The sequence below is a fragment of the Arachis hypogaea genome, chromosome 7 (genome assembly GCF_003086295.3).
Source record: "Arachis hypogaea cultivar Tifrunner chromosome 7, arahy.Tifrunner.gnm2.J5K5, whole genome shotgun sequence".
Classification (NCBI taxonomy): Eukaryota; Viridiplantae; Streptophyta; class Magnoliopsida; order Fabales; family Fabaceae; genus Arachis; species Arachis hypogaea.
In genome coordinates, this window is record NC_092042.1 from 5,233,133 (window position 1) to 5,304,344 (window position 71,212).

General features: G+C 32.0%; 7 protein-coding genes and 1 long non-coding RNA gene across 17 annotated transcripts; 5 read left to right on the plus strand and 3 right to left on the minus strand.

Moving 5' to 3' along the window:
* Positions 1–8,274: 8,274 nt before the first annotated feature.
* Positions 8,275–9,593, minus strand: LOC140174440 (uncharacterized). The gene is made up of 2 exons (XR_011863600.1): positions 9,281–9,593; positions 8,275–8,808 (listed from the first exon to the last, which is right to left on the minus strand). It is a non-coding gene; the product is annotated as an uncharacterized lncRNA (long non-coding RNA).
* Positions 9,594–11,910: 2,317 nt separating this feature from the next.
* Positions 11,911–19,494, plus strand: LOC112702151 (CBL-interacting serine/threonine-protein kinase 3). Of its 8 annotated transcripts, XR_011864255.1 has the most exons (18): positions 12,039–12,282; positions 12,750–12,878; positions 12,986–13,078; positions 13,362–13,595; positions 13,796–13,858; positions 14,499–14,570; positions 14,851–14,958; positions 15,076–15,156; positions 15,902–15,955; positions 16,058–16,183; positions 16,271–16,360; positions 16,980–17,058; positions 17,252–17,374; positions 17,466–17,576; positions 17,759–17,872; positions 17,966–18,022; positions 18,245–18,319; positions 19,088–19,494. XR_011864255.1 is itself a non-coding variant. In XM_072199927.1 (17 exons), the coding sequence occupies exons 4-17, from the start codon at positions 13,425–13,427 to the stop codon at positions 19,166–19,168; spliced, it is 1,326 nt and encodes a 441-aa protein (XP_072056028.1). In that variant the 5' UTR covers positions 12,026–12,282; positions 12,750–12,878; positions 12,986–13,078; positions 13,362–13,424; the 3' UTR covers positions 19,169–19,494. The 8 variants fall into 8 exon arrangements, 3 of the variants coding, with proteins under 3 accessions (XP_029143686.1, XP_029143687.1, XP_072056028.1); XR_011864256.1 differs by lacking the exon at positions 12,750–12,878 and having other exon boundaries at positions 11,949–12,282; XM_072199927.1 differs by lacking the exon at positions 16,980–17,058 and having other exon boundaries at positions 12,026–12,282.
* A 949-nt stretch (positions 19,495–20,443) lies between these two features.
* Positions 20,444–24,017, plus strand: LOC112702152 (protein TRIGALACTOSYLDIACYLGLYCEROL 2, chloroplastic). 3 transcript variants are annotated; one of them, XM_025753070.2, is made up of 7 exons: positions 20,444–20,656; positions 20,826–21,385; positions 21,875–22,204; positions 22,740–22,855; positions 23,073–23,163; positions 23,255–23,381; positions 23,489–24,017. In XM_025753070.2, the coding sequence occupies exons 2-6, from the start codon at positions 20,837–20,839 to the stop codon at positions 23,345–23,347; spliced, it is 1,179 nt and encodes a 392-aa protein (XP_025608855.1). In that variant the 5' UTR covers positions 20,444–20,656; positions 20,826–20,836; the 3' UTR covers positions 23,348–23,381; positions 23,489–24,017. The 3 variants fall into 3 exon arrangements, with proteins under 3 accessions (XP_025608855.1, XP_072056030.1, XP_072056029.1); XM_072199929.1 differs by having other exon boundaries at positions 20,477–20,656; positions 20,813–21,385; XM_072199928.1 differs by lacking the exon at positions 20,444–20,656 and having other exon boundaries at positions 20,673–21,385.
* Positions 24,018–25,686: 1,669 nt separating this feature from the next.
* LOC112702153 (oligoribonuclease) lies at positions 25,687–29,524 on the minus strand. The gene is made up of 8 exons (XM_025753071.3): positions 29,228–29,524; positions 28,253–28,450; positions 27,880–27,956; positions 27,710–27,791; positions 27,437–27,492; positions 26,898–26,990; positions 26,570–26,660; positions 25,687–26,045 (listed from the first exon to the last, which is right to left on the minus strand). The coding sequence occupies exons 1-8, from the start codon at positions 29,430–29,432 to the stop codon at positions 25,927–25,929; spliced, it is 921 nt and encodes a 306-aa protein (XP_025608856.1). The 5' UTR covers positions 29,433–29,524; the 3' UTR covers positions 25,687–25,926.
* A 1,412-nt stretch (positions 29,525–30,936) lies between these two features.
* On the plus strand, positions 30,937–33,180 carry LOC112702155 (calmodulin). The gene is made up of 2 exons (XM_025753073.3): positions 30,937–31,270; positions 32,438–33,180. The coding sequence occupies exons 1-2, from the start codon at positions 31,195–31,197 to the stop codon at positions 32,809–32,811; spliced, it is 450 nt and encodes a 149-aa protein (XP_025608858.1). The 5' UTR covers positions 30,937–31,194; the 3' UTR covers positions 32,812–33,180.
* A 2,200-nt stretch (positions 33,181–35,380) lies between these two features.
* LOC112702154 (calmodulin) lies at positions 35,381–40,089 on the plus strand. The gene is made up of 3 exons (XM_025753072.2): positions 35,381–35,739; positions 36,709–37,078; positions 39,685–40,089. The coding sequence occupies exons 1-3, from the start codon at positions 35,664–35,666 to the stop codon at positions 39,794–39,796; spliced, it is 558 nt and encodes a 185-aa protein (XP_025608857.2). The 5' UTR covers positions 35,381–35,663; the 3' UTR covers positions 39,797–40,089.
* A 616-nt stretch (positions 40,090–40,705) lies between these two features.
* Positions 40,706–45,538, minus strand: LOC112702156 (SNF1-related protein kinase regulatory subunit beta-1). The gene is made up of 4 exons (XM_025753074.2): positions 44,896–45,538; positions 42,125–42,303; positions 41,846–42,008; positions 40,706–41,205 (listed from the first exon to the last, which is right to left on the minus strand). Exons 1-4 carry the CDS (start codon positions 45,088–45,090, stop codon positions 40,888–40,890), a joined length of 855 nt encoding a protein of 284 aa, XP_025608859.1. The 5' UTR covers positions 45,091–45,538; the 3' UTR covers positions 40,706–40,887.
* A 12,397-nt stretch (positions 45,539–57,935) lies between these two features.
* LOC112701026 (uncharacterized) lies at positions 57,936–59,573 on the plus strand. The gene is made up of 4 exons (XM_025751830.1): positions 57,936–58,037; positions 58,402–58,532; positions 58,618–59,006; positions 59,092–59,573. Exons 1-4 carry the CDS (start codon positions 57,936–57,938, stop codon positions 59,571–59,573), a joined length of 1,104 nt encoding a protein of 367 aa, XP_025607615.1.
* The last annotated feature ends 11,639 nt before the right edge of the window (positions 59,574–71,212 follow it).

Sequence of the window (71,212 nt, forward strand, 5' to 3'; positions counted from 1 at the left end):
ATATTGAAGAAAAATTAGAAGAAGTTACAATGCTTTTTAAACAATTAAAAATGGCTCAAGAAAATAATATTATGGAACATGGTTTTCAAATAGAGGAAGAATTAGTAAATTCTGAAAATATAGAAAATGAAGAACACATTCTAGATTATTCAAGTGACGAAGAACCAGCTATTCCAATACAAGTAAAGAATGAAGCTGGAACATCTAAGGATAATCAATCTCAATGGGAAACAGGTTTTGATAATTATGCTTTTAAAAAAGGGTTTATAAATAAAGATTCAAAATATGCAAAAATACCATCAAAATACGTTCCTAAAATCCAGGAAATGGAAGGAGAAAGAATGCTCGATTTAGACTGCAAAAAGAACGAAAAAGAAATTTTCGAAAACTGGTTGAATTCCTTCTTATTAGAAGCATTTACTAATCCAAAACTTGGTGAATTGTCTGGAAGGGACATTTGGAATTACATAGGGTTTCATACTAAAGGAACTATAAGAGATTATATGACATCAATAGAAAACCAAATAATAGAAGAATTAGAAACAAAAACAACAGCTTATGATAAGATATTATATATAATGATGATTCTATATAAAGAATTTTTTGGAAAAAATATTATAGATCATAGACAAGAAATCTATAATAAAGAATATCAAGAAGCAAAAAACTATTTAGCTAATATTCAGATATATGATTTATGTAATGTGGAGTCCTATATATGTGAATATAGAATACATTATTACAAATTAAAAGAAGAAGATAAAAATCATTATCTTAGTATGTACATAACAAAACTTCCATATCCTGCTAATGAATTTATAATGGGAAGATTTATAAGAGAAATAAATAGAGGAACAATTGAAAATAATTTTGGTGGAGCAACCTCTGCTATAAGAGAGGAAATAAAAGAACGTTGTATGCAAGAAGCAACTCAAAAAAGATTTGCAAATATAATCAGAATTTGCTGTCAGGATAATGAGGAAATACCTCAAAAATATGGTCTTAATAAAAATCTTCAAAGAAAAAGAAAATATCAATTTAGAACAAGAAAATACTATCCAAACTGGAGAAAAAAGAGATATTTTAGAAAAGAAAATAACAATAAAAACAAAAGACAAAGAAATAACTATTGCCCGAATAAAAAAGAAAATTGTAAATGTTGGTATTGCCAAGAAGAAGGACACTACGCAAATGAATGCCCGAAAAAGAAGGATAAAAAGGATCTTACTAAACAAATAGAAATTGCTAAGTCTTGTTTCATGAACCATTAGAAGAATCTGATGATAACTTAGACTATATTTTTGAATATGTCTCGGAAACAGACTCAGAGACTGAGTAATAATGCTACATTTATTACTATAAAAATAACAGAAAAGTTTATAAATACTTTCATAGATTCTGGAGCAACACAATGCTTTGCTAGTTCAAGTATAAAACTTGATTGAAAAAAATTAAAGAAACCATTAAAAGTTAGAATAGCTGACAAATCAATACATAAAATTGACCAAAAAGCAGAGATGGTTGAAATTTTTATTCAAAATTATAGGTTCATTGTTCCATCTATATATATGTTAGATTCTGGAATGGATTTTATCATAGGAAATAACTTTTTAAAGCTATATCATCCATTCATTCAAGAATTAACATATATAGTTTTAAAAGCTCCACACGATTCTTTAATAAATCAAAAATCAAAACGTATAAAAATACCAACTACTACTATAGATAAGATCTTAAAGTTTAAAATATTTTCTATATTAGAAACATGTTATTTAAATCTATACTTTCAGATAAATATTCCAAAAAATAATCTTGAAATAAAGATAGAAGAACTCTTGGATGAAATTTGTGCTGAAAATCCTTTAGATATTAAAAATACAAATAACGAATTAGTAAGCATTAAATTAAAAGATCCCACAAAAGAGATAAATGTTCCAAATAAAATTCCTTATTCCACGAGAGATAGAGAAGAGTTCTCATTAGAGTGTAAAGACCTTTTGGAAAAAGGAATTATAAGATTAAGTAAAAGTCCTCATGCGGCTCCAGTTTTTTACGTTGAAAACAATAATGAAATTAAAAGGGGAAAACGAAGAATGGTAATAAACTATAAGAAAATGAATGAAGCAACTATTGGTGATGCTCATAAACTTCCAAGAAAAGATTCTATTTTAGAAAAAATCAAAGGAGCAACTTGGTTTTCATCTCTTGATGCAAAATCAGGATATTGGCAACTTCGTTTAGACGAAGAAACAAAGAAATTAACTGCTTTTACTTGCCCAACAAAGGAATCAACAAGTGTGTTGCTTTATGAATGGAATGTATTACCATTCGGATTAAAGCAAGCCCCAGGTATTTATCAAAGATTTATGGAAGAAAATCTAAAAGAGTTAAATGAATTTGTTTTAGTATACATTGATGATATACTAATTTTTACAAAACAGGATAAAGAAGATCATCTTCAAAAATTATTAATAGTTTTAGAAAGATGCAAGGAAAAAGGATTAGTTCTTAGTAAAAAGAAAGCAAGAATAGCAAAACAAGAAATAGAGTTCCTTGGATTAATTCTATCTACTCAAGGAAAGCTAAAACTTCAACCAAATGTTCTAGAAAAGGTAAATTTATTTCCTAATAAAATAGAAGATAGAAAACAATTACAAAGATTTTTAGGGTGTATAAATTATATTTCTGATCAGGGATTTTTAAAGAATATAACAGAATACACTAAAAGCTTATTTCCAAAAATAAGTACTAAAAAAGTATGGAAATGGAATGAAAAAGATAGCATACAAATTCAAAGAATTAAAGAATTATGTGAAAAACTTCCAAAACTTTATATTCCAGAAGAAAATGACTACTTAATAGTAGAAACAGATGCTTCAGACATAACCTGGTCAGGATGTCTAAAAGTTAAGAAAGCTATAAAAAGTTTGGAACAAGAAAAAGAATCACTAGATTCTAAATATCCCCCAAAGGAATTACTTTGCAGATATATTTCAGGGACTTTTACTCCAACAGAACAGAGATATACTACTCATGAAAGGGAAACTCTAGCAGCAATTAAATCTCTTAAGAAATGGAAAATTGATTTACTACCCAAAGAATTTACATTAAGGACAGATTCAAGTTATTTAACAGGTTTCATACGATATAATTTGAAAGTTGATTATAATCATGGACGATTGGTAAGATGGCAATTATTTTTGTTACAATATCCAATAAAAATTGAATATATTAAGGGTGACAAAAATGTTATTGCAGATACATTAACAAGAGAATGGAGTTCGTCTACAACGCATTAAATCAAGAAATTCAAAAATACGAACAAGAACTCGAAAAATGCAAGCATTGTCAGCAAATAAGGACACAGATCCAATCCCTCAAGAAGGCCATCGAAGCAATGAAATCAACACAACAACCAAAACCATCAGAGTTCAGCCAGCTAAGCGTGGTGGACAAATCAGGTGAGGAAAAAATTCCAGAAAATAAAACAATTGCTGAAATTATCAAAAAATCCACCAAAGATAAAAAATATTATGTAATTTATAATGGCCCCATGAAAGGAGTATATGATGCCTGGGAAAAAGCAGCACCATTTACACAGCAATCAAGGATAATTCATAAAGGAGGATTTTTAATACTGGAAGAGGCAAAGGAATCTTTTAGAGAATATGAAGCTCTTCATCCAGAGCAAACTCTAAAAAGAGCAGATAAAGTTCCAATTCAAACCCAGAGAACAGGGATAATAAGAAACATTCCTACAAGGGCTGAAATCAAGGAAAAGAAAAGGGTTTGTAGATCAAATCTCAGAGAAACCCTTAACATAGTCTTGAATTGGACTGCAGAAAAGAGGGCGATCTTGGGATATTATCCTATTGCCAAAGAACAGCTAACAAAGCTGGTTATATTTCCAGAAGCTTCCCCATCTGACACCTATCAGTTTTTCCAGTATGGATTAATTGATACAATCTTAATTTTTAATGATTTGAAAATTATTAGTGAGTTTCCTGCAGGATTTATTGATGCAGTAAAAAGATTTAAAAATATGATTGACAACGTAAATCCAAGGGATATATCCCTAAAATTTACGAATAGTCAACCTATTTTTAATGAAGAAGAAGAATGCTTGGTTCCAGCACATCAAGTGATCTTCATGTCCGTCTTCCCAGAAAATTTTCAACCAATTGATCAAGTTCAAGATTTAACAATCTACAGTCATGAAGGAAGACTAGCCAGCACACTAGCAAGGGTCTTCGAAAGAACTCAAAAGATAACAAGGGAATCTCACACAAGAATCAATTATAAAAGCAGAAATACTTTGCTTGTGTCCAGTAAAATGAATGAAATTGAAGAAAGAGAGATGAGACTCTTAGTGGAATTTGAATCAGCATTCTACAACTTATCTGGACTCTTAGAAAAGCTCCCCGAAGGGATAAAGAGGAATCTCTGCTATTTGATAAAAGACAGAGAAGACCACAAGTGCCAGCTATGTGTCTCAGAGTTATCTGAAGAAAGCAATAATAAAACGGAATCAACCCACATGATAAAGGAAGAAGACAACGCATCTGAAGGTCACATGATGAAAGAGGAGGACAGCACATCTGAAGCATCTCTCAACATTATTGCATAATGACGTAAGCTCTTAGGTCATAGAGCACCAACAATGTAGCTGGTGCAAGATAATAAACAATGACGTAAGCAATGACGTCATAAGAAGGGTAAGGATGGGAATTGTCCATCAGACCCAACCATTATAAATAGGTTGCTTAGGCAATTGTAGAAGGCATCAAACCATAGAAAGCAGGAGGCTAAGAGTACTCATATGCTAGGAGAGCAAGGAGGAAGCGGCCGAGGCGATTCTATAGTTTGAAGAAGAATTCCCTTAGGAAAAACCAATTCTAAACTCCCCTCTGGAGTTAGTATCTACAATCTCCCCTCTGGAGATAAAAACATCTTATGTAAAATATTCTAAATAAAGGAAGTTTTTCTCCAGAAAGGTACGCCTTTATCTTAATCTCATAGTTATGAATTATTTAGAAAGTTTAGAATTAACGGAAGAATCTGATTATTATAGATTATCTGCCTTATTAGATAATGAAAAACAGGCTGTTCTAAAAACAGAATTAAATCTCAAATCAAATGAAAATTTTAATAAACAAAATCTTTTAAAAGAAGTTTTTAATAGAAAAAATATAATATACTATGGAAAAATTCAACTTGAAGCCCCTATAAAGATAAAATCTGCTAATGGAGAACTTGAAATAGCCCTGATAAATGATGAAGAATTGAGTAAACAGATTGAGAAAATTAAGGATCAACAAAAAAGATCTAAAATTGGATGGATTCATATTAGTACTATACAAGTCTTAATCAAATCTACATATATGAAAGGAATTAATTCACCAATAAGCTTAGCAATCTGTGACAAAAGAATTACTGATGACCCAATAGATCAAATAATTGGAATTGTTCATGAAAACTTGGCAAACGTAAATGTTAAATTCAATGCCCATCTTGGATATGCTATACCTTTATCAACTGAAAATCTTGGAAGATCTATAAGTTTGGCTTATAAATTTCACAGAAAGAATCTAATGGAACAAGACGATGAACCATTTTCAATTACATATGCAATAAATTATGCTTTAACAAATAGCCATCATAGTATAATATTTAAAAACAGAGAAAGAATTTATGTCGATGAATTATTTCAGAAAATTGTAAAAACAGAAATACCAAAATATAAAGCTATTGAAAACCCAGGACTTTTACTAAAAGAACCATCAGGAAAATTAGTTTCATCGAATTTTCAAATAAGAGAATCCAAAATTAATAGCCCTTTAAGTTTATCTAAGTTAAAGATTTAAGAAGAAAATTCTGAAATAAAAGAATTAACAAAAAAGGTCGAAAAATTAAATGAAACCCTAAACACTAAGTTATGACAATAAATAAAGAGAAAATATATGTAACCTATCAAGACAAGAAACAAGAGCTCTTTGAAAGAGAAAATCGGTTGAATTATTTACAGTTTTCTGAAATAAATCAAAGAGCATTTGAAGCTCTAAAAATAATCTATGACAAATTGAAAGGAGAAATTGAAGAGTTAGAAAAATTAATAGAATCTCTAGAAAATAGTGATGAATCGATGATAGAATTTGCAGAAATTCTAAGATAACTAATGAAGTATACAAAGATTGAAAGACCAGAAAATAAAATAAAAAGAAAAAGGGCGAAAAAATTAAAAAGTAAAATAAAGGAGTATGAAAGAGAATTAAATAATCTTCAGTTCGAAATTAATGACCTTATAATAAAAAGGATAGAAATAAGAACAAATATAAACAAGTTGGAGCTAAACTTAAAAAAATTATAAATGCCTGGAACACCATATTATGACCTAAAAGAATTAAAGCTGTTAAAAGAAAAAATGGAGAATGAAATTGAAAAATTAAATAGACATTTAGAAACAGGAGAAAGTGTAAAAATAAAAGAAGTTATTGAGGATTTGAGAAGTTATATTAAAGAAAAAGATAAACAGATAAAAGATTTTATATACAATAATCCATGCAAAAAGGAATATTATAAACTAAAACAAGATTGAAAAGTTATAAACTGGTAAAAATGGTCAATACTTTCAAAGAAAAATTTGAAGAGCTAATAGAAATTTCGAAAAAGAAATTAAAAGAAAAAATCGAAATTAAAAATTTGGTATCAGAGCCAAGTTAACGATTAAGGGTAACACTTTTTCTTTAAGCAACACTTTTAGTGACACACTTTCAGTTACCAAATGTCCACAATTAATTGGTAACCTTCTTTGTAGTCACCATAGGTACAATAAGATAATAGGTACCATAGAAGGCACCATATATATATTCTATAACTAAGCTTTTAAGAATTTAAATTTAGTTCAACAATCACTCTGCAGAAATAATTTTCAAAACAAACAAGTCAAATATAAATTTTTATCATTAATTTTGAATCATTAAATATTATTGTTAAATTAATCCTAAATTTCTTTAAAATTTGATTATCAAAAATATATTTGATACAAATAAAAAAATTTTAAAATATTTTTAAAATTTTTTATTAATTTTAAAAAATAAAATATACTTTAATCTTAAAAATTTAAAACATGGTCTTGTTTTTAAGGTAATTGCCAAGTGTCATACTACGTTAAATTTTTTCAAATAATATTATAATTTTAATTCATCTTTTTAATATTTAATAAGTATAATTTTAAGTATATATTATATTTTAAAAACATAAAAAATATATTTTGCTTTACAAGTTGAAAAGAGCATACAATGAATATATTTTGGTCTCACCAAGGATAATGTTGTAAAATAATGTTGCATTGTAACTCCGGTTGAGAAGACTTTAATTAATGAATTAATTTCAATACAATTATACAAATGCTCCAATATTATGGTGAGTTAGTCTATATGCATGTTTTTTTAAACTGAAAGGTCCACTCCAAATTATTTTAAAAGAAATTTGTTTTGGTTTTATTAAAAACATTTTGTTTTTAACTATACTATGTGTACACTAAAATCAGTTATTAAAATTAGTTATTAATATAAGATATATATTAAAATATAAATACACGTTAAAAATAAATTAAACCATATATATATTATATACAAATATATTAATAACTAATTTTAAAAACTAATATTAATATACAAATAATATTTTTTATTTTTAATTTTTCAGTTGACTGAATGAACAAACGTTTCTTTAGTTGACTACTCATCATTAAGATTATTTTAATGGAATCAACAAATCTTCATTAGATTTAGATCTAATTAAAGAAGAAATTAGACTTTTTTTATATTAAACTAAAGCTTGACATTGAATACAAATTTCAGTTATAATGAGAGAGAGTAATGAGGATAATTTATTTTGTTAACTGGCTTTACAAACTTGATTAAAGAATTATTGACTTATTTTAACTCAATAATTGAACAAACATTTTTTAAAATATTATATATTACATATCTATTATATAAATAATTTCTATTTTAAGTCTTTAAATTTAATTTCAAATTATTTACTCAATTACAACTACAACTGATGACTTAAGGTATTGTGTCTGAATTTTTTGAAGGTATATCGTGTTTATTATGACAATAAAAAATGAGCGAATTTAATATTTTCAATGCAATTATGCATAATTTGTTTTTCATTAATTAGCTAAAAATAAGAAGAATTAAGGGTTTTATTAAACCACTCTTCTACCTTAACCCATGACAATAATAAAGAAGTCTCGTTACCCACAAATTTAACCCAACATAATATATAAATTCAATTAAATTTATCATTCGGATTACATCAATTTAAAAAGAAAAAAAAGACTGCTACTTGTACACAAACAAACGCAATACTAAAACTAGAACTTGAATTAATTTCAAGCCATATTGCTTCCACAAGATCGAAGAGTTGGAGAATAAGGGATCAAATTAATTCTAATATTATCCCATTTATGTTCACATATTTCTTTCAATTCCCAACAACTTTGATCATTGAAACAATAATATCCATACACTTTTCTTCCAGTTACAAAAACCAAACAATTCCCATTAACAATTCTAAACTCTTGAACATTAGGATTTTCCTCCTTCAACCCTATTTCTTCAACCTTAACTTCCAAAATCCTTTTCCATTTACTTGACTTTGAATCTATCAAAATCCATATAGTAAAAGAACCTTTTATGTATCTAACTAAGCAAAGAGAATGATCCAAACTCTTTTCTTTTCCCCATTCAAAAATTCTTAGATCACAATTCCAATCAAGAGAAGCCTCTAAAGTATCTTCTGGTAGGTTTACCGTCGTTGATTCGCCGCCGACCGCAAAATCATAGGCCATTATATATAGTGGAAGATAATGAGAACCCTTCTTAAAAACAGAAGGACTATTTGAAATCAAAAACAGTTTTTTTTGAAGATAAACTGAATTATTGAGTCTCATGTTCATTGGACCAACAAAAAAATCATTCTCCATTTTTCTCCATACACCTTCTTTTGACGAATATAATTTAATAATAACATGTTGTCCCCATTCTGGTGTCCCCTCAATTAAAATTATCAAGTAATCATCCAAATATTCCAAACCCTTATTATTCATGCACTTGAAGAAAACATTGGCTTCATGAAAAGGATTTTCAGGCATAGTGGATGGAGTAGTAATTGGGAGCCATGTTTGTGTTATAGGATTACATAAACATAGCTCCTTATTACTATTACTTTGACACAAAATTAAACCATTGCTCGAGGCAAGAATTTTTACCTTTTTCAAGAACTGTAAGAAATTTTTAGGCAGCTGCTCATGGAAATTCAATTCTTCTCCTGTCGGTGACGACAGGGGCGGTGGCGGCAACAGATGGAATAATTCATCTTTGTCGAAGTTATTGAAAAATATTCTTGGTTGAATGAAGATATAAGTATCATTTTTTAGAGACATATTTTGTGCATGGTTCATCCTAAATCTGGCTCCACGGAGTTTATCATGAAGAGATTTACAAAGAGATTGAAACTTACATATTGATTTTGTTGGAAGAAAGGAGAATATGTGAAGTAATTCATCCTCACACAATGATGCCATTTTTTTCTCTATTTGTTAGAGCTATATAGAACTATGAAGGAATAAGAATAAAAAAAGAAAGAACTTTTATTGATTGTTGATTGATTGAATTGTACTCAAATTCGTTGTAAATTATGAGGGTAAAACTATATATATAGAGCATTATCCTATGAAAGATAAAAGCAAATAAAGATAAGATAAGAACAACTAAAAATAAGATAAAGATAATATAATAAAGACTAAAATTGTAATTGAATTTATGTATTTTATCGGACTAAATTTGTGGACTATGAGACTTCTTTATTGTTGTTATGGGTTAAAGTGAGCCATATTTAATTCATAATGAATTGACTTAATTCATCTCCAATAAACAAATCGAACTCAAACTAATTCAAATTGATTTATAAATTTTTAGTAAGCTGATGATAAATAAATTAAATTATGATAAATTAAATTCAATTTTCGCAAACCGAACTCATCTAACTCAATTCATTTGAGCTCACTCCTTATCTTAAGAACGAATAATCATATATTCTCTTAATCATTCTCTTTTGAATGATTTCTAACAAAATAAAGTTAAATATATTTATCATTTTCAAAAAAGTAAAAATGAGAAGATTTTATTGTTTAATATTAAGACGACAATTAAGGAGAATATGCTATTATTGTACTAGCTAGGGATTAGTGCGTTTAGATTAAATTAATATTAATAATAGTTATACTGAATCTAACACAATAAGATTGAGTTTATTACTAAATTAATAAACGTTCTTTCTTTTCTATTATTTTTTTATGCCGGCTACTCTGTTTCGTCGTTTTATAACTTTCACGTGTTATTGGTTATTGCCACTCATATCCTAAATTAGTAAAGAGTAATTAATTAATTACGTTAAGCTGTGACATAATTATGCGTTATTATTAGTATAAGTTTTTGAAATAAAAGATGAATCATATTCGGGTGACAATAATTTAAAATATTTATTTAATCAATTTAATATCTATAAATATTTATAAATATATATTTATTATATTTAATATTATATATTTATTCTAACAATAATTAATGAACACAAACAAAAGTAAAAAAGAAAAAGTAAGTGATTAAGATTACTTATAATTTCCAAATTATATTCTTAATATATTAATTAGATATACTGACAATAGATATTAACTATTATTATGTGACAATTTAATTAAATATGTTAAATTATCTAATAATTTTCATTTATTATCTTTACATAGTTTATATAAGTGGTCGCTATAAGTAAAGTTCATAAATAATTAACGTTATTAACTTGTTACTGTTATTATTATTATATTAAATTATTCTGTTAATTTTTATAATTTTTAAAATTTATAATTAAATTTTTATATTTTAAAAAATTTTAATTAGATTCTAATTTTAAATGTATAATTAAATTATTTTTAATAATAAACATTATAAAAATATTTTTATTAATTTCACATTACTAATGACTATACTTCAATATATTTTTTTAAGTTGAACGTTTTTAAAATAATAATGATGTGATTATAAATTTAAAATTAATATAAAATTTTAATTAAAAGTTTTTAAAATATAAAAATTCAATTATAAATTTGATAAAATCATATATGAATTTAAAAAATAATTTAGTTCTATTATTATTAAAAAACTTAGTAAAAAAAATGAAAGAAAGTTAGAAGAGAAGAAGAAGAGGGTCAAAATGAAAGAGCAAATTTGATGAGAGTGATACCTGCAAGAGAATTTGATTTAACAATGAAGGAGCACCACGACAATTAACTCTGAGATCTTGAAAGTTTTGGTTTTTCAAAATTGAGAATGGGTGGCACCGTTGATTGCTACTGATGTGCATTATTATTACACTTATTATGAAATCAGCGACCACAACATATTTCTATCCATGGAATGGGACATACCAACCTTAATGATTCTCCAGGACCATCCATGGTAATAACCTATTTTTTATATTCACTGTTACAAGATATTTTCATATAAAAAATAATAATTAATATTATGTTAAATAATTTAGTCAAATATATCAAATTAATTTATGATTTTTAATTATTATCTTTGTATAAAGATATTTTTACCTGAATAGTTATTTTATTAGGTGAAATTTAAATGCAGTTATTTTTATAAAAATTTGATAGCGGAAGACCGATAGATAGTTTGACATATTTGATTAAATTATCATTTAATAATTATAAACTATCAATTTTATATAAAAATAACTACACGTAAATTTTTTATATCTGATTATTATTAGGCAATTCTTCAAGATTATTCTTTCGAAAATAAAGGATAAATTATCATCTGATGTGTATACTTGCATGATAAATTTAATTATGCAGTTAATAATCTATCACATCATTTTGATCAATCTTCTGGGAATGATTAGTGGTGCAAAAGACATGTTTTAATGCAAATAGTTAACTATAGAAGAGAATAAACTGCAGCATTAGGTAGTATCCCAAGATTGCAATTTGCTTAGATTTTGTCTTGTTGCATACCAGTTGTTTGATAGTTTGCCTCAGAAAAACCATTTCATAAATCTCTTACACACACAAACACAAATACACCCTTTGGACATAATCAAAAGCCAAACAAAACTCAAAAACAGTAATCAATTAAGCTACCAAGCTTGGTCTTCATCCTTTTTTCACACTGCACAATAATTCAGATATTCTTATCTGCATAGCTTGAAGTATATCCTCTCTCTCTCTCTCAACTTTTAACTACCTTGTATTATTCTGTCTGTCAACTTTTTCTGAATTTTTTAATTCTCTTTCTTCTCTCTTTCATGTCTATCCATCTATTTTATGAGCGTCAGGCTCTTGTGTATATATATATAGCATGCTGCCATGTGCAGCTTGTGTGGCACTTGAATTTTGTGGTTTTGATATGGGTTTGCTTTGTTTTTTTCTGTTATCAGCACCCCTTTTGGCCATTTAATACTTCCCTGAAGGGTTTTTCAGTTCAATTTTCCAAAATTGCTGAAAAGTTCCTACCTTCCTCTAATTAATTTCAGGGTGAATTTCTGGGGATTTTTTTTTTGGTTTCCCAGTTTAGAGCTGAAATTAGTTCACTTTGAGCTGAAATTAAGAACTGAGTTGTTTTTTTTTCTGTTGAAAAGCTCTGGATCTTTGTGATTTAAAGTGTCTTGCTTTTTAGGTGGGAGGTGGGGTCCTAAGTTCATATAAGTGCCCTTTTTCTCCAACTGATTTGTTTTCCTTGTTGAACCGAAGTCCTTTTTGGAGAACTTTTTTGGTTCCATATGGTGCTGGAAAGCTGATATCTGTGGTAATTTATGATCAATTTTGCATTTTTTTCCCCTCCCCTTCTAATTGAGGTTCTTCAATTTTGATTCTCTTCTTTTGGGGATATTAATGGTTTTCTTACAAATCTAGACTGCAAAGTTAGTAGTTGCCAAGAGGGGGTTTTCCATATTCAAGCTGAATTCTGGTTGTAGGTTTATCATTTGCCGGAAGACAAACTTTGAGGTTATTTCTTATCCTAACAATTTCTTGTTTTTCTCAATATGTGTAACTTAAAATCAAGCATCAATGAGTAAGTTTAAGAAGAATATTTCTGCTGTGCTGCATTTCTGGTCTCAATCAGATCTCTAGGAATGTTGCAGTCCTTGCACCATGCATGCCTTTGATAATTTGCATCTTTGGCTTTGTAAATATTGGTTAAAATCACAAGCAATAGTAACATGTCCTCAATACACATAACATTGGGTTTACTTTTGAGTTAGGAACTGAATTTTGATATGCATTTCAGGTAGGTTCCTTGTAAGTGAGCTGAAGTTCCATTCATCACAAAAGTTTCAAGGGGGCATAGAGGATGAGTCAGCCTAAGATTAAGCGTCGTATCGGTAAATATGAGGTTGGGAGGACCATTGGAGAGGGAACATTTGCAAAGGTGAAATTTGCAAGGAACTCGGAGACTGGTGATCCTGTGGCTCTCAAGATTCTTGACAAGGAAAAAGTTCTCAAGCACAAGATGGCTGAACAGGTATTGTTGGAGAATCATTCACTTTGTTGAATAAGTTGGCCTGTTCTCTTATATTTACCCTACATATTTCTTACAATGTCTACCTTTTCATGAACATAATTTTTGGTGAAAAAGGTTATAGACTTTGTAGGAAAAGCTTGCTTTAGACCCTCACATTAATGAGGTTAAGTCTCTTAGATGTTTGTAATGTGTTTTTGCAGATCAGGCGCGAGATAGCTACAATGAAGTTAATCCAGCATCCCAATGTTGTTCGACTATACGAGGTCTCTCTCAGAAACATACATGAGAATGATCTTGTCTTCTCTTTAAGTCTAGAATTTTCTAAAATGCACTGACATCAGGTGCTTCCATGCAAACCAAAGTGGTTAATTTCCGCATCTACTATCTCAAAAGGAAACTACTTTTGCATGCATGGCAGCGCTTGATTTGACGATTATTTTTAGCGTCAATGCATTGAAATCAAACTTTTCTTATTATACTTTAAGATTCTCAAAGTATCTTGGCAAATTTTTTAATGCCATAGGGAGCTTTTGGAGATTCTCTATAAAAATGAACTATATACTTGTTCACTTGAAGTTTCAAAAAATGTTGGATCATATCATTACATGCATAGACTACACTTAAATAATTCTGATGCTGCTGATTTCTATCCAAGACTAATTGAGATGGAATGAATAAAAATATCTCATTATTCAAAGTACTTCTTTACTTGTACTTTTTTATATTGTTCAATGGAAAGCTGAAAAAATGAGTCCATCTATATATCCTTAAATATTGTTCTTCCCCCACCATTTTTGTCTTCTCTTCCAACTTTCATATTGTGTTTGAGAGCATTAAGACTGCATAACCCTTTATGTCAGGAGTCCAATCCCCTCTAACATTGTGAAACTTTTTTGTTTGCAGGTCATGGGAAGTAAAACAAAAATATATATTGTTTTGGAGTTTGTGACCGGGGGAGAGCTCTTTGACAAAATTGTGAGTAAATAAATTCTTCTTGCCTATCATAGGCTTCATTTCATTTTCAATTGGTTCAAGAACTTTTTGAGAAAAGTAAAACATGGCAACTTTTTGGATCATATTTGTGGTTCATCAACGCTATAGTGCTTATGATACTGGACTTAGTCCAAGTTGTGATACTCTTTCTTTCCTTCAATGAGCATTGTTTTATCGGCATTGTTTCAGACAGGATTCCTTTGGATCTTAGCACATAAGTTCCATATTTATATACATTCTAATGGAATCTAATGCTGTGAAGGTAAACCATGGACGAATGAGTGAAAACGAAGCACGAAGATATTTCCAGCAGCTTATAAATGCTGTTGATTATTGCCATAGCAGGGGTGTCTTCCACAGAGATCTGAAGGTAAGGCCCTTTAGCCACACTTGAGGGACATAGAAAACAGTTTATTTGAGCTTGATATTATAAGAAAGTAACTCTGACATATAATTTTTGTATATATTTTTTAACTTCTTCCTGCAGCCTGAAAATCTGCTATTGGATACTCTTGGAAACCTTAAAGTTTCTGATTTTGGGTTGAGTGCACTCTCCCAACAAGTCAGGGTAAGAATGATTAATCGCCTTCTGAATTTTACTTTGTTGTTTATCTTTATTCATTACATTGATCTTGCTTTTGTTAGGTGAATTAGCTGATACAATTATTATCATGTAGAAACTTTGTTTTTATATTTTTTATTCTTTTTAATATGTTGAAGGAAAATGTACTAATAATATTTAAATTATACGAGTGTGATTCTGTACTGACCGTTTTCTTCTAGTGGATATAATAATATAATGGTCAATAATTTCGGATTTAGTTCTTGCCAATGTTGTTTGCTGTTGTAATTCGGATCTAGTGATTCTGACAGATGTTAGATAAATGACCCAGTCATAGAATTTGATTTGTGAAGCTTTATGGATGTTTAAAGGATACCGAAGTTGACAATTTTTTGGTCTAGGCTCGGCTGTGCTTCACTCTAGGTATAACTACTTAGGACCTAAGACATGGTATAAATTTTTCTTTTTGAGTCAGACTCAGGAAGCTATTCCCATACTAGATTTAAGCTTTAGGAATATAAAGAATTGTAAACTCAGAAAAATTCTGCTATATTGTTCATAAAATTACACTAACCTATACAAGTACATGAATACAAAAACTGGATTATTCACATTGGTAACTAAAAAGGCTACAGTTCAATTAGTACAGATTATATAGCCGTGAAAATCATTAATTTGATGATGTAACTATCTATTTTGAACATATTCTTGCAATGTAAACCTATATCTTTAAAAATGTTTGTTATGGCAGGATGATGGACTTCTTCACACTACATGCGGAACACCAAACTATGTTGCTCCAGAGGTACAGAGAAATGTCATGTCATGATAGTTAGTTTATTGCGAAAGATATGCTGAATTTCATGCATCAGAATAATCCTTATAACTATATGTTTGTCTTGCATAGGTCCTTGAAGATAGAGGCTATGATGGGGCAACTGCGGACTTGTGGTCGTGTGGTGTGATTCTCTTTGTGCTGGTTGCAGGTTACTTGCCTTTTGATGACCCAAATCTAATGAACCTGTATAAAAAAGTGAGCATTTTTTAATTGTATTTCACAATTATGTTCGTTTCTACTTTTATCCCCCTCCTCTTTATTACCTCATTTCTTGATCAACAGATTTCGGCAGCTGAGTTTACTTGCCCGCCATGGCTTTCTTTCAGTGCAAGAAAATTGATCACTCGAATCTTGGATCCTAATCCTGAGACTGTAAGGATCAGCATTTTACTTTATGACTGCTTCTATATGTGTGAAATTTCACTTCTGTTCTCAAATTGGAACTCATTTTACTTGTGAAAGTTTTAACCTGCTATTCTGTTGGGAATAAGACACAATTCCCCCTTGAGAAAACACCTTTGACAGAGAAATAAAATAGACACAATCACAACACAAGAATTTAACGTGGAAACTCCAATTACCGGAGAAAAAACCACGGCCGTTGTCAAATGACAACCAGAGAATATCACTATGTGAAAATTGTTACAACACATAGACTTCTTTCTCTCACCGGCACCCCAGTACACCCACACTCTTTCAAAGCAAATATCTAACTACACCTCACAACACTCTCTAATCAAAGAGTACAGAGGAAAAGAAAAATCAGATACAAGCTTAAAGTGTTTCTGACTGGTGCAAAAACAAATGGAGAACTTAGCCTCATATTTATAGCCTAGGCCACCCACTCCATTTGCTATCCTAAGCAATGTGGGACTAATTCAACCAAATCCTAACATATTCTGCCTTGGTTGTTTCCAATGATCACTTGTAACTAATCTTCATCAGCTTGATATAATGATTATTTAAGACATGCTAATGTACCTTTTAAAAGGGTGAGCCTTGGCGCATGCCGCACGGTAAGATTGCTACCTTCTGACCCGGAGTAAGGCTGCATACATCTATCCTTCCAGGTGGGAGCCTCGTGCACTAGGCCGCCCTTCTTTATGAACTTTCTAGAACACATTTATCTAATCCGTGCTCTGCAGAAACGACCGGTGAAAGGAAAAGAATAGGAGCTAATGATTAATCTTACATCTCTATGTTTATGTATCAGTACTTGTTAAATTATGTCTGCACACCTAATTTGCCGTATCTGTATTGCAGCGTATCACTGTTGCTGAGATTTTGGAGGATGAATGGTTTAAGAAAGATTATAAGCCTCCAGTTTTCGAGGAGAAAGGGGAAACCAACCTCGATGATGTCGAAGCTGTCTTCAAAGATTGTGAAGTATGTTGATGAACTAGAGATGATTTTGTGATTGCTTTTGTGTATGTTCTGGAATGTTTTTTTGTCTCATAGAGGATTTTACCTTGTTCAGGAACACCATGTAACTGAGAAGAAGGAAGAACAACCAACACCCATGAATGCATTTGAGTTAATCTCCATGTCCAAAGGGTTGAACCTAGAAAACTTGTTTGATATAGAGCAGGTAGAGACTACTTTGCATGATTACTTGATTACCTTGTTTAGGAATTAAGAGGATTATTAGGAAGATGATTAGGAGGATATATTGATTACTCGAGATGAGATATATAATGCTGAAGTTACTTAGTATGCTCATTCCATTAGAGTAGTCCTGTGTTTGCTTTATTCTGATGTCAGTGATTGCAGGGATTTAAAAGAGAAACAAGATTCACATCAAAATCACCAGCTGATGAGATAATAAACAAGATTGAAGAAGCTGCAAAACCTCTTGGCTTTGATGTGCAAAAGAAAAATTACAAGGTAAGCCATAGTTGTGCAACATACTGTATTCATGCTCTAGCTCCTCTTATTTAATGGTAATTTTTTAAATTAACACACCATTATCACCTTCAGATGAGGCTTGAAAATGTTAAAGCTGGAAGGAAGGGAAACCTTAATGTTGCCACAGAGGTATGGTATAGTACAAGTACATGATCCTCGATTTATTTTGACTACTCAGATGAATATGTTTATATGTGCAGATTATAGTTGAGAACTCTTAGATGATAATTCAGTCAAACATATCAAATCATCTAATGGTTCTCGCCTATAATCTTCGTATGGTGAATATGATAAGATCACAATTTTTGTTAAGATTTATTGTGTTAAAAAGTGCTTATAATTGTAAAACAGATATTCCAAGTGGCACCTTCTCTTCACATGGTTGAGGTACGGAAAGCAAAGGGTGATACATTGGAGTTTCATAAGGTATCCTTCATTCTTCCCCTTTTCACTTAATCAATTTACATAGTCATTTCTTACATTACTTCCTCCATTCCCTTTTATCTGTCGCTTAATCTTTTCATAGAGACTAAACCAAGAATATAGGCCTCCTTTTCACCATGTTACAATTCTATTTAGGTTTAATTATTTTGTCGGACCTTATAGTTTCACCAAATTTGCAATTAGGTCCTATACTTTTTTTTTAATTGGATTTCTACCTTACTTTTAATTTTGTAATTAAGTCATTTTCATGTCAAAAATATTAAAATTAATAGAATATTTCTCCCAAAAAATATGTGATCAAAGATCTAATTAGGTTCTTAATTATAGATGTCTTCAATTTACAGAAAAATATTCAGTTAATTCTAATATTTTTTTCACTAGGAGGGATTTAATTATAAAAGGACTATGTTACGTGTACATCAAAATCAGTCACTAAAGTCGGCCACCAGTATAAAATACATGTTGGAATACAAATACACATTGAAAATAAATTAAACCACATGTATATACACAAACACATTGTGGCTGATTTTAATGGCTGATTTTGGTGTACAAATAGTATTTTTTATTATGAAATTAGAAGCAGTATAGGAACCCAATTGAAAAGGAAAAAAAGTATAAAGACCTAATTACAAATTTGGTGAAACTATACTAACCAACAAAGTAATTAAACCTTCTATTTACTCACTAAAGTAAGAATATACCAAAAAGTGCGAAAAGAAACTGATACTCTTTTTCACCATTGTGCAGTTCTATAAAAACCTGTCAACATGCTTGGACGACGTGGTTTGGAAAACAGAAGAGGATATGCAAAAGAAAGAAGCCAAGTGATGTCAATTATGAAATCTAAGTGTAATTTAATTGATGTCTAGCTATGATAATGATCTCTTCTTCTGTAGCTTCCACCATATTTTGCAATTTCTTGATTTGTTATTTTGCTTGCCCCACCAGCATAGCTTCTTTTCTTTCTTGTTAGGTTTGTTTTGGACAAATGTACTCACATCACATACATGTTACTGTTGCGTTTCCATGCTATTATTGTTGGAAAGCATGCATGCACAGTTTTTATGTAAGAATGTATCCACCTAGAGCTTGAGCCATATATGTTCATTGAACAAAAAAAAAAATTATATAAGAAAATTGGTAGATTGTGTATATATATGAAATATATCTAATCTTCCTCGTCACTTATCCTTTAACTCATGCTTGTGGGTCTGTGAAGCTGTGGTGGTTTGGGGTGTTGTATGGTATTGAGAGGAAAAAGAGAGAAAAGGAATTATTTTTACTAATAAATAATTACAATTTTTTAAATAATATTTATTATATATAATGGACATTAGAAAAGAGTGTGGTGTATAATTTTATTTTTCTAAAATATATTTTATCATGTAATCCATTAACAATTTAAGCTACTAAATCGTTGTAGGTAACATTGTAACATGATACTGTACCCTATAGCTAATTAGCTATTATTAAAAATTGAAAGATTACAAATTTGTAACAAGGACTGATTTGGGATAATTTGTTGATTTTGCTTTTGATTTAGGATGTTTGAAACCCTCATGATTTTGCTTTCGATTATTCAAACTCTATAAAATTGACTTCATTCTTCTATTTAAATAAACTTTTCTAAATAAATTTTTCAAATCATTTGACAAACACACCAGCAGATGTATATGAATTTATGATGTATGGATACAGATACGGACACCAGATATACAGACACACGAATTTAAAATTTTTATAAGACACAGAGACATGACATATATATAAATATAAAGTATTTTTTCGATAAATTGAAATGATAGTTTAGAAGTATTTAAAATATATTTTATTTTAATAATTAATAATATATATTATTTTTAAACTCATTTTAAGAATATATGTTAAAAAAAGATTAAACACGCTGATATATGATAGTATTTAAATATGTCTAAAATGTGTCCAAAATTTTTTTTTTTATTAAAATACGGTTGAATGCAGAAAATATACATATTAAATAAATATTAATATGTGTCATATTCAAAATATATCTAACACAATCAATTAAAGAAGTATATGTGCTTCATAGATATGAATGCATTGTTCATGAATCATGTGTGATTTGTGAATAAATAATTGATGGGTTGAACTTTGAAGGGGGAATAAACTCTAGTCAACCAAGTAGTGCTGAGACAAGCACTCACACACAGAAAGAGATTAACGTGGGCCCAATAGGCCCAAATTCATCACTCGCTCATTCACTCACTCATTCTTTGACTCGTCACTCAGTCATACGTTCATTCCTCTCGCTCTCTCTCTCCTACGCAACCATCACAGGTTCCTCTCTTTCTTTCTCTCTCTCGCTCTGAATTTACCTTACTATTTGTAAATCTCCATTTTCATTGCGATCTATGTTTCTTGTTCAATTCGTAGTTTATTCTCCAATTTCAAGATGATAACAACATTTTCCATGGTTATGGTTTTGATTTCAAGTTTCATTCTGCAGCACCAAAAGTTATGAAGATGGTGGTTGTGAACCCCACACTTGTTCGTGTTTCATCATCATTTCAAGCTTCTTCGCTGATTCCACACCACGGAACTTCCTTGAATTGCGTTCCAATTCTCCCATTTCGACATCGCAAACAGATAATAAACAAGATAAGGGTTACTGCATCTTCTGGTGGTGGTGGTGGTGATGCGCAACAATCATCATCATCTTCTTCTACTTCGGAATCGAAGAACCCGCTTTCGGTCGTTCTGGACATTCCTCGAACAGTTTGGAGGCAAACTCTGCGTCCGTTAGGTGATTTCGGGTTTGGTCATAGGAGCATTTGGGAGGGTGGTGTTGGACTGTTCTTGATCTCAGGTACTGTGCTTTTTGTGCTGAGCTTGGCTTGGTTGAGGAGCTTCCAGATAAGATCTAAGTTCAGAAAGTACACTGCGGTTTTCGAGTTTGCGCAGGCTTGTGGTATATGCACTGGAACACCTGTGAGAATCAGAGGAGTCACAGTTGGCAGTGTCATTCGTGTGAATCCTTCCTTGAAAAGCATTGAGGCAGTTGTTGAGGTGTGAATCATTGTAACAATCTTTCCATTGTCTTAATTGTTGCTTTGGTTTGATGTTTGTTGTTTAAGCAATTAGTTTTCTTTCTACTTTTGTAGGTTGAAGATGATATAAATCAATTATGCCAATGTTGTTTTGGTTTGATATCTGTTGCCTTTAGTTGATTCAAATTTTGTAGGTTGAAAATGATAAAAAGGGAATTATTCCATTGTTGCTTTGGTTTGATATTTGTTGCCTTAGTTGCTGCCTTCTAGTAATAATGTGAACTAGTCTATGATTTTTATAGGTTGAAAATTATAAAAAGGGAATCATTCCATTGTCGTTTTGGTTTGATATTTGTTGTCTTAGTTGCCGTCTTCTAGTAATAAGTGACTAGATTTCTGTTTTTATAGGATAAAGATAATGTATAACATTTATGCCAATGCTGCTTTGGTTTGATATTTGTTGTTTTATTTGCCTTCTATTAGTAAGCAATTAGTTTCCAATTTGTAGGTTGAAGATGATAAAACAATTATACCACGCAATTCATTGGTTGAGGTTAACCAATCGGGTCTACTTATGGAAACTATAATTGATATCACTCCCAAGGATCCAATTCCAACACCTTCTGTTGGACCTCTTGATCAATCATGTTCTAAAGAAGGTCTTATTGTGTGTGATCGAGAAAAGATCAAGGGTCATCAAGGAGTAAGCTTGGATGCATTGGTTGGGATCTTTACTCGCCTTGGGAGAGATGTAGAGGAAATTGGTATCGCAAAAAGCTATTCATTGGCTGAACGGGCTCTTTCCATCATTGAAGAAGCAAGACCACTTCTTATACAGGTGTGATGTAATTTCATGATGCTGGTGTGCTTTTGAGGTCTCAAAATAAAATTTTCTGACCAGACTGTTGAACCGGACATTTCTTGTCAATTAAAAGTGGATATATGCATGATTATGAACAAAAGATTGGTATCTTCCGTTACCCTTTATTGCATTTGCTGTACTTCTGTCATCGGTGTCTTTATCTTAATTTTGTTGTCATTGATTATGGTATGATGTAGCAATTAGAACATGATTGTTTATTACAGACTTAGAAATGAAAATCATGGAATATAGAAGAAAAACATGATTCTCATGTTATACCCACTAAGCCTCTTTATATAGCATAAGAGAGTCCTAATTTAAATCAAATCAAGACCATCGGAGACTTGACTAAGATAATATAGGTGTCTAAACGTGCATCTAAATCTTTTCTGATATTCATATATCATCCCTCTTCAGTAGGTCCAGGTGTTTGCGGTTTTTTATTTGTAATACTTCATCAATTCTTGCATTCTCATGCCCAAACTTTCGTTTTGATTTAGTGATGCCTCAGATGCAAGCCATGGCTGAAGATGTTCAACCTTTGTTGGCCGAAGTTCGTGGTAATGGTCTGTTGAAGGAAGTTGAGGGTTTAACCCGAAGCCTTACCCAAGCTACTGATGATTTGAGGTTAAGGCTATTTGTTCATATATATCTAAACATATAACCATGTAGCACATTGTTACTAGTTAAGGGATGCAAACTAGAATTTTAATGTCTTAATGTTTGGATAGACGCTGCATGAGGATACTTCACTGGGATGATAGAACAGTTGTAATTTGTATGATTATTAATGTAAAAACCTTGAACTGTGACAGCTAACAGAAATCACCTCCTCTGTTTGCAGACGGGTCCATTCATCAATTATGACCCCTGAGAACACCGAACTTATCCAAAAGTCCATATACACCCTTATTTTTACCCTGAAGAACATTGAGGTTTGACCCATGATATCTTGAAATTGCTGAGTCTAATTATTGTGAATTTTTACTTAATTCTATTGTTTGCTTTTTGGTTTCATTATTACAGAATATTAGCTCTGATATTCTGGGTTTCACTGGTGATGAGAGCACAAGAAAGAATTTGAAACTACTTATCAAGAACCTCAGCAGGCTATTGTGAGATCAATTTTATCTTTTAAGTGGGAATATAACAGGTAATAATACCATAAACAACGTAGGTATTTCTAAGCTGGCATTACCTATGTTTCTTCTTGCACTTGGTTGTTACAAAAATTAAACTTCCTGTTTTCAATGAGAGCAGAACAGCTATTTTTTAGTGAGAAAACCAATCGCTTCCTTGGCTTGGAGTCGCTTGCTTCATGGTGCAACATGGACTGATTCTTAATGGTTTCACTTCTCTCCCTGGATTTGATTGGTGATATTTTCAAAATGTTGGCAATCAGCATAATTGCAATTAGTGAAGTTACTTGTTGCAATCTTGTTCAAAATGTTTCATTGGTGATATTTTCAGCTTGTTGGCAATCACCATAATTGCAATTTGAATATTAACAGGATATTTTAGATCCCTTAATTTTGACGAGTATGATATTATAGGAAGTTGTCCATAGGTTACATAGTTGAACTTTTTGTTGTTTGTTTGTTTCCTCCTACTCTTTGTTTCGTAAGTAATGTGGAATGTGGAAATAGGCATTGTGATTGTAAACAGTATAATTTCGTTTGTTTGGGAGGTGCTGGAATTGATTTTCGGCAGGGAAATCAATTTTGCGTTACCTCTATCCAAAATCAATTATGGCCTCTAGATACTAGAGAAGTGCAACTATTTTAGTTTCTATCAGTATCATTTTAGAGGAATTATCAAACATAAATCACTCTAGTCTACAATCAATGTTACGAAATCAATTATGCACTAAATTTTACCTAGAATCAACTCTACCTCTCTAAGAGTGCATGGATGGGGTAATTAAAGTGGGGAAAGTGATTTTAGAGAGTATTTAAAATTTTTAATGACAGAATAATGTGTTTGGGTATTTTTAAAGGAGAATTCAAAATTAAGAGATTTTAATTAGAAATTTTGGTTATTAAAAATTAAGAATTTTAATTCCTTCCAAAAGGGAAGGAATTTCAATTTCCTCTTCTCTCTAAAAATTGAATATAATTAATTACCTCAACCAAACAAAAAAATTAAAAATAGAAGGAAATGTAATTATATTACTTAATATCTTATATTTGAAATATACTAAAATTTAAGAATATCTAAATTTCAAACACTGTATTTGTCTATCATGGTATAATGTTTACTATCGTTTACACAAATTTCGTTTGACCACTGTATGCAGAGACGTTTTTAAGATCTTTCTATTCCTTTTGTCGATATGATCCTAATCCCCCATTTTCACTGGATACTTTATTGACCTTCTCTTTACATATCCAAACCACGTAAAAACGAAATTTTACATCTCTTAAACAATGTGCTATTTTCATTCTTTATCCTGTCCTTATAGGTATGATCGCTTATCTATTAAAACATCTTCATTTAATACTCAATTACATACAATGAAATTTACCTTAATGTTTTAGAGGCCTACTACACATACAAGCCTTTTTTACTTACAAGTTATACAAGTTGCTGTAAGTCTAAGAAAAAAACACGCGCTCCTTCAACAACACGTTCACTCTTCGTCTTTTTCTTCAATCAAAACGCAAACCATAAAAAAAAAAAAACACGCGCCCCTTCCACAACATGTTCACTCTTCCTCAATCAAAACACAAACCATCAAGATTCAAGGGACATTCAAAACAAACTACTACGATTTTGCAGAAACATTCCAACTCTTCGCAAAGAGTAGAAGAAATCAAGAAGAAAAGATATAAATCTCCATAAAAAATCACCAGAAAAAAGGAAGAAACATTATTCAAGGTACTGTTTATTGTTCTCCTAAGTTTTTCTTCTAGATTGTATCTGCCATGTGCATCATCCTTAACCAGCAAAACATTAAAAGATTTCAAGAAGAAAACTGTAATCCTTTTTGTAACTGTTTAGATGTATTTCCGTAAACGTTTGGATGTATTTCTGTAATCGTTTGGGTGTATTTATGTAATCATTTGCGTGTATTTCTGAAGTTTCATTATCTTCAAAATGATTTCAAAACTTGATTTCAGAAACCAAAAAAATCCAAAAAAAACGAAACAAAGAGAGAACGCATAAAGGAGATCCAACAAATTTGACAAGAAACTCGAAAAAAGAAATGAAATCTTTTAAAAAATAAAAGTTATATATTTGTGCGTTTAATGGGTGGATTTCATTCGAACTTATAAAACTTGTAAATGCAAAACACTTGTATGTAGAGATTAATCCAATATTTTAAGAGTACTTTATTGTTATATAATAAGTACTTTATTATCTTGACTAACCTGCATGAATCTTATGATTTACATAATCTTTTAATTTTCTATTGTCCCGAATAATAGAACCAAAATATTTAAATTGATGGACACAAATTGAAATTAAAACATTTCGTTTTTCTCATTTAAATAAATGTACATGAATTGACTTAAAAGAGTTGAAAAAAAAGTTACAAGCGTTACTCGTGCAAAATCAATATTATGGGATTATACAACTGTTGCAAAAATATATATTGTATCCACAATCACGAGCCAGTTGTTACATCCCTAAAATCTTGTGAGGTTTACCTGTAACACCTCTAAATATTCAAATGGTGCCTTCTGCTTTCAACTCCATCACTTCTTGGACTTAGGCTTGAAGATACTTGCTTTGTAGTATCTAAGCTCCTCAATGCTTTCTCTAATGTCATCCATGGCCCTGTGTTTGTTTTCTTTTGAAGGTGCTCTCTTCTGATCTGCACAAGATGGTTCACAAACTAGGAAATCAACAAGGATTTCTTCGCAAACCAAGAATCGATGAAAGATTTTTTTTTTCTTTTTTGCTTTTTTTTCTTAAATGTTTTCAACAAAAAAAAAATGGGCCATATCAATTGATAAATCATAATCACTCAAGCTTGAAAACAACAACATAGCCTTTTTCTACTAAATGAGATTTAACTATATGGATCAAACGATGCCATAATGCCTGTCATGGATCATATTTGCATTTAGGTTGAATTGGGTCTTGTATCACATTAGTTACGAGTTTAGATTTGGAGCCAACTCAATGCATGCATGGATATACGAGAAAACGAAAGATTTGTGTTCACATCTTAGATTATGCAAACAATGCAGATTATAGCAACTAGAACTGTCCAACAATCTCAAGCATTTAAGTTTTGTTTTTGGTGAATTTGAAGTTTATAAGTTTATTGAACATATTATACAATGCACAAAGATGAAAGAAATTGCATAAAATGCTAATTATATAATTTCTTACCCCTTGGATACCAGCGGATGCAAAGAGCTTTAACGCTACTAACATCAACAAGCACATGAGAGAAGAGAGCAGCCAATTCCGGCATGTATTTCTGCCAACACAAAGAAAATAAGAATCTAGTAAGCACTTGTTATATAAAAATATATATACTTTCAATAAAGCATGATCAACATATGCAGAAGGTAAAGGGATCGGTTTTCAATTCTATACATAGATTCTAAAGTCAAGTACAAGATATAATCACTTACCCAGTAATGTACTAATGTAGTATAGTATAGAAAACAATTCTAACAAATCTTTGTCATGACGGTTATGAAAGAATTTGTACCTTTAGAAATTGAAAATCCACGTAAACCGAGTTTCCTGCCAAGAGAGGGGAGTAGGTGTATGAACCAAGATGTCTCTTAACAAATTCAATAACCTGTAATTTTCCAAGGCATTGAAGATTTACATTACAGAAATGATTTCGATAAAGTTAAGTGCAACAAAACTACTTTTTCACGTTGCAAATTTTCGACATCAAAACTGCTTAGCAAGTATGTAGTTCCTTCGGGGGCAAATCACACGTCTATAAGATCAAATTTCTAGGACCAATCATAACATGGGATGAGAAAACACGAAGGCATTTATTATGCTACATCCATCTACCTATAAGATCAACTTCCAGGCTCCAATCGCAACATGGTATGGCACAAGACAAGGCATCCATTTATGATGAGTCGAATTGTGATATTGAGAAGGAAAACAAGTAATTTATGTTTCTTCACCAGCAAATTGAATATATATGAAACCACAGTTCCAATCAACCGGATAGGCATAATTTCTTATGAAATAGAGCTGGTACTATACTTACTAGAAAGTACAAACCTGCTTTTCAGCTTCTCTTTCGCTAATTGTACTTTTAAGCACCTTTTTTGTTAAACCTAAATTTATTGACAAGCATTAGTCAATCCCAAATCTCAATTCACTGGAAAAGAAAAAAGAAAGCTAAATAATGTAAATAGATAGTTACCAATCAACCATACATGAACAAAAGAATTCCCTCACATAAGGATATCTATCATAGCCATGATCTTACCTCTCTTCTTTTCCTTTTTTTCAACATCAAGAAAAATAAAGTTACAAAAGAATTCTACTCACCACTGGCTGCATGATGACTTTGACACCATTCTCCCATTCTGTCAAGGCACTCCTTACTTTGGTGGATGACCAAATCCGGACCCTATAATCACAGAAAATTGCTTTCATAGACAACTTAATGTAACATAAAAATAACAATCATGAAAATGTGATATGAAATGAGAAACTACCTCCACCGATTTGGTTAAATTTCCATCTGTAATTATACAAGCAATTTCCAGTATTCTATCCACTTCAATATTTAAACCTACACATATAGAGAAGGTTTAATGCTTCAAAAATGAAATGTGTGTGTGTGTGTGGGGGGGGGGGGGGGGGGGGGAGCATCAGGCACTAAATAATAAATACTACGATCTCTGGAAAGCATATCTTTATAGAATATTTACTTTGAAGTTGTCTAAAATTCTAGATACCAAATTATCAATGTGTGTAATATATCACATAATGTTATGAGTTGCCACTGACTAATTTAGCAGTTTATGAACAACATCAATCACAAAGAAAAGCAGAAATGAAAAATATTCATTCGTTCTACAAGCTTACCGGTCATTTCCAAGTCAATCCAAACAAGAGGCATCTTGTATTCACATAAAGGAGCCGCTACATCAAGTTGGTTTTGTTCATCATCTTTCGCTACTGAAGAGTCAGCATTGTTGCCATTAACTCTCTTATCGCTTTTTTGTTTCTCAATTTTTACCAGAGAAGTGTCACCATTGCCATTAACTCTCTCATCGCTATGACCTGCACCAAAGAAGTATATAGCAGCTGTTAGCTCTCACAATTCTAATCAGCAAAACACTCCTACCATGAAGCAACTGTTGACAAAGTCTAGTAGCTAATACACATAATCTAATTAAAAATATCAAAACAGCATGGCAAATGTCTCAATACAACCGCCTTTTTCTCACTCGACCAAGAAGAGGCTACCAAAACATAATTGTTCGATCATCGGTGCAGCAAAATCCAGCCTTGACTAATGATCTTGTAGGTACTCCAACTTAGTTTCTTTTATACTTCTTACCAAATCAGTCTACTCACTAAACGAAACTCGAATTGGAGCTAATCAGGTGAACACTTTCCTTTTTCTTTTACACTAGTGATTTTTATCATGTACAGGAACATTCATATAAACACACATTAATCACACAGAAGAAAAACTCGGCATGTGTTTATATCAGAAATACAGCACAATAAAGCTCAAATTTCTTCACCAAGGACAATAACATGATATCTAATTTGCTCCAAAGTAATCTCAATCAAATGAAATCAAAACAAAATCTATTACTCTAAAGTTGAAGAATGAGCTTACAAGTCACAAAACATCAACCACCCAATAAATCACAACAGCATGAATAACTATCAAAGCTCACTGAGCCTCCCATTAAATACCCAGATAAATCACAACAGCAAAAGTGAAACCCTAAATACTAATTTCAGCAGCTGAAAAATTTAATTTTTATCACATAATAATAATAATAATAATAATAATAATAATAATAATAATAATAGAAGTATTACCATGAGTGGCAGTGGAAGGGGAAGGAGGAGGAAGAGGGTGGACATGGCTATCATCAGCGTCAAGTTCTAACACCGAAAAAGAGTTTGCAAGTTTCTCCATTTTTCTTCTTCTGACACTCATTTTCTTCGTTTGCAAGTGCAGAGTGAAAAAAAAAACGCACCTTGATTTGGAAAGAAAAAATATCACACGCTCTCCACTCTGCATTCAATTTTATTATCGTTTTGAATCAGTTTTAGCAGCTAATAATTTACACTCATATTTAATTATTTACATAAACTTTTATATATAAATTATATAATTTATATTTATATTTACTAAAATTTATATACACAAATTAACATAACTTATATTTATATTTATTAAAATTTATATACATAAATAAAATTTATTAAATATTTAATTAAAAAGAATCATATTATTTTCATTTTTTATTAAATAAAAATATAAGGCCAGACGATAACGGGAGTGAATCCTCTCCAGTAAAAAAAATTGGATAGTATTCAGTGAAAAATCTCACCTTTTATTATTTTTTCTTTCTTATTTATTTTTGATCCCACTTGTAAAATTAAAGATGAGAAATTACACTTTATTCTCTCCAGTGACAACAAAAATAGAGAGGATTTATTTCCAACGATAACGGGTGTATTTGGATTTGCGTTGGAAAAGAGAAAAACCCTCTTTTGAGTTCCTTGAACGCTTCATCATCGTGTTTGACAATATTTTTATTCTGTAAACGCAGAAATAATTTCTATCTTCAACCTGGTTTATCAAAAGCTAAAAATTCTAACTTTTTCGTTGATCTTTTCACGTTGGATTGAACTTTATATTCTATGTACCAATTATGTCCTTCATATTCATATGTTTATTGTTTTTTTATAATATTTTTTTCTAATACTTTCTTATGTTTATGTATATTATTATTTTTTATATGAATTTTTTTATTGTTATTGTTATTTTTTTTATGAAATATTTTTTTACTTTGTATTATGATTCTATTAATTCTATTAGAGTACTAAAAAATACTGAAAGTACTGAAAAAATATAAAATTTATTTAAATATTTAAAATAAAATTATAAGATAACATAAAATAATTATTTAAATTCATGTCCTTTTTTATAATTTTTTATCTAAAAATGACTTTGAATAATGTAATCCAAACAATATGTAGTTTACTATAGTCTATTTTAAATAAAAATTACCAAACATAAATCACGTTAATACCAACTCACTTTTGATCAAAATCAATTTTATACATCCTCCGTTGCAAACTGTAATCCAAACACACACAACTACCGAAATAAAGATTGGACAGAATGCTCTCCTTTGATAAAGTTATAACTAATCTCTACTAGAAATCTCAACAACCTCTAGAAAAAGGAATAGTTATCCACCATCAATAGTATAATTACTTCAACGGTAGTTATTAATTTATCACTTATTATTATTCCCCCTCCTCACAAACAACTCTGATGGAGCGTATCAGAGTAGGCCTAAGTCGAAAATTACTTTTTTCGAAGAGCTTCAACCTCACATTCAAACACAACCTTCAGATAATTTTTAGAATATTATATATATTAAAAATTTATTATATTTATATATATTATTTTATATATTTTGAATATATATTTTTATTTTAATATAAATTTATATAAATAATTAATTTAATAATTCATTTTTTAAAGTTATAGACAAATTTAGAATGGAAATAACGAACAAATTATTAGGTTGACTCAAACCCAACCCAACAGAGACCCCAATACGAAGCTTGTAAGAACTTTAATTTTTACCACATAAAATAAAATAAAATAAAATGAATATAAATTGAGCATAATATTATTAATAATCCTTGTTACATATGATATCATTTTCTCTCACAAACACAGACACATTCATTTTCGTTCCGTTTTCTCTCCCAAACACCTCAAATTTTCTCGCTCCCCAAACACAACCCTTCTTCTTCCTTCAATGGCCGATCAACTCACCGACGAACAGATCTCTGAGTTCAAGGAGGCCTTCAGCCTCTTCGATAAGGACGGCGATGGTATTTTATCTCTCAGATCCCTTTTATTTTCTTTTTTCTATGATTTTTTTGTTTGCCGTCGTTTTTTCTTCCGTGTGTTTTAGATCTGATTTTGAATTCAGCTCGTTTTGCATGTGTCGAATTTTTTTGATGCCGTCTTCTCAGAAATGGTAAAATTAGAAACGTTTTTTTGTTTGTTGATCTAGGGTTTCTTGTCGTTTGACTTTTCTGCAGTTGATTCTTTCTATGTGGATTGGGCTGTTACTATGTTTTGCCGTTATGTAATGTGGCATTTGATCCTTGATGTGATGATGTTATGTGTTAATGAGTTTGGATATTGTTGGATCATTGGGACGGTTTAGTAATTAAGGTAGTTGTAATTTATGCATTACTGTTATTCTAATTGCAGCTTGAGATTTGTTTGTTTGATTGATTGATTGTTTTGTTGTTTCATAAATCAAGATTGCATATGTTTGGAATTGCAAACGTGTGGCCCCCTTTTGTGTAGTACAGTTAAGCAGTATTTTGGTCCCTATTATTTGTCTGTGTAGTTATCAATGTGTGTGATAATAAAATTGAAACTTGATTTTTTTTTGAAATTGTTGTCCTGTAATGCATAGTCAATGACAAGGATGGTTGGCAGAATAGTTAATTAATGAGGACCACTCATGCATCCGAAGATGAAAACAATGTCAAATCATTCATGTAAGAGATCTGGAATATTTTTAGAAAATAAAATAAAGCTCTGCTTTGGTGCTCTCTTAATTAACTGTTAATTAATACATTTATATGTTTATCATGTTGGTTTCTTGATTCTTAATTTGATGCAAAAAAGTTAAAAATGAGCTGAAGTGTTTATGGATAACACTCTTGCATTACTTACATTACTGCCATGGTAACACAGATATGATCTATGAAAGGGAACTATGGTGTCATTTGATCTATGTAGCCAACACCCTCTAAGGATAAGGCTTTGCTGTTGTCGATTTTGTACTCTTTATTTACTGCTATGATTGATGATGTGTTTGTCGAAACTTTTTTCATTGAGCAAAGTTGAAGAATGCAATTTGAAAAGAAAAATGAATGTTAGATCTAAGCACCTGTTCTTTAAAGTGAAGAATGCTTTTTCCTTGTATGCTTGAATCCTCTCTGTTTTTTATGACTAAACTATTTTTTAACATGGTATAGGTTGTATTACCACCAAGGAACTTGGAACCGTGATGCGGTCGCTTGGGCAAAACCCGACTGAGGCAGAACTGCAGGACATGATAAACGAGGTTGATGCTGATGGGAACGGTACCATCGATTTCCCTGAATTCCTCAACCTGATGGCTCGCAAGATGAAGGATACCGATTCTGAGGAGGAGCTTAAGGAAGCCTTCCGCGTATTCGACAAGGATCAGAATGGCTTCATCTCTGCAGCTGAGCTCCGCCATGTCATGACCAACCTTGGTGAGAAGCTGACAGACGAGGAGGTTGACGAGATGATCCGTGAGGCTGATGTTGATGGTGATGGCCAGATCAACTATGAGGAGTTTGTCAAAGTCATGATGGCTAAGTGAGAAAAGGCCAATCAAACTACAATTTAAAATTTTATTTAAGAGCATATGAACAGAAAAAGGGACAGGGCAGATAAGTTTTTATGAGAATTCTATTTCATTAGAGGACATGTTGATTTGGGGTCTTTAGTTTTTATTATTGGTCAGGTTTGTTTGCTTCATTGGTGTACTGTTTATTAGTATTATCCTACTTGTTTGATCTTGCCCTTTGTTTCATTAGTTTGGATTAGGTGTCTCACCATGCAATGCTACTTCACCTTTCATCTTCTTTTTGGGGTTATTATCATGAACCTAGAACAATTGGATGCATTTGTGCTTTTCACATGACTACTGTTAATATCATCTTATGCTATATCATTGTTTTTGGGATCATTTGATGATGAAAGAAAGCTCTATATAGTTGTTTGATAAAAGAATATCATTCAGAAAGTAAAAGCTACATATTAAGTGAATTTTTCTATTTTTGAAGTTAAAACTTTGAAGAATCCAAACCTCTTAAAAGTTAAAACTCTCTCGCACATGATTACTCACAGCAAAACCTACCTTGTACGTAGGTTGGATCTAGACATGTGTTGTAATTTACTTATAAATTCGAGTTGTACAATGATGCCATCATGGTCTAAAAGCATTTGTGCTGGGTAAAGTGGTCAAAAGAACGAGATTAAAAGAAAGCACTTGACTTAGCTAGCTTGTGATCTTTGTAAATCAATGCAACTGTCAAAGTGTTTTGGAGATTTAACTACCACTTGGGGTTTTTATTTGGGATCATTTTATCCCTTAAAAGTTTCAAATTAAAAAATAAAATAAATGTGGTTTATCGGTTACATGGTGTATGATTTGCAATACTTTAAACCAAATGTATCTCTTTATATCTTCTTACACCATGAAACAAATTTCCAGTCATGAATTAGTAGGACCCAACAATAACGAATATCATATTTGGAGGAAGAAATCCTTGTCTCTATGAAGAAGAAAGAACCTTCCCCTTTAAACCATATGGATAGACCATCACCTTTCTTTTATTACAAATTCGATACGGGTATACTAAAACACAGTCACTAGATCAGTCATTTATATATAATGTGTATTGAAATGTGTATTGAAATGTAAAATACATATCAAAAATGAGTTAAACATTACATGTATTTATATATAAATACACAATAATTGATTTGTTAACTAATTTTTTGTCTGCACGTAATATTTTTGTTACAAATTTAATAAACTATAAAGATCTAAATAAAAAATTATTAAAATTATAGGAATTTACTACTAATTAAACCATTAAAAAAACTGTTAATAATTTTCCCTAAAAAAAAGCTACAAAATCCACAACCATCTATGTCATTGTCAAGTAAGAGTTGCAAAGAAATGCCTATGGAAATATCAAGGTAATTGATTAATTGTGTCCAACTCTTTGAAACATCAACCTTTTTAAGACATACTTCGCCTTGAGTGGAAGTTTCTCTACAAAGTTGGTTTAGCAAAGTTGACCATTCTCCCTATACTTAGACTCCTTTACTTTATTATATAACTTGTTTGGCTTAGCTCAACAATCATAAAATGAAAAGTATGAAACTTCTCTTTGCTATTCACACAAATCAAATTTGAAACTAAATTTTTAAGGAAAAAAACATATATTATTTCTAGTAATTCAAAAAGTAATGAGATTTTACTTAAAACTCTACGCATGCTTACAGATTTTTTGCTACTACATAAATATTTAATTTTCTTGACAATATTAAGAAATAAAAGATTATGTATTATTCTATATAGTTATTGCGAGTTTTGTTTTGTAAAAGCACATATCAATACAAAAACTAAGAAAACTCAATATTATTGGAAATGCTATTTTTAGCAAAAAAGGTAGTACTCTTTTATTAGGACCGTTTATAACAAATTCACAACGATATACATTAACGCACATCACAGTATTGTTATTAGAATATTAGTAATAAACTTTTTCATGCACTAATTAATTTTGAAGATGAAGTTGAACATCGTTATTATATATTTAACTAAACTGCTTATATAATACGTGTTAATATCTTAATTATTATTTAATAACTTTATGTGAGTAATTAACAAATATTAACTCAATCAATTATATTATATATATATAAAAAAAATAAAAAAAATTAATTATTTATATAAAATATATATTAAAAATAAATTAAATAACATATATATTTATACATAAATGCATTATAGCTAAAACTAATATATTATGCGTACATAGCATTATTATAAATTAGTATCAATAATATATTTCTTATTGTTAATTGAATATATAAACATGATTAGTTATGTATAATATTAAGATTAAGGTTTAGTTTGGTAAAATTTTTAAATAGGTATTTGTGTTTTTCAAAAACACAGTTTAATAAATAAAAAAATCATATATTTGTACTTATAATTTTTAAAAATCAGATATGTTTTTGAAAATATTTAAAGTAAATTTTTTTAAAATTGATTTATATTTATCAAAATTAAAAAATCTAACATAATATTATATATTCATTAATTTTTAAATTTAACTCTTACATTCATTTTTATTATAGTAATATTGTTTGTGTTTATTATAAACTATAGTTTTAAAAAATAAAAATTTTATGAAACCAAACGACAATAAGATTCTTTTCTTAAACAGAAAAACAAAAAAAATTACAGAAAAAGGAAGAAATTATTCCAGAAATAGAGAGAGAAAGTGGGAAATTGGAAGTGAAAGGGAGTAAAAGTGTATATAAATAGCATATTTCTCTTCTTTCGTTTTCTAAATAAACGCACTCTTCTTCTCTTCCCTTTTTTCCCTTCACTTTCTCTCAGATTTTCTCGCTCCCCAATCACCTTCTCCAATGGCCGATCAACTCACCGATGAACAGATCTCCGAGTTCAAGGAGGCCTTCAGCCTCTTCGACAAGGACGGCGATGGTCTCTTCTCTCAGATCCCTAATTCCCTTTTCCCTCTTTTCTCTCTCTTTCTTAGATCTAAATCCAATTCTTCTCTTTTTGCATATATCGGTTTTCTGATATTCCTCCTTCTAGAAATGATAATTTTTTTTTTGCTTTTTTGCTTGATCTAGGGTTAGGGTTCCTTCTCGTTTGACTTTTAGCTCTTATTTTTGTGAAGGATTGACATTTTTGCTTTCAATTAGTTTTCAGCATGTATCTGTTTTTTTAGCATGTTTTAATGCAGCATGTGATCGTGTTTGTCATGATATTTTGTGGTTAGTGAGTCCCTTGCTAATCATATGATTTTGTAACCGGAGATTTGATCTCTGTTTTTTTTTTTACTCTTATAAATTTGCATATTTTGATATCCAGTGCTGGTGCTATGTAAAAATATTTGATTAATCACTAATCCTCTTCTAGATTAGCATTAGTATCCTGTTATAATTGGGTAAATTAGTTGATTTGCGTTTCCATATGCTATTAGTGATGAATGCATCTATTGATTAATGTAGTGGAATGTTGGAGTTGGTTTCTTATAGATGAGAATATAACCTCTAGTTGGTGTCAATACTAGGGTTGATATAGCTTTTTTTTTTAGAATTTAATTTTGATACACTACCGATATAAATATTTTTACATGTACATCTAATTACATAAGGCCACCACAGAAAAAATAATTACCTTTTACATGGATAGTGTGAATGGTCATTCAAAAGAATGGATGTGTTTGGAGGATTGTAGAAAATGTTTTACAGCATCAAAATCAAACTTTTTTTAATGCTTTTATTTTCCTTTGACAAAATAGAGAGAGTAGGATTTGAGAAGGAACATTAATTTAGGTCTAGTTATCTGTTCTTTATAGTGGATCATGCTTTTTGGTTGTGGAGTTCAATTACTTGTATATTTTTTGACAATTGACACCTTAACTAACTTTATACATGTAAACAGGTTGTATTACTACCAAGGAACTTGGTACCGTCATGCGGTCGCTTGGGCAGAACCCCACTGAGGCAGAACTTCAGGACATGATTAATGAGGTTGATGCCGATGGCAATGGTACTATTGATTTCCCCGAGTTCCTTAACCTGATGGCTCGCAAAATGAAGGATACTGACTCAGAGGAGGAACTGAAGGAAGCCTTCCGGGTGTTCGACAAGGATCAAAATGGTTTCATCTCCGCAGCTGAGCTCCGCCATGTCATGACCAACCTCGGTGAGAAGTTGACGGATGAGGAAGTCGACGAGATGATTCGCGAGGCCGATGTTGATGGCGACGGGCAGATCAACTACGAGGAGTTTGTCAAAGTCATGATGGCTAAGTGAGGACCTTAATCAAACCATTATCAAATCAAAATTTGAAAAAATGCATATGAACAGAAAAAAGGGACAGGGCAGATAAGTTGTGATGAGAAATTATCCTATTTTCAAATTAGGACATCAAATTTGGGTTCATATTTAGTTTTTGTTGGTCGGGTTTGTTTGCTTTTATATTATTGGTACTTGCTCATTACTTATCATGCTTGTTTGCTCTGCCCCTTGCTTTCATTAGTTTGGATTAGCTTTGTGTCTCACCATGCATTGGTACTTAACTTTTGGTCCTCTCTTTTTGTCTCTTTCTTTTTTCTCTCTTTGGTTATTATTATTATTATCATCATCATGAACCTAGAACAATTGTTTGCAATTTGGTGCTTTATAAATGTGGGTGGCTAATAGTGTTAATATCATCTTATGCTATATGATTGTTTCTATGATCATTTTGCATTTCTTAACTTGCCTATTTAGAGAGGAAAGAATATTCGTTATTTCTTTTCATCATTTGAAATTCATACCCCTGTTTTGCCGTCTAGACTCTAGAGTATTCTAGTGCAATGCCCCAACTCTTTTAGTAAAATAAATATCTGCACATGTTTTTATACAACCATTTAGCTTAGCAAGCGCCAACTAGGTTATTTCGAACGAGGTCGCTATTTTGGTGGTTAACTTGAATTTGATTGATCAAATTTGTGGTAATAGGATATCGGGTAGTTTTTGGTATCCCAAACAATCCAAGGTGATCCTTACGGTGTCTAAAAGTGTTTGTTTAACTTACCAAAAAGAATAAAAAATTAATATTTAATTTTAAAAATATAAAAATAAATAATTATTAAATATTCAAAAATTGTCGTAACAAATAAATTAGGTATTATAGACACTATAGATTTCACCTCAATTAAAACGGAAAATTATGTTAGAATGGCACAAGTGGTCAACACAACCCAAAGAAAAAGATTAAAAAAAAAACAAGCATTAGCTACTAAACATGGATAATTGAATGCGTAGGCCGTAGGGTGTTCCCATTTTTTTTATACATGTTCTTTAATTCGATGTTTAAAAAATATACTTGAGTAAAGAATGTAACTAGAGCACAAGAAAAAATATCTATTAGTAAAATGATAAAATAGGAATATTAAATATTATTGAATTTATAATTTTATTATTTAAATTAAAAAATGATTATATTTTTAATTTTTACTTTATCAAATTTTTTTGGAAGAGTTTGTCTTAACGAATATACCTTTTGAATTTTTTAAAATTGAAGATGGGAAATACCTATCTCCGATCCGTTGATTTTGTTTTTGTTCCTGTTTTTATGATTTTTTCCTAGAGATATTTTCTAAAGGCATGACTTCATGTTAAGCTCTTTCTCCAAGAAAAAGGACTTCAAGTTTAAATTCATATTAGCTCTATTCCAAAAAAAAAAAAGTTTGATACCTTCTCGCTTTGTTTTTGCCTTTTTGGTGTCTTATTTGTATCTTCTGCACTGAAACCTTTGGTCGGGGTATGAATCTAGATTCGAATAACACACTAGCATTACTTTTTGATATGATTGAGCATGTTGGAATTCATGTTTTATGCTGCCTCTTTTTTATTCTCTTAGTTTTTCTTTTAAATAAACATAACTCATTTTGAGATCATCTCAAAATATTTTTCTTTTTAATTTGTTACTACGGCGAAATAGTTTTTATTTTTGTGTAACCGGAAAATTTTTTAGACAAGATTCTTTTTCAAATGCTAGAAGTTCTTAATTCATTTTAGTTAAAAAAATTAAACATCAACTACTTTAATCTTTTTTATATATAAATTTCTCTAAATCGGTCATATTTAGGAGCATTTTTTATATTTAAGAAAAATAAAGTTAATAATGTCACCTCATGTCACCATATCAAAATTCTTAGTGATAAGCATCATGTACGACCTCTCGCTTTGGATACAAGTATGATCACTCGTTTTGAATCTTCATGCATCATGCTTTGGAGTTACAATGATGTTCATTTTCATGTTTCACGATTAGAATAAAGTCTGTTTTAGTGGGAATCTCTATTTGGTTTCTAGGTACGCGATGCAACTAGTTTGTTACATAGGTTTACTTCAAAGTGGGAAACTCGGAATAGAATAAAGCTACCATCATGTCACGAATGATTAAAATTTAGCGTATAAAATATAAATATCACCCCTCTTTTCAAAAGCCTTTTTTTTATAAATAAAATAAAATAAAATAAAATCAGTCAAATATAAGAGAACATCTTAGAATTGGGCCTTAGTAAAGTAGTTAATAGAGTGTTAGAAAAAGAAAGTAGTCAATAAAGAAATTAACAATAAAAAAGAGTGGTTAACAGAAACATAGTTTTTTTTTTTTTTAATAAAGGGTCATCAAGGAATAAATAAAAATAATTCAAGAGTGGGATGGAGAAGAAAAATATCTATGATTTTTGTTCCAAAGTGAACGGCATCTTAGTCATGCGATCATATCTGTTAGCATCGAAGAATATGGGGTTCGTAGAATAATTATACTTTAATGCACTTCTTTGTTGTTTTGCCATAACGATGGGTTTCACCTTGAATTGTTTCATTCAAAACAATGGTTTTTGTTGTGTGCAATATGCAGGAGGGAGAAGAAGAGAGAAGTTCAAGCGAAGAAGAAGAATACTGGTAGCGTGAATAGCAGAGGCTGCTCCAGGAGACGTAGAACCAAAGAACGTGGATGCATCATCCTTTAAACACCAAAAACAAAGCGCTGTTTACTCTGTAAAACCAAAGAATGTGGATGCATCTTGTGTTTACTCTGTGATTTCGAACTTTCATGTTTTTGTGTGTTGGCCTTGTGTAATAATAGTAGCAATAACGACCCTGACCCTGTGCTACTCTTAGCTACGATAGTCAGAATCCGATGATTAGCCAAACATCAATCTGCCTAGTTTTCTATGTATTTGATTTTCTAATGTGACATGGGACGTGTTGTAACTCCTTGTTCTAGAAAAGGATTGTGGTTTTCGTGGTTTTTGGATGAAAAGGAAAACCTACATAGGTTCGTAACTAATGAACTCATATTAAATCATAATTGGTTTAACCGTAAGTACACCATTTCTTTTTTTTTTTTGGATTCTAGTTAAAGCAAAAAAAATTTCATAATAGTGGCCTTGTTTAGTAAGACTCTAGACCCTGCGTCCACAATTGAAAAATATTCGTAGCATGTTTGTTCTAGCTTTCATATTACAAAAAGTGGTTACAAAAATTATAGAAGCTAGACTTGAATTTGATCATATAGTCTAGGACTTCCAGAAATCTAAACAATATGCCATTAGTTTGACTTAGAATAACTTTCCCCATGAGCCTTGTAGTTGAACATTTCTTCGTTGGAAGCAGGCATAACCGCATAACCAAACGAAATTTCTCCTCCAGCATTATATTTCAACATCATATTTGAAGAAACCATTTTTAAGTTTCAAGGATGTAGAAGACAAAGGAAAGAAAGAAGGCAAAGTATTGGACGAGGTTATACCATAAGGAATGGAGACATCTTAGCAATAAAATAGCCAGCCTTATCAATGAGACTCCCAGTGGAAACCTCATCAAATACTTTACCAAGAAAGAAAGTCAGAATTTGAAAGACTAAAGATTAAGACACATTTCAGAAAAAAAGAAGCGCGAGTTACTTTTTTGAAGCATATCTATAGACACAAGACCTTCATATAACACCTTTGGAAGTATTATTCAAACCTTTCACCTTTACAGACTGAAGCTACAAAAGAACAAAAACAAAAACAAAAAACAAAAAGGAGATTTTATAAAGTACAGCCGGGTCACATATTTACCTCTTGAGTGGTTTGTAAAGGACGACTGTAACATATTTCGACTGAAACCTGTGAGTAAGTCCCAGTGCGACAACAGATTTTGAGGCCAAGTTTTTCTCTATGAAGACGTGATTTAGCACAACATGTTGAGGCTTTGACGAGGAACCTATGTCAGAGTTTTCCATACCTAGTACAGTAAGATGCAGCTGTGAAGGAACGGCCATTGGCTCTTTTGCAAAATCTTCCTCGGCTGGGAACGCTTGACCATAACTGGATTCTGGGGAGGCTGGCGCCTCAAACTCGGACACACCTTCAGGGTTTTCTGGCACATAATCCTGCAGAGTACAAGGACGTTCACATAAAGACTACTCAAATAACTAAACAGAAGCAAATCGATTTTCATTAAACAGGAAACCAGAATGATACTTTCGAAAATCAATTAATGCAGTTATGCTGGGTTTAATGGGAAAGTGATATATAAAAATTCTTCATAATCAGTTTTTCTCTTAATGTTGTACATCAACCTTAAATTCCATAGACAAGAAAACAATGAAGGAAGGTATAGTCCTATTTCATCACTCTAATGCTCACAAAGCCAAGAAACCATGAAAAAACTGGGTTCCAAAACTTTTCAAGTCGGTTCCTTAAACCAATAATGGGGTGCATAATTATGTGTTTGTGTATGTTCATTCTTAAATCCACATTAGGCATGCAGCAATAATGAATTATTCTTTTCTTGCCCAGCCCACCTGCCCTCCCACTCCTCACTACACAGAAGGACACTGGCTTGTTATATGTCAAGTTCATCTTATAACAACCTAATTGGAGTGATCGCCCTTACCAAAAAGTAGATCTAGAATAATGCAGAAGGGTCACAGGCACAATTAAGCGTACATGAGGACAGATATCACAGAAAATATGGCATCATAACGTGTTGTTTCAGTTAAACTAAAAAAATGAAAGCAAGATGCATACATTAACATCAAGAAGATTGCAGACGTGCCCCATCTCATCAGCCACATAAGGAAGTTCTGGAATATATCTCTGTTCCCCATCCACAATGAACCTGTAATGATAAATACCTGATGGCAAGACTATAAGAATTGAGTGATCTTTACCAGCTCGTTGCAATGCCTTCCTGCAAGTAATTAAAACTGAGTATTACCATACATATATTACTATTTCAAATACAGAATATGCACAAATCAAACACTGAAAACCATCCTTGCTGTCACAGGAGTCATTAAGTCTCACCTAGATGTCCAGTTATCCCAAGATCCCTCCACAGCCACATTATTACCACCATAATTCCATGTAATCATGACAGGGATTCCTTGCTCAGGAGGGTGATTAACAATACCATGAGACTCATTCTGCCACATTTGATTGACAAATGGGGGGCCATTACCTCTTTGGAGTGGAGCTAGAGGAACCTGAACAACACAGGAAAGAAGCCACAAGTTACAGAAAACAGTTGGCTAATGTCTGGTCACAGACTTCCAGACAAAACTATTTGATTTCACATTTCCATATCATACTCACAACAATATTATTGGGCAAGACTATAGTATTAATCTATATAAATAATAATAACAAATAAAAACAAGCAACTTCAAACCTACCTTACAAATTAGCCAGCTGAACAAAATTTTGCTACACGAAGCCAAATTTAGCCAGGAAAAATCCCACCCCAGTTACAAAACAAAATCAAATTGCATGCTAACACATTGATCAGAGATTTTTTAATGTTTTGATGTTGATAATGAATTAACAATAATGCGCATAAGGTACAGTTGTTTAGGTATCGTTCACTCCTTGTACATAGTGTATACATCACTCCCCAACAAGGTTATACTAAAGGCCTGTCAATTCTTATCTATTCTCTACCTAAGAAAAATTACATAGATCATATATTTCATAAAAACATCAACTTTATTAGGAAATCTTTAATGAGCAGTACTAAAAATGTATTTATAAAGCTTGTTGTATGTAATTCAGTAACATCCATCAGTTGTATCACAAAATCTTTCTCCTAATACAGATCCTTAAGTTTGAACTTCTAAATACAAAGGGTGCAGCTTCTTCTGATTATTGTTGCACATGTACACAAGCCATTTTCTTGAGCAATAGTTTGTAAGATATTACATTTAGATGAAACAATAACTATAAGATATATAAATGGGAATGTCATCTGATGTTCTTGAATTGATATGGCAATATCACCATAGAACTTCACTGGTGTTTTTTAGCAAAACGCAAATGGCTAACACTAACCACTAGGGATTTTGCCAACTTAGACAATGGGCAATCATCTTGTACACAGATTTGAACCCAATTATAAGAAAAATAGTAAGCATTACTGGAATTGAGATTATAATGGGATCTAATGCATAAGAAAGCTCATTGTAGAAGGATGGCTCATGATGATACGCCTAACCAATGGTGAAACTTAACATGCACAAGCACACCCACCCACCTACCCCACCTTCTGGCTTGCAGGTAGGCCCTGAATTGGTATAGGATATACTATTATACTCTGGTAATTCATTTGGATTTGAGCTTAAGGATTGTCCAAATCATTATATAGAAGAGACTTTGACCATATGCCTAGCCAATATGAAACAACAATCACATTTATTGAATCTGAATGATTTAAAAGTGGTAGTGTGATTCAAGCCAAACCAAGACTGTTGGAAGGTGGAGAAAATTAAAAATAAGAGTAAATTGTAAGGGGCACTACTGCTCCAACCTTCAATTTTGGAAGACAATTTACATCATGTAAGAAGGAAATTCATTTTCCACATATTGACAATTCTTTTTAACGGACTAGGAAATGATTTTTCCGCTGAGCACATCCCCAATAACCTGAAATGCGCAAAAAATTTTCACAAGATTATACTCTACTTACATAGAGCGAAAATCTTCATATGTAAAACACAAATCCAGTGCAACTGGGAAAAACCTGCCATATATAAAAGGTAAAGATAAAAAGGATCTGCATACATCCGTGTTACAAGAACTACTAGAGAACAACTAAGGATAGCCGCTTGAATGTGTCTGTGTGTGTGTTGTTTGGAGAGGGGGGAGAACTTATTTGACCAGGGTTATTCAATTAGTCCTCTAGAGATTCTTGCCAGACACAAGTCCCTTTAAGATCCAGTCATTCAGAACAGCAAAGTTTACACAATTGATCAAGAGGAAGTTATTGAACGCAATTTCCATGGCAGGAAGAATTAACTACGTATCCCAGTATACTAGAAAATCTAGGGGGACAGATCCACAGGTTCAAATGGTGTAATGCTATTCACACAGCTCTCAAATACAAGTAGAACTAGCATGAAAACAAGGCTCCATCAATTCAACTTGAGAAAACATTTTTTCTAAAAACAACTTTAAAAAAATGAGAGAGTGACCACGAAAACTCTGACAGAAATCAGAATCATCTAAATTTGTGAAAGCCATGTTGCATATCATCAGAACTTGAAGAAATGAAGCATTAAATCCAGTAAAAACGTTCTTAACTCAAAGTGAACCAAAATGAGATTTCATCATCACTGCAGGGAACATTCAATATGGTCATACTCATACACCACGATTACGAAAAACAATAAGCCACCTAGATCTGCACCATTGGTCCATTCCTCGTCGTGTTTTTGACACACAACTCGTCTTCCATATTCAGCTCGATCACCTCGATGCTTTCTCTATCTGCATCGCACTAATAATTGAATGTACATGATCCATGCCAGGAAGAGCCAAATCCATCAACAACATAATTAACAAGATCCGTTCAAAACGGGGGAAAAGATAAAAAAATTAAAAAACAAACAAGCGAATTCTATTTCAACTGAGAAGATTCTTCGGTGCTAAGAAGAACACAACGTCAGTAGTTTTACGAGAAACATCAATCAATAGCACCTAGTTGACCATCCAAAATCGAAGTTCCACAAATATCTAACCATTCCAAATCAAATTCAAGCTAAAACGAACACACGAAAATGGAGAGAGAGAGAGAGAGAGAGAACCTGAGGTCCGAAGAGGATCGGCGATCTGGAGCGGCGAGGACTCTGAGGCGGGCTATTGGCCATGGAATCGGTGGAGAAGGCGCGAACGGGAGGTCGGGAGTCGGGCGCGTGAGCTCCACGTACGGCGGAGTCAGCGGCGGAGGTGTCGCCGGCGGTGCCAATGGCACCGTCTTCTCTGCCGTTAGCGTTTCCCATTGGAGAAAGAGAAAGGAAGAAACAAAACTTGTGAACGGTTCCACAAAGCCAAACGCAACAGATATTTTCCTTTTTTAAAAAAATAACAATAATTGGCAGAAACGACAGGGGATAGAGAGGGAAAGGGCGTCGTTTATGTATGCTCGGTGAAGGGCGCAATGCGAGGGAGGGAAGGAGAGGAAGAGGGAAGAATGAACGACGGTCGTTTTAATTTTAAATGAGTGGTGAGTTTGTGGAAGAAGAGGAAGAAGAAGGGAGTTGTTCTTATCGGCTTGTGTGTCTCTGACGCTAATCTTATGCGTTGGTTTTTGGAGTTTTGCTTGGAAGAAGAATGACATTACAGAAGAGGAAAAATGGAGCCTCTTTCTTCTTTTTTAAAAAAATATAAAAATAAATTTATTGGGAAAATTTGGTTAATGTAAATTTATTGTTGATTTTTCTGTACTGCAATGCAACAAGAATCAAGAAGTGGTGTTTCAGTCACACGCGCGTGCTGAATCGGAATTCGCGCTTATTATCTGCTTCTTCATATTTGCCGTAAAATATAAATCTATTTTTGTGGGTAAGTATTGTAATTCACTAATTCTTATCTTTATGACTTTATCTATACTACTTAGGTCTATTTAAAACGTTTTAAAATTTATTTTTTTTGGACTGATTTATAAAAGTTATATTAATAGTATTTGATATTAATTTTTAAAAATATTTTTAATTTTTAAAAAATAATTTAAAATTTTTTTACAAAATTAAAAAATTTGATTTTTTTTTATTTTCAAAAGTTATTTTATTATTTTTATTTATTATACAATTTTAAAATAAATATTTTTACAATAACTTTTTAAATATAAAATAATTTATTAAATAAACTATTTTTAATATAATTTTTTATGTTTTAAACTTTGTTTTTAAAAGAATTTAATTAATTTGTTTATCTAAATTGGCTTTTATTTCAAAAGTGATACTTTAAATTAAATTGATAAGGATTTAAACATGAGGTCTATACTTTTTTTAAATAAAGATCTTGATTTATTCACCAGAATAGTAAAATTATTTAACATTCTTACCTGAATGATAGTGTAAATGATAGTGTAGAATTCTGCAAAAATTTATAGAATATCTGACACTGCTATTACTAAAGTATTTATAAAGAAAGCGATAATTTTAATGAGTAGTTATATTTAAAATTTCAGGAGAGTTTTTTCACGTGAGAGAGATTATTAAAGTTGTAGATATTTTTAAAAGTGAATTAAGTCTAAAAGTGGTCTCTAAAATTATACTCGAGGCTCAACGTGGTCCCTAAAATTAATAGCTACTCAACTTTATTTTCAAAGTTACACTTCGAGATTCATAATAGTCCCTCGAGTAATTTTCGTCCATCACCGATCATCAGAAAGCAGAGGTGGACTGATTCCTGCCATGTTGACACGCCAACAGTTACTAACGTGGAAAACAAAACTTTTTTGTTTGTAATGTGGTCTCTTTCTCTTTTTAAATCCCTAATTCCCAATGTTTATTTTCTGAATTTTCTTTCTCATTCTCTTTTTCTTCAACTTTATTCTCTACTCTCACTCTTCCAAATCTAATATCAATGCAGCAACAATGTAAAAACACCAATAATTATTTATCAACAAAAATATAGTAAATTATAGTATAAACTTTTCAATTGGTATAGTACCAAATATAAGAGAAAAAAAACATCATTTCATAATCAAGACAAAATAAAATCCAATAAATTTTGTATAATTCTGCATATTACCAATTAATTTATCACACACAATGCTCCAACTCCCTCAAACACTTTCAATCCATCTCCAACGAACGTTGATTCAACTCACCACCACCACCACATGGCTAACAACAACGATAATGTTGATGAAGTCCCAGCCTTCCTTCCCCCTTCACTCGTAGCCAAGGCCAACTTCTCCCGCCAAATTTTCACCTGCTACAGCTCCCCATCCGAGGTCACATTCACCACCGACAACCACACGGAACTAGCCCTTGTCACCAGCGCACTACTCCGGCCTCAATTTTTGCAACAGAACCCTTCCGGCATGGTGTTAGAGCCATTTCAGAAGGGACGTGTGGTGACATTCTGCGACAATTTTGATGACGAGAAACAGGACGACGTGGGCGGGTCACGTGCGGATGGCAGTAGGACACTGTCAGCAAGAGAGGCAGTTGTTGGAGAGGGAGAGGAAGACGAGGTGGTGCAGCTAGTGCTGATGCCACTAATGGACTTGTTAGAGGAGACTGACAGAGAGATGGGACTTGAAGGATCGAGGTACATTTTTACTGATGATGAGGATGAAAATGGTGATGGCAATGACTTGAAATATAGATTATATAATAGAGGTTATTGATAATTGGATTTGGAAGAGTGACAGTAAAGAATGGGGTTGAAGAAGAGAATCAGAAAGAGAATTCATGAAATAAAAATTGGGGATTAAGGATTTAAAAGGAAAAATGGATCACATTGTAAATAAAAAAAGTTTTGTTTGCTACGTCAGTAACCATTGGCGTGCCAACATGGTAGGAATCAGTCTATCTCAACTTTTCGATGACTAATGATGGGCGAAAATTGCCTAAGAGACTATTATGAATTTCGAGTGTAATTTCGAAGACAAAATTGAGTAACTATTAATTTCAGGGACCACTTTAAACCTCGAGTGTAACTTCAAGAACCATTTTAAAACTTAACTCCTTTAAAAGTAGACAAGTAGTAATCTGAAAATTTTTTACCTGCAATGCAAGTTGGTGAGTCGCGAGTCATATAACCCATGCTCCAAACAAGTCAAGTAGATGGAACAATGATCATCTTGAAATTAGATTTGCATGCTTATTATACTTTTTTAAAATCGTCCAATCTTTACTAAATCTATGGTCCTGGGTTATTTCGACCAAAATATGAACACTACTTTATATTGTATAATAATGAGAATGAATTATCAATTTGGTCTCTATCTATTTTTTAAAATGACAATTTGACTCCCTTAAAATAAAAATTGTCCACTTCAACTCCTATCTTTCACTTCTGTAATATAATGCAGCCTTTACAAGTGTTTTTTCGTCAAGTCTAAACAAAAAAGGTTAATTTGTCATGTTAACGCTCTAACTTAACATGTTAGTTTGCTGGCGTATTCGTTATGTATTTAGTTGGATAATATAAAATAAAATATCTGTATATTTCTGCACAAAACTGTTATTAATGAGATACAATTTTAAAAGATATAGCTTGAGATTTTTAATAGTTAAGCCAAATTAAAGAAGAAAAATTATTTAGTACTCACTTTTATCAATAGTGTTATACTTATTCAAAATACATATCATTTATTTATAAATAATATAATATAATTAAATTTATATTTATAGTTAAATTTTATAAATAATATAATCAAAGTACGAGTAAAAGTAAAACGAAATAAATAGTTGATTTTTAGTGTTTATGAAATATTTGATTATTTTACGATGAAAATATTTTATTAGTTTATTGCAAAAAGTTTTATTTTTGTGATTATTTTATTATAAAATATTTTAATATTTTAGCTGCTAATTATTATGTTAAAAATATAAAATAGTATAATACACATAAATGTGTAACGGATAATTTTTATGTTTATATACTTTTTTTTTAATTTCTAATAATTTTATAAGTCTATTTTAAGTTTTAAAATGAGCTAAAATAATTTCTATATAGCAAACAAATTCAAACAGATCATAAAAAGATCTGTATTAATAATAATTAATCCAAATATATGTATAAAATGATGATAATTATTACTACTATCTCATAATTAAGCAGAGTTAGCAGACTTTTTTTTTTCATCCATTTTTTTGTTTAAAAATATTTATGAAAAACTCAACGTTATGATCCAAGCAAAGTTGACCTACTGATAAGGGAAATAAATAAAAAAATTAGCCTAGCTAATAACTTATTTAACTACATTATATCAGTTTAATTTGTGAATCACATCGATTTTTATATTGAAAATTACATTTAACTTGTTTAATATGTAGAGTGTTATTTTGAAGTTTGTGTTAATATATTCGAGATTGAAACTTGCAAGGCGATAAGATTGTCTATTTCTAAAATTGCAAATGGTCTTTTATAATTTATAGGAAAATTATCAGGTGTTCCAAGTACTTTTATGGAACATGGCTGTTCCAATAAGCAAAAGGTTCCTATATTAATTTTGTCGTTTAGCAACTTTTTAAAAGACTCTAAAATCCTCTAAATTAGACATGAAATGACATAAATGGGCAGCTATAAGAGGTTCATTGTCCCTTGAATTGCTGGTTTTCAATAACCGGCTTAATTGCTTGTGAAAGTTATCAATAATTTTTTTATAAATAATAACTTTATAATTTTTTAAGACAATAAATAAATAAATTTCAACCTAGTAATGATTTAAAAAATATAAATTCTAATATTTAAAACATTTGTATCTATTTATGAGTATCATTTATCATTAATAGTTTTAAAATTTAAATCCGTTATAATATACCACTAATCAATTAAATTTTATACTTATCATCTCAATTAAATTAAAGCATGATAATTAAATATAATTAATATTTAATTAAAATAGCTATAATAACAACTTTTAATTATAAATATTTAGAATATATAACTTTAGATTTACTTAAACATATTCAATAACACTTTTATTAATATTACTCTATTTTATTTATATCTTCTGGATCAAATAAATTATTTAAAATATCTCTAAGTATGTTTAGCTTTAACACAACAACAAATACTTATTTGGTATACATTCTAATATATTATAATTAATAAAGTTTATTTATACTTCTATATTATATTTTTTATTTTTATTTTCAATCATTTTTTCTTAACATTTTTCTTTAATTATTTCTAAACATAAACTAAAATAATTATAATTAAAATTCAAAATTACACCATAGAATATCATCTTAAAAAAACATTCACACCAACAAATAAAAATAAATTTATCTGCTTATAATTGAATATACTAGATAATTATATTATCTATTACATAAAAATACTAGAAAATACACATAAATCAATATGGGCAAAAATAACATTATGGACAAAAATACTAATTTTGTAACTAAGTTTTTGCCGTGACAAAAACGTTAAAATTAATGGAATATTTTGTTAAATTATGCAAAATTTTAAGTCAAATATTAGGCATATTCTTTATGTTTAACGGAATATTATGTTAATTTTAGTATTTTTGTCACGGCATGGACTTAATTATAAAATCTGATATAGTATAATAACTCAATAAAAAAAAAACAGTATATGGACTTAATTGAAAATTCAAACTATAAGGATCAACAAATAATTAAACCAAAAAAATATAGAGTTTAATTTTTTATGCTCGGACAATGTAAAATGTTTTACACATTCGTGTAACTATATTCATTTTTTTGGATAATCATTCACGCGATCAATGAAAATAGTAATTATTTTTTATGATGTAGTATTTGTGATTAAATGTACATGTAAAATTTTTTACGTATCAGTTAAATTTTAAAATATATCCATGATTTAAATTTATCTTTTTATATTTAAATATAAAAATTATTTGTTATATACTTATTGTTCATACCTTGACCCAACGCTAAGACCCAGGTCCAAACTACAGATCCAACCATAAGGTTGGGCTCCTCAGTACACCGACCTTCTCTCAAGAAGTCGGTTCTACCCACGACTTGCTCTAAAGAAGTCGGGAGCAAATATTAGTTGGCAGATAATAACTGCCCCTAAAATCTCTCAACCCACTTCCAGGAGTCATATCGTAACCTCCCTAAGATAAAGGGACGGTTATCCACCCTAATAGGTGAAACTACTCCAACGGTGGTTATTGGTTCACCACTATAAATACACTGACACCCCTTAGGTATCTTTAAGTCCCAATACTCTCTAGACCTGCTCACACCCTTGCTAACTTAGGCATCAGAGTGTCTTTACAGGTACCACTCCCCATTTTCTCACACTCACAAGTCGGAAGGAGTCTCTAAAGACGCAAATCCGCTCAAAGGCTTCTTCCCTCATACAATTGGGCCAACCCAACAAGTCCAGCCCGTTAACCTCCGATTACCCAACGTAACACTTATATTATACACAAATTAACATAAGCAAATATGTAAATATTTTTTATTTGAATTTAAATAAAATACTAATAATACTTTTATAATGTAAAATTTAGATAAAACATATGAAATCTTAAGTTCAAATATTGTCAGAGTCTTGTTTTAATTGTTATATGTTAAGTTATTTTTAGAGATTATTCAAAAACTAAATGAAACAAAATATATATATTTAAATTAGTATATTTTAATTTCAGGCGATTTCACAGTTTTTTATAATAATATTTGATTTTACAATTTTTTATATTAATATTTTATTTGAGTCAAATAGTATATGTTGTTACTAATATTGTAAAAGTTTCAAGACCCGTTTAAAAAAAGATTACATGATATGCAACGTTGGCTCGGATAATTTATTTAACTATGACTGGACTCATAATGAAGTTTTAAAAATCTTTTTACCAGTGTCAATTTTATCAGAAGAGAATTAGATAAGAAAACTATTAGTTGAAGATCACCTATAAACCACTCACATTACACACCCACAATATGTTTTCCACCTCAATCTTGACCGTTAATATTTTTTATATTAAATTTGAATGATTAAATAAGTTGGAACGAAAAAGTTTCAGATTCGTACTATAGAATAGGTGATAATTTTCCTATAATATATACGAAAAATTATCACATGTACTCTGACAGAAAATGGAACATGAAGTTCATGTGTACGAAAAATTATTCAATAAAAAATTATTCTTTATTGAATGAGAAATAACTAAATTAACCTTATTTAAAGAGAAAAAATGTCAAAAAATGATAATTTTAAAAACAAGTAATCAGCTTATAGTTTATTGATGTAAAGCAAATGGCAACCTTGAAGATATTGGGTCATTAGAATTTTTTTAAAGTTTAATGCTACTACTACTTACATGATTATTGAAAATGCTAATGCTACTACTTACTATACAAACTCAACTAGATTAATTTCATTTCACTTTTTTGTGGTGAAAGATTAACTTTATTTTAATTATATTTAAAGGCAACAAACAACTTGGACAAAAAGGTAAAGAGATATGTTATACCGAAAAATTTTCACCTTCTTATCCGATTAAACACAAAAAAGCAAGAAGTTAGACAAAAGATTGTGAATATCACAAACTCTATAGATATTCTACCAATGATTGCTATTATTTAAAGAATGTCATTGAAAAATTTGCTAGAGAATATCGACTAAATAGGTACTTGACAGATAGATTGGACGATTAAAGAAAAAGAAAAAAAGATGAAGAAGGAGGACGACAAGAACGTCTACCTCAAACTCCCGAACAACATATACACATGATTAATGGCTAGAGGATTTATTGGAGGAGGGATATCAAAATTATCACGAAAAAGGCATCTTAAAGAGGTGTACCAAGTCGGGAAAGATAGCAGATCTCCCGACTTGCCAACCATCTCGTTCACTAAAGAAGATCATTAAAGGATAATGCTTGGCCATGACGACCCCGTGGTTATAACAATGATCCTTGTCAATGCAAACTTCCATAGAACACTAATGGATCAATGAAGCTTGGCATATATATTGTTTAAACCTACTTTTGATAAGTTCGGGTTAAAAGAAAAAGATTCAAAGGCATACCCAGATAACATCTTTGTGCTGGGGAATGCGCCAATTCAATCTCTTGGATTTATCTCCTTATATACTACTTTTAGAAAGGATGCAAAGTCAAAAATATTAAGCATTGATTACATCATGGTTGACGTTACTTCGGTATACAATGGTTTAATAGGTCGGACAACCTTGAACTGACTTGTATAGTAGTCGTTTCTACATCCCATCTATGCCTGAAGTTTTTCATTGTAGAAGGAATTGGCACTATAAAGGGAGATAAAAAATTAGCACGCAAGTTTTACAACGAAAGTCTTAATTTAAAAGGCGGCCCGAGAGAAAAGGAAGTCAACACCATCGAGTTTGGAGATGTTCGAATTCGAAAAAAATTGCGATCCCAATGTGGAGGAAAGGTGGAAGAAGTTCAGATTGGAGATCAGCTCGAGAAAACAACAAATATATGGGCCAATGCAACCTGGAAGAAGGACTAAAAAAGAAGTTCATTGATCTTTTAAAAAAAAACTCCGACATCTTCGTCTGGAAAGCCTCAGACATGCCTAATATAGATTTCGACCTGATGTCTCATAAGTTCACTGTGTATCCAAGCTCCCGACCTATCCAGCAAAAACGTCGAAAACTTGGGAAAAAAAAGAATATAGATCGTGAAATAATAAGTGCAAGCATTATTGGAAGTCGGATTCATAAAAGAGATAAAATATCCACTTGGCTGACAAATGTGGTTCTCGTAAAGAAGTAGAGTAGAAAGTAATGATACGTATTCGTTGTTTTAGTTAACAAAATAATATTACTAATTTATCTTTAACATTATTTTTATACTTGTATTTATAAATTTTTATTAATGAGAAATTAGGATGTATAGTTTATGAGTTTAATTAAAATTTTAGATTTTAGAGAATATTATATAATTTATAAATAACTAAATATCATTTTTATATTCAATAAATTAATATCCATTTTATTTATCTTAGAATATATTTTTTGTAAATTAATTAATATTTATGTTATCAAAAAATGATATTATTATATATTTATAAAGAATTGAAAATATATTATTTAAAAATAAATTATTAATTTTAAAATTTAAAATGAATTATTAATTTTAATTTACAAAACCAAACACATTGCATTATGACAAGAACGCAAATGCTTCATAACAAGCCATTTACATATATTATTAGATAATTAGACAAAATTTTGTTTAAATAGCCCAACATGATGTCGGCTCTGCTAAGCTTTCAACATGGCTTTTCCATAGTGCACCACGAAGCTACATTCTAGCCGAGCAGGACACAAAGATTATCTTCAATTTCACACAAACGGGTAACACAATTGCATGTCCATGCTTAAACTCTATCACCTGCAGTCCACAATAGATCAATTTCACTGAATCATGATCCTTAACATTATTTAAATTAAATCTGCATGGTCTAGACAATTGGAACAAAAAATTTCCAACTTCGTACAATAGTATACGTGAACATCTTCCTAATTTATATAGTATGAATTAAATTGAAGTGGTGGATCTGACTGTGACAGATTAGTAGATAATAAAAAAATGAAATATACTATTTTAGATCATATTATTATTTTAAAATGGATAGCAGACAAAGTGCTGGATTTGTTAGCTGAACACAGTCTTTAGCGGATAATTTAAATTATTTACAGAATATTTTCATAATCAACGACGTAATACATTTAATAACAATATATATAACATCTTAGCAGTCAAATATTACGGGCATAAAACCATTCAATTAATTAAGAATTAAGAAATTATTTCAGATACTAAAATCTCAATTCTCGCTTTGGTCTAACGAGTTTAATAACAGAGCTATTTTTTTTAGTTAATTTTTTAAAGGTATTTTTTATTTTAAATTCTAAATCTTAAACTTAAAATTCTAAATTTTAAATTTTAAATTTTTTAAAAATAAAATTTAAATAATATTTTTATAATAAAAGTTTAATTAATATTAACTAATTAAAAATTATTTTTTATAATTATTCTATTATAACATATATTATGATCAATAGCTACAATAAAAATTATTGTAAATGTATACGGTTTTCTTTTAATAATTATTGCAGGAAAATAATGAGTGCGGGAGAGAGAGGGTGAGAAAACACCGGGGGAGGGATAGGACTAGGCAGGTCCAATATCTTGATAAGGATCCAAGAGTTTGGAATAGAGAAGCTTTTTTCCGTCTAGAACAAAATTCGTTTACCATATTTGTCGATAGGCTATCGGAAGACATATCAAAAAAGGAATTGTTTGGGTTGTTTTCATGGACGGGAAGGATCAATGATATTTACCTGTCTAGGAAGATGCGGAGTGGAGTGGTTTACTTGTTTGCATTTATCCGATATACTACGAAGGGGTGCGCTTTGAAGGCAATTTCAGATATGAATCGTATGTGCTTAAGGAAAAAGGAGATTTTCGTCGGAGATGTTAAGTTTAGGAGGAATGCCTCGAAGGGGAAGACGGTTCTGGGAAGTGACGAAATAAAGAAGTGTACCAATACTTGGGGGGTGATCGGCGAAACTTTCCTGATAAGGGTGGGAATCGTATTGTGGATGGTGGGGGTGATAGCGGATTAACTCCTGCTCGGAACTATGACGGATTGGATGGCAGGTAGGGGTGAAAATAGGCCAGGCGGCCTGCCAGGGGCCTGCAGCCTGGCCTGTGTTTGGCCTGACCTAGCCTGGCCTGATAGGAAATAGGCCCAGACTCAAGCTATTAAAAAAGCCTATATTCTTTAAAAGGCCAGGCCTAGGCTTTTGAAATAACCTGTTGGGCCTGTCAGGCCGGCCTGAGCCTGCAAATATATATAGAGAATTTTATTATACTAGTAAAAATGCTATTAGAAGGATTTGAACTTCGGTTTTCTATGTTATAATAATACCTTTATCCACTCAGTCATTTGTCTCTTTAATTATATATGTGTATTTTGTATCAATATTATTCATAAATTTATTATTTTATATTTTATAATTTTAAAAATTAAATTATATCTTAAATTTAATTATTATTAAAAAAAACAGGCCTATTGACAGGCTTCAGGCCAGGCCAGATTTAACAACAGGTCAGGCTCAGTACTCATTAAAAAGCCTATACCAGACTACAGGCCAGGCTAAGGCCAATATACTCTATTACAGGCCTGGCCTGTTAAGAGTAAAGCCTGGCCTGGCCTGGCCTGTTTTCACCCCTAATGGCAGGGAACAATTGGAGAATGAGACTGACTCTCTGCGGCGGTGCTGGCAGAAGGATAAGGAGGGCCCGAGGCCAAGGGTCATACAGGCATCGATAGCAGAAACTAATTTGATTTGGCTGAAGCAGAGTATTGTTGGGAGTACTCTAAAAGCTATTAACTTCCGTCTGTTGCACTCCGTAGCTCAAAAGGAATGGCCTCAGGTAGTAAAGGTTTGCGAATTGGGAGCGGATCTCTCATGTGGCATGAATGGCCTATTAAAGTTTTTCTATCGAGTTGGGCGATGAGATGAGAATGATCGAAGTGATAAGAGACGATTATGGCTCGAGTGTATCGGTGTCCCTGTGCATGTATGGTCCGAAGCTACATTCCGCTTGATTGGGGAACAGTGGGGAGAGATGGTGGCTTGTGATCCTAAGACAACTTCATGCTCGTCGTTTGGCGTTGGTCGGGTGCTAATTGATACATGTATTTATGAGGTTATTCGTGAGAGGATTCGCATATTTGTAGGCACGGCTATGTTTGATGTGTTTGTCTCAGAGGGAGGGAACGGGTCATCCCAGTCGTTGGGTTATGTGATGAAGGATGGGCTGGGAGGTAATCCGGGTCCCATCATCGGAAATGATTGCGATTTTGAGGGCTTAGCAAGCACTGATGGTGGGCAGCTGAAGAGTGGGGATGCCTCGACGGAGCTGATGACGGTGCCGGGAAGAGGGGAGGATCAGATGAATGGTATAGTTGTAATATCCCCGGAAGATTTAAATGAATCGAATAACAAACATTTGAATTTGAAAAGGGGAAGGACTATAATCAGGGAATCTGATTCCGATATGATGAAGGCTGGATATGCGGGATCGTTGGCGCATAAAGTGGATGAGGATTCGGAGAGGACTCTGTCCTGGGATGTGGCTAATGGTGCGGGGGTTGCAGGTGATGTCACTAGTGTTAGAAGGTGGGTGGGTCTTAGTGACAATGCTATTCTCAATAATGCCATGGCCCAAAGTGTGTTGACTAAGACTAAGGAGGTTCAATTGGGCCTCAAAAATTGCAGCCCACATGTTCAGGATGGCAGGAAGTTTGAGGTGGACCAGGCTGACTTTACTATGGAGAGGGTGTCGGGTCGGGTCTGGTCTGGGGAAGACTTACCATCAAGCAAGCTTATCGAAGAGACGAAAACTGTCCAAGGCGGCGCGGTCGTCACCGAATGCAGGGGAAGGCCGGACACTGGGACTGAGTTCGGTTGGGGGCGAGGGGCTGACTCCGTCGGTGTAGATGATGGCTCCCGGTCTGGGACCTGGACACTGTTTGAAGAAGGGGTTACGTTACCCTCTTGCCTTGGCGGCGATGGGAGGTTGGCTCGGGCAGTGGCGGGCGGCTTGGTGCCTGATGGAGGTCCGGCGGTGCAGGTGGCGACGTTTGGCAGGGACAGCCAGGTAGCTGATATTCTTGTTGGTGCGGAGACAGGTTTCAATGAAGGAAGGGGGTGGGGTGGTGCTGCAAGGGGAAGGTATACAGGTACGGGGAGATTGGTTGGGGGTTTTCGACTATGGTAGGGCTGATGAGTTATGCCAGACAGAGTGCATTTGTGTTGATGACCGGGTGGAGGACGACAGTAGCAGTGTAAAGAAGCTGGGTGTAACTACGGGACCAAGTTCTGAGGATTGTTGCCAGGACCGAAACTGTTTGGCCAAGGATACATCAGGTTTTACCTCACCAGCAGTTGAAGCGCACGGGTTGATGAAGCAATCGGTGGAGGAGAACGTCGGGTCTGGGGGAGAGTTAGCTGGCTCGGGGGATGACCATACTGAGGCTGGGAGTGACGCAGGTTCTGAAACGTTCGAAGTTGAACGGGCCAGGCAATGCAGGAAAGCAGGAAGACGTGGGACCTAGCTAAGGAATCTGGAGCTGTGCTGTACGATGAGGAAGAGGATATAATGGCGATACTTCAGGCTCAGAATGAGAAAATAGCACTGAAGAAAAAGCAGGCTAAACAAAAAGAGAAAGCTCGAAGGAGTCGTCCAAAAAACAGAAAAAAGGTGTGTACATCTATTTTAAAATGAGTTTTGCATCCTGGAATATTAGAGGGTTGGCGGGGGTTAGGAAGGTGAGCATGATAAAAAATTTTAGAAAGAAGTACAATTTGCATGTGTTAGAATTGATAGAGACAAAGAAAGATGTGGTGACTAAATTTGATGTTGTACAACTATGAGGTAATGATGGAGTAGGGTGGGAGTTTGTGGAAGCGGAAGGTACGTCTGGAGGCCTGTTGTTGCTATGGGATGCAACGGTATTTAACTTAAATAACTGTTATAAAGGTGGTAGGTGGTTATGTGTGGATGGAGTCATGATAAATAATAATTTTAGGTGTGCTTTCTGCTTAGTATATGGTGAGCATGTTAGGGAGGAAAAAGTCGTTGTGTGGGAAGAGTTGAGCTTCGTGTCTGGGTTATGTCAAGTTCCTTTCTGTTTCATGGGGACTTCAACAATATTATTCAAGAGGAAGAAAGACGAGGGGTTACTTCCTTGCCGAGGTCTGTAGTAGAGTTTAAATCTTGGATTCACGATATGGAGCTCGTTGACCTTGCTTTAACTGATCTGTAAGTTTACCTGGTTCAGGGGCCAGTCATGTAGTCGGGTTGATAGAGTCCTGGTTAGTCTTGAGTGGTTAGAAGAGTTCCCTAAAAAAAGGCTACGAGGAGGCCCAAGAGGTTTGTCAGATCATTGTCCACTGATCATGACTGTCACAAGGTTGGGAGGAGGGCAGCGACCTTTTCGGAGTCTGGATGCATGGTTTACTCATAATGGGTTTTTGAGGATGGTGAAGGAGGAATGCAGGTGCCTAGGGGAGATTCAGTTCATGGACAAGTTGAAGGCTTTGACGATTCCGTTGGGCAGGTGGCATAGAGAGCACTTTGGAGAGGAGATCAGGAAAGTTGATGATTTGGTCAGCAATGGGGTATATGATGGAATAATGGAGGCTAGAAGGAAGGCGCTTGTGTGCTCATGTAAGAAATGGTATATCAGAAAGGAATTGTATTGGAAGCAGATGTCTCGGTCCAGGCATGCTATGGAAATGGATAAAAATACTAGGTACTTCCACAACTTTAGCCTCGGCTCGGAGAAGAAACAATCGAATTGAGGCCTTAAGGATCCAAGGCCGCTTAGTGCGAAATCAATCTCGGATTAAGGTCGCTATACAGGATTTCTATAAGGAGTTGTACCACCAGGAGCAATCTCCAAATATAGGATTTCGGGACGGGCTGGTAAGGCGAATAAATGAGGACGAGGCAACAGAGCTGGAACTGATGTCGAATGCTGACGAAATTAAGTCTGCAGTGTGGGATTGTGAGTCATCGAAAGCACCAGAGAGTGATGGATATAACATGAATTTTATCAAGAAGTGTTGGGAAGAAGTTGGGCGAGAATTCACGGATGCAGTGATGGGGTTCTTCCATTCAGCACTGCTACCTGCGGGCTCGAATGACACGTGGGTGGCGCTGGCACCAAAATTTACTGGAGCGACAGAAATAAGGTCATATCCAAGGTGTTGGTTTGGAGGATGCGAAAAGTGATGCCGGACCTGGTGGGCGAGACTCATACTGCTTTTGTGCAGGGCCGAAAAATACACGATGGGGCTTTGATAGCGTGTTAAACAGTACACTGGCTAAAGTTGAGGAAAAGGAGCTCAGCGATCATTAAACTGGACTTTCAAAAGGCTTACGATAGAGTCAAATGGAGTTTTGTGGATATAGTGCTGCAGAAGATGGGTTTTGGGCAGAGGTGACGGGGGTGGATTAAGGAATGTGTTTGTTCGGCGTCAATGTCAGTGCTCATTAATGGGTCACCCTCTAAGCCCTTCAAGATTAAAAGGGGCCTGCGACAAGGAGACCATTTATATCCCTTTCTGTTCGTGCTCGTCGTTGATGTGCTCCATAAGATGATTGGGGAGGCGGTGAAGAATGGGCGCATATTACCGCTGTTGGTTGGACGGGATAATATTGAGTTATCACACTTACAGTTTGCGGATGATACTATCTTGTTCTGCCCGCTAGAAGAAGAGACCATTCAGAATTACAAACGCCTACTGCGTTCTTTTGAGCTGATGTCTGGGTTGTCTATTAATTATGAGAAGTCCAATTTCATTCCGGTTAATTGTGAACAGAGGTGGGCGCGTAAGATGTGTCTGTTGCTGGGTTGTAAGGAGGCCTCTCTCCCTGTCCGGTACCTTGGCATCTCTTTGGGAGCAAACCCGAGGCTAGTTAAGACGTGAAAACCAGTGATTGATAAGGTGGAAGAAAAGTTGAGTTTGTGGAAAGCAAAGACCCTCAATAAAGCGGGTAAGCTGGTACTCATTAAATCGGTTCTCAATAGCTTGCCTATATATTATCTTAGTTTGTACAAGATACCAAAGGCAGTAGCAGAGGAGTTGATTTCCTTACAAAGACGGTTCTTGTGGAGTAAGGATGATGGGAGAATTGGGATACCACTAGTGAAATGGGAGGTAGTGATGGCCCCTAAAAAGGAGGGTGGTTTGGGAGTGGGAGATGCAGTGGTTCGAAATACAGCTCTCCTATTCAAATGGTGGTGGCGGTTCTCCAAAGAGGAGTGCCCCTTATGGAAGAGAGTAGTATGCTCTTGTAATAACATGAATCCTTCTAAGATGCTGCATAGTCAACAGGTTCCTTCAAGAGGGGGTCCGTGGAAGGACATTTGCCACCTTCAAATCAAGGAGCCACAAATCAGAGAGAGGATGATTAGAGGCTTGTCAATAGAAGTAGGAAACGGCAGAACAATCCAATTCTGAGAGGATGACTGGTTAACTGGTGGTGCCTTGAAGGATTTGTTTCCTAGATTCTTCTTGGTTTCAAACCTTAAAGGTTTTGTTATAGGTGACTGTGGCTTTTGGGATGGGTTAGAGTAGATATAGAGCTTTCAGTGAAGGAGGGAGTTATTTCAATGGGAGCTGGAACTGTTGAACCAACTCCATGAGATCTTATGTTCAGTTAGGCTAACAACAGAGAGAGAGGATAGGGTGGTTTGGAAATTTGATAGAACTGGTATTTTCTCTACTAAATCCTTCGTGCAGGTGATGCAGAAAGCAGTCCTTCCAGAGGCAGTAACAAGCTATAGCTTCATTAGCGCTATTTGGAAGGGCTTTGCCCCACCAAGGGTTGAATTGTTCTCATGGTTTGTTCTGATTGAGAGGGTGAATACTAAAGATAGACTTTGCAGATTAGGGATCATTAACCAGATTGATAATTTGTGTGCTTTATGCCATAAGTCTGTGGAGTCTGCTTTTCATCTGTTCCTTGGATGTGAGATCACTTGGCAGGTGTGGTGTGCGTGGCTGTATGCGCTTGGAAGAGAATGGTCCGTACCAGGTACACTAAAGCAACACTTTGAGAGCTAGACGACTTTTGCACAAAGAAAGGATGATAGGAAGAGGTGGTTGATTAGTTTCTTTGCTGTAATCTGGACAATTTGGCTGGAAAGAAATAATAGAGTGTTTCAGAATAAAAGCTCAGGTGTAGCAGAAATCATTAACAGGTCCTTTGAGTTATCCGACGAATGGATTGGTGGTGCATCCTTTGGTTGTTGATGACAATGCCGAAAATGACTAGGGGTTGCTTTACCATCTTCAGTTATTATTTTCTGTTCAATTGTACTTATGGCTTTGGATTCTGCTTGCTCCACCTAGTGTGTTGAGCTTTTTCATTCAAAAAAAATTATTGTAAATGAAAACCAAACAAAATTTTTGGTCCATTACTTATAATTAAAAAAAAGTCAGTTATAATTTGATAAGTCAGGCAAAACATAAGATTTTAAGCGTAATCACACTATATATAGCTCTTTCACACATTATTACTAACTACTCAAAGAACTAGTTAAAATAGACATTAGGGTTACTATGTCATTGATACTATTGTTTCTACCAGCTTCATTGCTTATAAATTGCTAATCGAACATATTCAAAATGTCTACACCTTTTATACAGTAGTCTATATAAAGTAAAGTAAGGTAAAAGATAAACATCATCTGAAAATTTAAATACTCACTTATGTCACTCTCACTCACTTTCTTAAATTATTGTTAACTTGATCATCGAAGTACTATCTGCAAATATCCACTCCATCTGGTTTTCTTTGAAGTTCGGCGTATACTTTGTTTATGGAAAAGGCAGGATGATGTCTACTATAGAAGCGACGAGATACCTTGGACAGACTCTCTATACAAGAACATTTAGCACCCACTATGAGGCTGGTCTTATGCAGAGCCTTGATCATGGCCGACGAACAACCTCTTTCTCTGCAAAACATAGGGACGAGTTGTTGGCTATGGTTGCGATGCTATAAGTCGAAAACCAGAAGATGGCTAAATAGCTAGCCTAACACTAAGATGGTCAGTCGAAAGACAAAGGCGATGAAAAAAATAACAATGATGGCAATCCGCATGATGACCATACCTTAGAAACGAATATTGCAGAAGCGACTCTTCCTAAGACAATCTAACCCTTTTTCCAAAGAAATTATGGGTTTCTAGTTGCCTATGAACTTCACTCTCCCAACAGCTCTCAAACCATATGATGGACTCGGTGATCCGAACTTACATGTCACAAAATTTTGTTCTATAATGTTATTGAATAATGCTTTTGACCATACTCTCTGACGATCTTTTCCTAGCTTTTTAGGCGGTGCTGCTTTACTCTAACGTTCATCTTTGTCTGTAGATTTTGTTGTTTTAGCAATTAGGCAACCTGTTTACCAGTAATTTCATGGCATCCAACATCTATGCCTATGATTCTGACTACTTCATTATAATCAAACAAGGCCATCATGAAAGCCTCCAAAATTACATGATGATGGCCAACAAAATAGCAATGGAGATCTCCAGCCTCAATCCTGACGTTCACCTCCATACTCTCAAAAGTGGTCTTTGTCACGGCAAGTTATAAAAGACCATTATTGTTACCAAGTCGAAGAGTTTTGCAGAATTCTGTGAAAAAGTAGCTGGACAGATAGAAATAGAGGAACTCTGACAAGCTCAGAGGTATGAAAAGCAATATTCAAATCAAGAAGGAGATAAACATAACAAACCTCAAGGTGACCGAGATAATGAAAATTTTTTCAAACTACCACCTACGACTCACCAAATTATAACACAACTACACTTAACAAGTTATATCTAGATTCTCGTAAAAGCTCGGCCTGTGACAACACAGGTCAAGGTTGAGGGTTGTGGTCTCAACCTATAATTTGGAGAAAGTTAGTTATAACTCAATGAGTTAATCAAAACAGAAGATATAAGATTTTCAACATAATCGCATCATAGCTCTTTTACACGTCATCACTAGCTGCTTGGAGAATTAGTCAAAAAAAATGTCAAGGTTTATGTCAACAATGTTGTGATCTCCACCATATTCATTGCTTACAAATTGCTAACTGAGTATATTCAAAACGTCAACATTTTTAACATAATAATCTATGTAGGATTACCATGTGTTCATAACACACAGCGGAAGAAAAGAAAGTAATCCTTAAAGATCTATTTTGTGCTTAAACTTTATTCCAATAATATAATATATAGTAAATCAGATCTAAATACCTGTATATACGCTAGTAAAAATCACTTTCTCTTTCGATGGTACGAAGGCGCTATGCGTATCCACACCGAGACCAACCTTTTGCTGTCAACTCTTTGACCAATGGATATCTGATCTAAATTGAGAACCTCTTTGCAACTCTTTGCACACCATAAAATTCTTCTCCAAGAATTAGGCTCACATACATTTATATGTATAGAGGTAAAGGAATAAAACTCTTGTTATTCTCTCGTGACTTTCCTGTACTCTTATATTCAAAACGTCAACATTTTTAACATAATAATCTATGTAGGATTACCATGTGTTCATAACACGCAGCGGAAGAAAAGAAAGTAATCCTTAAAGATCTATTTTGTGTTTAAACTTTATTCCAATAATATAATATATAGTAAATCAGATCTAAATACCTGTATGTACGCTAGTAAAAATCACTTTCTCTTTCGATGGTACGAAGGCGCTATGCGTATCCACACCGAGACCAACCTTTTGCTGTCAACTCTTTGACCAATGGATATCTGGTCTAAATTGAGAACCTCTTTGCAACTCTTTGCACACCATAAAATTCTTCTCCAAGAATTAGGCTCACATACATTTATGTGTATAGAGGTAAAGGAATAAAACTCTTGTTATTCTCTCGTGACTTTCCTGTACTCTTGACGTACATATATATAGTATGAGATTTGTTATTGATTTTAAATTCGATTCTCAATTCAAATTTATATCATATCTTGAAATTCCAAATCTAAATCATTCAAATTTTATGAATCATATCATAACTCAATTTGAAAACAGAATCAGTTAGGATCTCATCCAAATTCAAAAATAGAATAACTAATTATTCTCAAATCTCATTTAATGTTCTCAATTATCATACTATTATTATATTCTTGGTGCTAGTAAAGAATATAATAATATTCTATTTGAATTAATATAATTATTTATTTGATCAAATAAAAATAATAATTAAATAATTCTATAGCAAAGGTTAGAACACTCGTTAGTGTGTGACCCCATAGGTTCAATACTAAGCGGGTAGTAAATTAGTCGTACTAAATTTACTAATCAAGGTTGGTGTCTAGCAACACTCCTCAACGACCCGATAGTATGAAGTAATATATTTTTACTAAGAACCTCAGAAGAACAAAGTATAATTCCTTCCATCTTTTCAGCTCTTAGTTAACCCTTAGAGTATGATTTAATTGTCAAACTCTAACTTGTTACCATTATTATAATAAACTGTGAATGACCTAAGAAACTCATTTCTTCATTCATTCAATCTCCTTGGCCAAGGTTTATTCATCTCATTCATTATAATCATAGAGCTCAAACTCTTTATCGAGAGTTGACGGATTCCTTATTGACTGATCATTAATTCTACAAGTATTTAAATCATACCTAATATCCATTCAACTAGCACCCTAGGGTATTAGGTGTCCGGAATCAAAGTATAATAAATACATTGTTAATTACTATGATAGTCGCAGGTCAAAGGAAACTCTATTACTATGTTCATCTTGAGAATATCCTATTGACAAATATGCGGTAATTATAACCATTAGGAATTTTCAGAGTGAGCCAGTTCAATAGTCATGTCCCTATATGCACCATCTATATATATAATTTAATAAATGAGATCTATTAATCTTCATTCAATAAAGACCATTATATATATTGATCTTTTCGGATTATTAATGTCCTTTTTAATAATCCTATGACCAATAACAATTTAGATTAAATTATAAAATATTTATCTCTCAATATTATGATCACTATCACAATGATAAATCTCTAAATTTAATTAAGGACCTTATTATATTAACATTTTAATATAATAACAATAACAAATTATTTGACACATGATTGATTAGATTATAATTATACTACTTATTTCCAACAGTCTATATAAATAAAGTAAATTTAAAAATAAAACATTATTTGAAAACCTAATATTCACTTACGTCACTCTTATTCACTCTCTTAAATTATTATTGATTTAAATATCGAAATATCTTTGCAAAAATCTACCTCATTTAGTATTTTTTTAGAATTTGACATATACCTTATTTATGAAAAAGACAAGATGAAGTTTTTCTGAAAATGATTAGATATACTTAGAACAAATTCTCTATACAAGAATAACTTCAATTCAACAATTTATATATACATAAATTAAACTAAACAGAATGTGTCTAATCAAAAATAGAAAAATAAATTGAACAGAGTGTTTAAAAGTCAAACAAAAACAGTCTTGCTTGGGATTTTCAAGCATTATTATTTAGTGGATTTGAACTTTTCATCGTTAAGAAAATTATAAAAGATAAATTGAGAAGTTAGTCACTTCTAATCAACAATGATTTCATTAAAAAGTGGGTCATGCAAAATGATAAAATTAAAACATGATTATTATTTGCTATGATTATTATTTTATAAGTGATTTTTATTTGATTATTTTTAACCCGTTGATGACTCAAATATAATAACCAGCAAAGTTGTCCTCACAGTGCGATAAGTTGCATAATATCAGCTTAGGGTTTAAAAGGAAAATACCTTCATGAGTGTTAGGTTAAATCTAACAATTTATCCCTTTAAATACACTCATAATAAAAGTTGATAAAAACTAATACTTTTACAAACAAATGAAATATGCTTAAATTAAACTAATAAATAATAATTAACTTGGGTTCATCGGTGATAAATTTATTTATCCGCTAGCTTGATAAGGAAATTTAGGAATTCTAGGACAGTGTCATTCTCTCCACCAGGAATTTTGATGTATTTCGTCCTTTCGTTTGTTGCTAGGAATGTCAATGGAGCAGAGCAGGAGCGGGGAATGCTTTTCTGCTCTCCGTTCCCATCCCCAAAATTAATTTTTGTCCCCGTCTTATTTTTTCGTCATGGAGAAATAATTGTTCCCATCTCCATTTTTTGCGTTCTTCGTGGGACTCTATTTTCCATCTTTTTATGTTTAATATTCATATGAAAATTATAATAAAAAATATCAAAAAATAAAAAATAAACTACAAAATATTATTACAAACACACAAACATATCTTATCCAAGATTATAAGTCCAGAAATATAACATAGCAAATCATAGTCTATAAAATAAAATTTTGAACAATAAGGTTAGGATTTTTCAATGAATGAAATTACTAAAAAGTTTCTATATTAGAAATAAAGCAAGGGTTATTAAGTAAGTTAAAAAATTCAGGGAATTATCAAGGGATGAGGCGGGGATCCCCGCACCAGTCTCGGGGGAATTTCGCTCCCATCGCCATTCACACGGAAAAAATTTTCCACCATTGGAGCCCCGTTTGGGGAGGTTTCCACAAGGATCCCCACTTCCTGGAAATTTTTGACACCCCTATTTACTACCTTTTTGAGTTTAAGTTCTGATATTCAATTATGGCTAGTTCAGGATGGTCATTTTAGTAGGTATACGAACGACTATTTTAATTTTTATGTAGATGGTTATTTGATTGGATTATGTTTAGTTATATATAATTAAAATATACTAGATGTTCAATTCAATAGGTATGCGGATAATTATTTTTATTCTTAAGTGGATGGTTATTTTCACTAGGGGTGAGCGACGGTGAGAAAGATCCCGGCGGCGCCCTTCGCTTCCGATCTGGAGGAGAGCAACGTCAATGAGGGTCCTTGTTGACGAACCAGCGGCGGTGAAGAGGATCTCAACGATGACGATGGGGGTTGGTTGGAAACCAAGCCACGACAGAAAATTTGGGAAAAAGTTGGTGTTTTGGTAAATTAAAGTATAATGAATGGTTTTTCGAATTATTGAATGAGATTTTTTGGTTGGGTAATTTGGGTGGATTGTGTTTTTTTTTTTAACTTTATTTAGCCAAATTTTTAGCCCATTATTTACGTTGTTCAGATTTTACATTGTCTACTCAGTGAAACCGTTTAAAAAATTAATCACTAAATCAATTATCATATAAAATATATATTAAATTATAAAATATTTATTAAAATAAATCATTCAATACATATATTTATTATATATAAATATATAATAATTAATTTAATAATTAATTTTGTTATACAAATAATATTTTTTAAAATCAAAAGAGGTCCCTCACTAAGACAAATTAAAAGCATCAAAAGATTGATGAATCCAAAGTCCAAACCAATCACTATCACACATATTATTGGTGACCATTTATTTATTTTGCAATAATAAGAGAGGCCCTTTCTTTCTGCAATTGAAGTGGACTTCTTACCAAATGCTTCATTGAATATATATTAGCCCTATTAATAGGTTGCCCCTATAAGAAATGATGCCATACACACCAGTAGATTCAGCTGGATGAAGACAGATTTTAAAGACCCTAACTAGTTTTTTTCTGCATCATAGGTAATTAAAAACTTATTATTAAATTATCTGTATTATAAAATAGTATAATAATAATAGTCTTAAACATTATAAAAATAAGAAAAACCTATTAAAATGGTATTTGAAAATTTGTAGTGCTGATAAAACAAATATCAAAAGATGCTAATAAGATTTTTGAAAGATTTAAGAACACAACAAAAAAATTAAATATTAAATATATATTTTAAAAAATAATTTTAGAGATCAATTTTTGATACAAATTTTTATAATCATTATTAAAAAATAAGATATTATCATCTTTATAATTTAGTAATTTTTGTCAAGTGAATTTTTAGAATAATTTTTTATTATGAATGATTATATCTTTTTTGAAAAATAAAATAAAATTTATAAATCATATTTTGTTCTAAATTTTTTATATTTTTTAATTATTTATTTAAATATTATCACAAAAATTTAAATCTAATGGATAAATCGTTTGTTAAATATAAAAGTTTGTTTGTTATTTATAAAAAATATAATATTTTAAATTATTCGAATATTATTTTGTTGATAACATTTTTTAAGAATTTTTTGTTAATAGCTGAATCTTTTAGATACAAATTGATAGTTAATCCAAAATATAAAATCTTCAATTAACTGATAAATTTACAACAATAACAATCATAATAATAACACTAATAGTTTATTTATTACATTATTGGTATAAATTTGATTTGATTGGGGGAGCGGTGTAGTATTCATTTACAAATCAGATCATATGACAAGTTCTTCTTATTCGATTAGGAAGAATGCCAGAATGGACACTTATATGGATATATCACACAGAAACATGCTAAATTTTTGTTAGATATAAAGACACTATGTATAGAAAATATGCTAAATTATTTTGTCCCTTTAACTATTTTTTTTTATTTACACTCCAATTTAATGGGACATAGTTAAAAATATAAACAATTTCAATTTGAAAAAGTATATGTAACTAACAACTTTTTTAAATAATATATGAATAATATGAATTAATAAATTTAAAAGAATAAATTTAATTAATAGCATTAAATTAGGATGTAGTATATTTTTATTTAGTTAGTGGTTGTTTATGTTATTTAAGATAGTCATTATTTACCTAATATTTCCTTTTCAATTTTTACACAAATTATTTATACAGAAAAATCTAAAGAAAAAGTAAAGAAAACTTTTTTAGTTGGGCATGCTACTAATAAATATGGGGCCTGCTACATATACAAGTAAAAAGGCCGTACAAGTTTTACAAGTTATCAGCCCAAACTTCATTAACACGCGCATTAACTCATTTTGAATGGAGCATAACTACACGCGCCCCACTCAAACGGTTCCTCTTCGTCTTCTTCTTCTTCTTCTTCTCTTCTTCTTCTTCTTCTTCCTCTTCCTCTTCCTCTTCCTCTTCTTCTTCTTCTTCGTTTTTTTTTCGATTTTCATGGTTTTTGAAATTCTTCTTATTCTTCTTGCTGCACGTTCTTCTTCCTCTTACTTTTCTTCTTCTCCTTTTCTTTCGTTTCTGCACGTTCTTCTTCCTTGTTTTCCTCTTCTTCTTCTTCTTCATTTACGTCTTTTCTCTCTGTTTTCTCGTTTTTTTTCGATTTTTCATGGTAAAATCGTTTTTGAAGAAGAAGAAGCAGCAGAAGATGAGGAGGAGAAAGAGAAAGAGTTTTGAATTATGCATAAGATGTACTTCAACGAATTTTGGGTGTATTTTCTTAAATCCTTTGGGTGTATTTGAGTGATATCTGACTGATATCTATGGGTGTATCTGACTCATATCTATGGGTGTATCTTACTGATATCTATGGGTGTATTTTTCATTTCAGAAAAAATGGCAAGCATTACAGAAATACACCCAAACGATTACATAAAATACACCCAAGAGATTACAGAAATACACCCAAACGGTTACAGGAATTCACCCAAACGATTATAGAAATACACCCAAAAGATTACAGAAAATACACCCAAAGGATTTAAAGAAATACACCCAAAATCATGCATAATTCAGAACTCTTTCTCTTTCTCCTCCTCATCTTCTGCTACTTCTTCTTCTTCAAAAACGATTTCAGAACTTGATGTCAAAAAATAATAGAAATCGAGAATAACGAAGAAAAAAAACAGAGAGAAAAGCAAGTAAATGAAGAAGGAGAAAGAGAAGGCAAGAAACAAAAGAAAAGAAGAAGAAGAAGAGGAAGAGGAAGAAGAATGTGCAGCAAGAAGAAGAAGAAGGTGCAATGAAAACGTGCCGTAACAGTATGTGGAGGAACTAACGTCAACGACGAAGAACAAACCAGTGAGAAAGGAGGAGAAAAGAACGATCGAAAAAGAAGAAGAAGAAGGGATGTAGCACGTCGTACATGGAGCAGCGCGTAATTTAATTTTATTGTTTAATGAACTTGTAAAGCATACAAGCCCTAATGGCTTGTATGCAGAGCTTTTCCCAATAAATATATAGGAGGTGAGAAAACAAAAAGATCAAAAGCCATTTGTATGTGAAGTTCTATTTCTAAACATAGATTTTTTTTAATATACAACAAATTTGTCGTTAGAATTATTTTTTATATCTAAATAATTTTAGTATTTAAATTTAGAAGTACACATCTTTTTTTTTTCACGCGTTGATTTACGTATAGAGAATTTTTTTTTGTCTTTGCTTTTTTTTTTGCGTTCCTCTTCCTCCTCATTCTCTTTAATATTTTTTTTGTGTTTCTTCTTTTTCACGTATTTTTTTCTTATTGTCATTCTTTTGTTGTTATTGCTGTATTTTTTTTCCCTTTCTCTCCCTGGAGAAGAAGCAGTAGAAGGTGAGGAAGAAGAATTTTGAATTGTGAAGAACAGAAATAAACCAAAATTATATTTAAAAATAAACTGAAATTGAGAAGAAAGAATTTTGAATTGTGAAGAACAGAAATAAACTGAAAGTATATTTAGAAATGAACTGAAGTTATATTTAGAATAAACTGAAATCATATTATTTTTAGAATAAACTGAAATCAATGATTTCAGTTTATTTTAAATATAATTTCAGTTCATTTTTGAATTTTGTTATGATTCTTCTTGTTTTTCTATCTTTAGAGGAATAAAACCAAGAAAAAGAAAAGAAAAATCAAACAAAAAAGAAGATATTAAATATTATCTATTTGTCTTTTTTATAATTTTTTTTCCAAAAATAGGAGATTTGAACCCACAACCTCTTAATTGAATATGGGGAAACTATGCCATTTGAGGTATAAC

Coding starts and splice junctions, on each gene's coding strand:
- LOC112702151 (XM_029287853.2), top strand. CDS start 13,425: ATGAGTCAGCCTAAGATTAAGCGTCGTATCGGTAAATATGAGGTTGGG. Junction 13,596..13,795: donor AGCACAAGATGGCTGAACAG/GTATTGTTGGAG, acceptor GTGTTTTTGCAG/ATCAGGCGCGAGATAGCTAC. Junction 15,157..15,901: donor CACTCTCCCAACAAGTCAGG/GTAAGAATGATT, acceptor TTGTTATGGCAG/GATGATGGACTTCTTCACAC.
- LOC112702152 (XM_025753070.2), top strand. CDS start 20,837: ATGAAGATGGTGGTTGTGAACCCCACACTTGTTCGTGTTTCATCATCA. Junction 22,205..22,739: donor CAAGACCACTTCTTATACAG/GTGTGATGTAAT, acceptor GTGATGCCTCAG/ATGCAAGCCATGGCTGAAGA. Junction 22,856..23,072: donor CAAGCTACTGATGATTTGAG/GTTAAGGCTATT, acceptor CTCTGTTTGCAG/ACGGGTCCATTCATCAATTA.
- LOC112702153 (XM_025753071.3), bottom strand. CDS start 29,432: ATGCAGAGTGGAGAGCGTGTGATATTTTTTCTTTCCAAATCAAGGTGC. Junction 27,493..27,709: donor AAGTCATCATGCAGCCAGTG/GTGAGTAGAATT, acceptor CAATAAATTTAG/GTTTAACAAAAAAGGTGCTT. Junction 26,046..26,569: donor CATCCGCTGGTATCCAAGGG/GTAAGAAATTAT, acceptor CATCTTGTGCAG/ATCAGAAGAGAGCACCTTCA.
- LOC112702155 (XM_025753073.3), top strand. CDS start 31,195: ATGGCCGATCAACTCACCGACGAACAGATCTCTGAGTTCAAGGAGGCC. Junction 31,271..32,437: donor CTTCGATAAGGACGGCGATG/GTATTTTATCTC, acceptor AACATGGTATAG/GTTGTATTACCACCAAGGAA.
- LOC112702154 (XM_025753072.2), top strand. CDS start 35,664: ATGGCCGATCAACTCACCGATGAACAGATCTCCGAGTTCAAGGAGGCC. Junction 35,740..36,708: donor CTTCGACAAGGACGGCGATG/GTCTCTTCTCTC, acceptor ACATGTAAACAG/GTTGTATTACTACCAAGGAA. Junction 37,079..39,684: donor GTCAAAGTCATGATGGCTAA/GTGAGGACCTTA, acceptor TGCAATATGCAG/GAGGGAGAAGAAGAGAGAAG.
- LOC112702156 (XM_025753074.2), bottom strand. CDS start 45,090: ATGGGAAACGCTAACGGCAGAGAAGACGGTGCCATTGGCACCGCCGGC. Junction 42,304..44,895: donor CGATCCTCTTCGGACCTCAG/GTTCTCTCTCTC, acceptor TGTGTTGTTCAG/GTTCCTCTAGCTCCACTCCA. Junction 42,009..42,124: donor TGGGATAACTGGACATCTAG/GTGAGACTTAAT, acceptor AATTACTTGCAG/GAAGGCATTGCAACGAGCTG.
- LOC112701026 (XM_025751830.1), top strand. CDS start 57,936: ATGGCGATACTTCAGGCTCAGAATGAGAAAATAGCACTGAAGAAAAAG. Junction 58,038..58,401: donor GTCCAAAAAACAGAAAAAAG/GTGTGTACATCT, acceptor TGAGCATGTTAG/GGAGGAAAAAGTCGTTGTGT. Junction 58,533..58,617: donor GGGGTTACTTCCTTGCCGAG/GTCTGTAGTAGA, acceptor TACCTGGTTCAG/GGGCCAGTCATGTAGTCGGG.